This window comes from Carassius gibelio, chromosome B20 (genome assembly GCF_023724105.1).
Source record: "Carassius gibelio isolate Cgi1373 ecotype wild population from Czech Republic chromosome B20, carGib1.2-hapl.c, whole genome shotgun sequence".
NCBI lineage: Eukaryota > Metazoa > Chordata > Actinopteri > Cypriniformes > Cyprinidae > Carassius > Carassius gibelio.
Genome location: NC_068415.1, coordinates 20,851,559 through 20,922,733, shown reverse-complemented (window position 1 = coordinate 20,922,733; position 71,175 = coordinate 20,851,559). Strand labels below are relative to the sequence as shown.

General features: G+C 38.7%; 3 protein-coding genes, 1 long non-coding RNA gene, 1 other non-coding gene and 1 pseudogene across 5 annotated transcripts; 4 read left to right on the top strand and 2 right to left on the bottom strand.

Annotated features, from left to right (window-relative positions):
* Nucleotides 1–25,299: 25,299 nt before the first annotated feature.
* Nucleotides 25,300–27,419, bottom strand: LOC127983987 (glutaredoxin-related protein 5, mitochondrial). Its single transcript, XM_052586434.1, has 2 exons — nt 26,999–27,419; nt 25,300–25,822 (listed from the first exon to the last, which is right to left on the bottom strand). The coding sequence occupies exons 1-2, from the start codon at nt 27,294–27,296 to the stop codon at nt 25,650–25,652; spliced, it is 471 nt and encodes a 156-aa protein (XP_052442394.1). The 5' UTR covers nt 27,297–27,419; the 3' UTR covers nt 25,300–25,649.
* Nucleotides 27,420–27,563: 144 nt separating this feature from the next.
* On the top strand, nt 27,564–28,621 carry LOC127983989 (uncharacterized). The gene is made up of 2 exons (XR_008160518.1): nt 27,564–28,090; nt 28,495–28,621. It is a non-coding gene; the product is annotated as an uncharacterized LOC127983989 (long non-coding RNA).
* On the top strand, nt 28,128–28,400 carry LOC127984617 (small Cajal body-specific RNA 13). The gene has a single exon (XR_008160635.1). It is a non-coding gene; the product is annotated as a small Cajal body-specific RNA 13 (non-coding RNA).
* A 639-nt stretch (nt 28,622–29,260) lies between the features above and the next one.
* LOC127983975 (calmin) lies at nt 29,261–35,916 on the top strand. The gene is made up of 10 exons (XM_052586422.1): nt 29,261–29,793; nt 30,311–30,372; nt 30,607–30,696; nt 30,797–30,880; nt 31,029–31,121; nt 31,229–31,449; nt 31,932–32,125; nt 32,339–32,421; nt 33,290–34,284; nt 34,887–35,916. The coding sequence occupies exons 1-10, from the start codon at nt 29,724–29,726 to the stop codon at nt 35,005–35,007; spliced, it is 2,013 nt and encodes a 670-aa protein (XP_052442382.1). The 5' UTR covers nt 29,261–29,723; the 3' UTR covers nt 35,008–35,916.
* A 9,259-nt stretch (nt 35,917–45,175) lies between these two features.
* LOC127983978 (alpha-1-antitrypsin homolog) lies at nt 45,176–47,176 on the top strand. The gene is made up of 5 exons (XM_052586424.1): nt 45,176–45,283; nt 45,435–46,115; nt 46,218–46,488; nt 46,629–46,776; nt 46,886–47,176. Exons 2-5 carry the CDS (start codon nt 45,443–45,445, stop codon nt 47,072–47,074), a joined length of 1,281 nt encoding a protein of 426 aa, XP_052442384.1. The 5' UTR covers nt 45,176–45,283; nt 45,435–45,442; the 3' UTR covers nt 47,075–47,176.
* Nucleotides 47,177–56,290: 9,114 nt separating this feature from the next.
* On the bottom strand, nt 56,291–56,427 carry LOC127984600 (uncharacterized; annotated as a pseudogene).
* Between the last annotated feature and the right edge of the window lie 14,748 nt (nt 56,428–71,175).

Below are 71,175 nucleotides of genomic sequence, written 5' to 3'. Positions count from 1 at the left end.
ATTTAATGTATCCAGATCCATTATGTTATGAATAATAGGCTGCCATAAAATATAATGTGTCAAAACCTCCAAAAGGTTTGCAAATAATCAGCAAGGGTGAGATATTGCTGCTGTTATGGGATACTAATCTGGCATCATGTTTGAGGAAATTGTCTAAGAAAAAGCCTAGTTTTTGCTTGTCTGTCTTGGACCATCACTGATAGTTAATAAGGCAATATGGATCCAAGCTGATTATATATATATATATATATATATATATATATATATATATATATATATATATATATATATATATATATGTGTGTGTATGTGTGTGTGTGTGTGTGTGTGTGTGCGCGTGTCACATAATTTATGAGATGTCACATAAATAAACAACTCTCTATGTGATTCACGATTCTAACCACAAACACTTTTGAAGAGGATGGTGTCGAGGTGAAACAGAGTCGATACTTGACACACATATCCACAATCTGTTAATGGAAGATTATTGAGCTGCCACACTTTCTCTTTTGTGCATGATAATAATCTGAATTGCAAATGCGAAAGGTAATCGCCATTCTAGTCTGTGAGCACAAAAATGCCACTTTACTGGCAGGTTAATGGGGTTTAGAGGACAGAATCGCTGTACTTTTGATTAACCCTCGCACATTTGACCAAGAGTACCTTTTAACAATGCATTGACGTGTGATAAGCAAACACACATTTAGATGTGCTCGCTTATGAAAAATGTAAATTCTGCCATTGTATACTCAGCCTCCTCTTCCAAACCTGCATGAGTCTCTTTCTTCTGTTGAAGAAGAAGATATTTTGAAGAATATAAAAAAATATATATATATATAATATAAGAAAGCTGCTATAACTCGGCATGTACTAAACTAAATTCTAAATTCTATTTCATATCTTATTGCACCTAAACTGTCAAATAAAAACAAGTTTATGTGAAAAACACACATGAATTACAAAAACACAATTGGTTATGTCTGTGAAGGTAAATAGCTGGGAAAGAAATCATGTTAATGTTAACATTAACATGTAATCTGCGTATTAAGTGACAGCAACATAATATACAGTATACAGCTGTCTATTCTAAAAAAATATGTCCCAAACAATAAAATAAAGGCAGACAATCACTCATTGCTCTGAACTGAATACTGTCTACAGCTTTAATAATAATATATATATTTTTTTATTGAATGCTGCTTTTAAATGCTCTAGCGTGAAGATAAACATGGCAGGTCTCTGCTAATGTGACAGTGTCAATGGTGGGTGGTGCCTTTAAAATGTGACATCACATTTTATGGATTCTGTGAATGGCTGGTTCTGAGACACTGCTTATGATTTATGGGGATTAAAAACAAAAACAAAAACAAGCAGGTGGATTTTTAGCATTATGAGTTGCTAAAGTTTATTACTTGTTTCACAAGAGTGTCCTGTCATTGAATGCATATTATAACATACAGTAATTGGTCCACTTTTGATATCAGAATGGTAATTATCCTCAAATGTCTGAAATATGGCTGAGGAGAAAGTGTGTTAAAAAAATCAGTTTCACCCTTTATCTTTATTTAATACAAAAAACACCATTAGATGCAAAAGCAGTTTTCTATATTATGACAATAAATATTGATGGATGTTAAATCCTCCAGAGGAATTTTTGTTTAGCACTACACTACAATATACACAAACAGACAATAACATTGAGATGGAGAAGGTTCATCAAAGCAGACAGTTGTTGAACACCCAAACAAACTCTGTCAGAACAGCATGCAAGAAAAAAAATAAAAAAATACATGGATTCACTTGCAAAACAGTTACATAATGTGCCCTGAAGTGCAACTGCGGAAAAGAAGAGGTAGGTGTATCTTTTTGAAGAAATACATTCTTGAGCTGAAACATCTGAGCTGAGAGTCTGAGGCGCATAACGCCCACAGCAACTGTCCTCAGAACAACAGGTCACAGCACATCAATTATTAATGTCTAAACCGGAAATCCCTTAAGCCATCGATAAAGGTTAGGCCACATTTACTGTTTAAATGTTTATCTCATAGCAGCAGACCTCCAAGAAAGAAGTATTTAGAGACAATGCTGCTCATTAGTGTTATCTGAGGTGAGTAGATGTTAACGTAAGCCTGAAAATTGGATTATATTATATTATATTATATTATATTATATTATATTATAAAATAGAACCTAGCAAATTATAAACCACTAACAAAGGAAACAAATATGACTTTGACTGCATCCTTGTTTCTGGGTAATGAGATCCAGTGTTTTTAATATGTCGACTATTCACCCTCCAGCCATTTGGTGTGATTGTGGTGTAGGTCATGCAGTTCTTGATGTTCATGATGACTATTAAGTGTGAAAAAGAAAACACAATAAAATGAGTGCTTAGACAAATATAAAATCATGCTAAACAGACTCCTCAGGCTATAGGAATAGTGACTACCTATTTGTGTACCAGTTTTCTAACACGTGCATATGAATGTGATTATTTATGCACAGTCTGATTGCTTGATTCATTCTGATTTATTTCATACTTTATACAATTCCAAATGTACTTTTAAATTACCAATGACCCTATTTTGTGAAGTGTAATCCCTTTCCCAGACAGCTGATAAAACCTATTCTCAGCCCATATAACAAAAGCCATTATGATGCTGACCAGATGATGCATAGTTAGAAACAATGGAGATGAGCTCTTGTCCTCTCTAAACTCCTGAATATATATCATCCCTCTGGTGTTTGTAAATGCTCCATGACCCAATTTAAAACTGTCTGTACGTTGTTTATAAGTTATTTATTTATGGAAAAAACGATGCAATGTGGCTTTATGTCTCCCAGTTGCAACTTTACTTCCCAAAAATCTCAACACATTTATCTAAAGCTAGTTGAGGCTGATTCACATTTCAGCGACAGATGCCAGTCACTATCAGGGCCATTGGATCTCAGTGCTTCGTTCAACACTATTGATCACAACTTTGTCTTGAAAAGACTAGAAAACTTTAATGGCATTAAGTGCTTTAGCATGGTTCAAATAGTAATTATCTGACCACCATCAGTTCATTGCAGTTAATGAAGGGGTATCATATCGATCACAAGTGCAGAATGGAGTACCTCAAGGCTCAGTTCTAGGGCTGTTACTTTTCATGCTTTACATGTTGCCCTTGGGAGATATCATGAGGAAGCACGGTGTTAGTTTTCACTGTTCTGGTGAGGATGCTCAGCTCTATATTTTTTTCAAGGCCCAGAGAAATATAACAATTTGAAAAATTCAGGGAATGCATAGTCAGTATAAAAACCTAAATGAAAATGAATAGTAACTAGATTCAAAAAAAAAAAAAAACAGAGGTGAAAATTATAGAACCTAAAAAACTCTGCATGTAATAACTTAGAATGCTGTCTAAGACTTGATGGCTGCTCTGTCAATTCTTCGTCATCATTTAGGAACCTAGGTGTGTTATTTGATAGCAGTATTTCCTTTGAAAGCCACATTTCTAGCATTTGAAAAACTAAATTTTACCATCTCAAAAAATATATCTAAATTACGACCTATGCTCTCAAAGTCAGATGCAGAAAGTTGATTAATGCGTTCATGACCTGAAGGTTAGATTATAGTAATGCTTTATTGGGTGGTTGTTCTGCACACTTAATAAAGAAACTACCGCTAGTCCAAAATGCAACAGCTATAGTTCTTACTACAACCAGGAAGTATGACCATATTAGCCCGGTTCTGTCAACACTGCACTGGTTTCCTATCAAACATTGGATAGACTTTAAAATCTTGCTTATTACTTGTAAAGCCCTGAATGGTTTAGCAAGATAATTTGTTTGAAAAACGTTTGAACAAGATCTTATTGAACAACAGTCCTCCACGTCCGCTGCATTCTCAAAACTCTGGCAATTTGATAATACCTACACTGTAAAAAATAAGTGTAATTTTAACTGTAAAATTTTGTAAAAACGCTACGGAAAAAAAACTGATAATAGGTTAACAGTAAGTTCCTGTACTATATACAGGGAAAAACTGTAAAAGATCTAACAAAGCATTTAATGTAAATTTACAGTAAAATTCTGTTAATTATACAGCTTTTAGAAGTAAAAAAAAGAACAAATCAATGTATAATTTACAGTCTAAAACTGTAAACTGATATTCCCAGAATTCCCTGAGTGACACTCCACGTTTGAAAGTATTTTGTTTAAATAATCATGTTTTTAAATAGTTCTTGTTATCAGTTATGTACATTTGAGCTTTATGTTACATCTTCTGTTGCTTAATGAAAGTTTTTTGCATTATTTAAGTATCACGTGTGTTACCATGATGGTGTTTTGTGTTTCCATAAATGTGCACCTTCTATATGTTAATATATACTTCTGCTTGTGGTGAAGCTACTTGTGATGAGCTTTGATACTTCATGTGGCTTTCTCTTATACAGTACCATCTTTATTATTATGGTGGTTGTCAGTATTTTCAAGGTACAAAACAGATTTAATTTTGTGTGTTGTTGAATTTACTGGTTTATATTCACATTTTCTTGTTTGTAAATTACAGCTTTATATTGTAAAATTAACAGTTTTTGACGTAAATGTGTTTACAGTTTTCTGTATTTTTACAAAATTATTCTGGCAACCACAGCTGCCAAAAAGTTTTTGTAAAAACAACAAGAAATTTTTTACAGTGTAGAATATCAAAATCAAATGAAGGTGGCAGATCCTTTTCCTACTTAGCTCCCAAACTCTGGAATAACCTACCATTGTTCAGGAGACAGACACACTCTGTCAGTTTAAATCTATATTAAAGACCCACCTCTTTAACCTGGCTTACACATAACACATTTCTAATATTCAAAAGGATTTTTAGGCTGCATTAATTAGGAAAACCATAACATACACTGTACTTGCTACATAATTAGAAGAATGGCATCTCCGCTAATAGTAGTATGTTTCTCTTTTATTCCGATGTCACCGTAGCCACCATATCCAGTCTGTATCCAGATCAGATGGTCACTGCAGTCACCCGGATCCAGTACGTATCCAGACCAGATGGTGGATCAGCACCTAGAAAGGAGCTCTATAGCCCTGAAAGACAGTGAGACCAAGACAACTAGATGACCCAGATACAGATCCCCTGTCCCCATGTCCCCACCAGGACAAGACCACAGGAAACAGATAATTCTTCTGCACAATCTGACATTTCTACAGCCTGGAACTGCTGGTTTAGTCTGGTTTCTCCCAAGGTTTTTTCCTCCATTCTGTCAATGATGGAGTTTTGGTTCCTTGCCGCTGTCGCCTCTGGCTTTCTTAGTTGGGGACACTTAATTTCCAGTGATTTCATTGACTTGATGGCACATATACTATTTAAACTGAACTGAGCTGGATAATGACATAACTGAATTCAACGATGAACTGCTTTTTTGCTTTAGTGACACACTATTTTCCTACTTGCTTTGTCACAATCTGTAATATTAAAAGCACTATGTAAATAAATCTGACTTGACTTGACTTCACCAGATTACACTACATAAATGGCCTAAAAAATAAAAAAAAAACGCCAATTGAACATGTTCAGTTGGTGAAATCAAGCACCAACTAATGCCAACAGCTGACAGGGATAACACTCTGAGTCACTGGTCAGCATCTGTCAGAGTACTGTAAAAAGTGGTAACTTGAAATTGCTATGTTAAAGAGCCATCTACTAATCTACACTTACATTTAATTTTGTTGGTGTAAAATTAATTAGGTTGTTTTTTGTTTTGTTTGTTATTGTTTTTATTCAGTGCAGTGTTAGCCTTTATATTCCATTAAAGGTATAGCCTATATGTTGTATCAGATTCTACATTCCTTTAATTAATTGAATTTATGACCATGAAGTTGCTAGTAATGTGCAACTTGATTAAATTTTTTTGCAACGCAACTTTAAATATCATAAAATGCAACTTTGCTTTCTGTAATTTGACATTATATCTTGTCAATTCATGACTGTTTTTGCCAGCACTGCACTTCAACAAAATTATATTTCACAAATGTGACTTTGTTGTTCTCATAATGTGACTTTACAATGTAACAATTTGACTTGTAGTGTGACTTTAAATGTGTCACTTTTCTGTTTTCGTAATGTGATTTGAAGTCTTCTTGTAGCGCAACTTTAAATCTCACAAATGTAACTTTGTTTCTTGGAATGTGACACTAAATCTTACAAATGTGAACATTTATAACTTTAAATTTCACAATTGCAACTTTAAATGTTTAAGCATGTTGCATTTATATATATATATATATATATATATATATATATATATATATATATATTAGGGGTGTAACGATACGCGTATTCGTATTGAACCGTTCACCAATGGTGATGGCAAGAGAGTGGTGGATAAAAAAACAACGGTCGCATCTGCTACATGACAATAGGGTACACCAGTGGGAATAAATAAAAAAACACCAGCAGGAATACTTGAAACATGTCAACTCATTTACGCAGACATCACCTTAGTGTGTCAGTATCTGGGAAAAGATGAAAAAAAGGAGAAACATACACGCAACAAACTATCCCCGCAGCATTTAGTCAGACATTTCCAACTGACTCAAACAGGGCAAAAGACATCACCCCGGCGAGTGGTAGGCTTACGTTACATTTACATTATAGCCGCGGATATGAGACCTTACTATTTACCATTAATTCTGTCATCACCATTATAGCTTACAGGGAATCCAAAGTGCACCCAAACACCAGACCTGTTGGTTATTGGAGGATCTTCTATTTCTGGTCTGTTAAATACATTAAACATTTTGCAACGAGCCTTCAGCGCGTGCTGAGTGAGCGAGCGCCTTAGGGGCCGTTCACATATGGTGCCTAAAAACGCATGGAAAACGCTAGGCGCGTCTTTCTCCTCCTTTCCAAAGCGCTCAGGCAGAAGCGCCTCTGAGGCGTCTGCAACAATGACGTGCTCTCTCCATGAAGACGCGGAAATTTCAGCAAAGGATAAATGGATTTGCAGTTCTAAAAATCGCTTGCAGTAGGTTAGCTCTGCTACTAAATTTATTTCAAAACTGCAATCCATATACAACTATGATCAGCTGTTCCTTCATCTTGGCTGAGCTTTCAACGTTGTTACGGGAAAGGATGAAGCTGATTGGTTAGTCACATGACCCGCGGTGCGCTTGCGGCATTCTGAAAAGTTATGATGTTTTTACATTTTGCTGTATCTAAAACAAACCGAACCGAACCGTGACATCAGTGTATCATATCGAACCGAACCGCAAATTTTGTGAACCGCTACACCCCTAATATATATATTTATATAATATATATATTTAATTTTACCAATATATTTTATTTAAACAATTATGTAGTTCATTTGTGAACTGATGTTAAACATAAACTAAACAACAGCAACTTATTTTAGAATAATCAATCATCAGAGCTTGGTAAACACATATGTGCAGTATTTTTATTTTTATTTCAACAAGCTGATTGTTCCCTGATAATAGTAATAATTATAATAATAATAATAGTAATAAATAACAACTTTACATTTCACAATGAGACTTTATATTGTATATTGTGAAAATGTGTCAAAACATTTTTTTTGACATTTTCTATAATATATTATTCAGTTTTCTTTTTATACTTTATCATATTTTATTTAACTTTTACTTCAGTGCCTTTTGAAACAAGCTCTAAGTGATAGTCTATGGCAGATCAGATATGATGGTTCAACCTTTTTTATGATCTTCTGTGCAGTTTGATGCATTGCTGGGATATTAAGCATTAGAAATGAAGTGTGCTTTTAAAGCAACCTTTAATCTTTGCTTATTGATCCCACAGAGTGTTCTGGAATAAAAATCTTAAAATGTACTTTCCATTGTGAATATAGATAAAAATTTGTCCATGTGACTCTAATTCAAAAATAGATGCAAAATGGTACAATCCAAATCGGAGACCAAAAATTAAAGCTGAAGAAATGTGTTATCATTTCTAAAAGAATGGCATTTCAGGTGAGAGACAGGCTATTCCTTTCCACCAACCAAACAAACACAGTAAATGCAGATAAAGGTCACGAGTCCGTTAGTCCTCCACGGAGCTGATTTTCTGCTCCCGTTGGCTCTTCGTTAAATAACAGGATTCTTTTCCCCTTTACAGTCTGATAGCAGCTGCTCCCAGTAAAGTACAGAAATCCATCTCTGTGCAGTTACATCAACAAAGACATATGCATTCCTCACTCGACCTAATTCAGGAGTGTTTCTTTACTAATGCATGCTGGGAGAAGCCCTGCCATAATGGAAGTAGAGAAGGTAATGTTGATCGGGGCTGTTTGGTTACCCCAGGCACACTTAGCTGTTGTCATTTCAAAATTTATTGTAGGAAACATTTTATATAAAGCAATTTATATAAAGGGGTCAAAAGACATCCCTCTGCTCTGCTTTCCTACAATGATTTACTTACAGCATAGATGAAAACACAATGGCATTAACATAGAAGAAGCTTCATGTGTTGTGTTTGTTGATGTTCTTGTCATTAAACCTAAAGGAATAGTTCACCCATAAATTAAAATTCTGTCATAATTTACTCACCTATCTATTCTTTTACCAGAATCTCAAACTAAATACTTTTTAACAATGATTATAAAGGACATGAGTGAGGGTGTCATTTCAGGAAGTATTATAGGTCAAAAATGCTCTTTGTCATCAAAATGCAAGCTGTTGTATTTTTCGCATCTTCGCCATCTCCGTCTACTTACTGTATGAAGATCACATCTCCCTTGAGCTTTAATCAGTTTAACGGGCATCTGTCCGCCCTCTTCGTCTGACGAAGGTCAGCACCTCATTGAATATAGTCACTCCCCGTACATAAAGCAGACGAGACGATGACGGTATTGAGATTATAGAGGGGGGCAAACACATGCAGAGTCTAAATTAATTTTGGGGGTTTTAAAGGTCAGAATGATTTACTCGATGTGATCTGAGCTGCTTCATTACAGATGATCTAGTTTCAAGAACATCCAACCAAAAGGACTCTACAAAGGTTTTGTATTGGGTAGCATAAGTTTAAAAGTTTAAAGTCTATTTGACTGCTTTTATGTTAATAAAAGTTATTTTTTATGAGTCAGATCAGTTTTTTTTTTTTCTAGGTTTAAGACCAACTTCTAGTGGGTTCATCTGAGAATCTTGTCAATTTGATTATATTTGGTCGGCTCTCTGTGTCGATAGTAAAAGCACACCAGAGTTACCGCAAAGCCTGCATCTCTGAAATTGAATTCCTTTCTACAATAAAGTAAAATCAAAAATATAATTATATTAAAATTAAAAATGATTCTAGATATTATATTATATTATATGTAAAATAAATCAGTTTCCTTAAATTTGTTGTATTCATTTGAATCCTTTTATCTGCAAGATGATTTTACACACAAAGATGATCACTACAATAACAGTAGACAAAGCATACAAAGAGAGCAAAGACAAACTTGAGGAAGTTCCAGATTTGTCTCCCTCACTGTAAGGAAGGACTAATGAGAATTGGTTGGTTCCCATTTTAATGAGAACCTTAATGAGGAAATATCCAGCAATTTACCTCACCACAGCTGGGGCCCTTTATATGCATTGCCACTGCTTCAGAAAACCAAATTACAAATCACTATAGCTAGAGGTGATAGAACTTATTCCCACCTTTGAATGTTATTAAATAAGATTCATATTAAAAATCTAGAAAAACCAAGTTTCCGAACAAAACAACCTATTTAAGAAAATCTGCATTTTTGTTCAATAACAGAGATCTTGACCGAGTAAATGCCTGTCACAAAGTATTATAGTTAAGTATCTAATCACACAGTGACTTGACCTTTAATGCTTCCTCTTAGACACGTCCAAACTTGAGGTGTTTGCCTGACATTTAATGTGTGATTCAGTTGAATTTTAAGCAGCTAAAGAGAGTATGGGACAAACCGGATGTCCACAATTATCCACAATTAGCTCTAACCAGCAGGACAAATTCTCATTCTAAACCAAATGAATAAACACAAATTAACTATTTAGTGAAATTTGAATTGAATTTAATTATACTCTTGTAACGATGGATTTTGCCATCTCTGATGGTGGGAAGAATGGAGGTCAATATGACCTGAGTCAGTCACAATACGGTCAGGTCCCTAAGGATGGTGAGGCTTATAGAAGCCATAAACACTGAACATCAAAAGGCAGAGAAAACTGTCGACAGCAAATATGCTCAGCTGGAAATTTGCTCTATTTGCTGTGGGAAAAGCCTGTCAACATAATCTGCAGTGAAGAAAATCATGGCCTGCATATTACTTTGACCTTTTACAAACTAATATGTACCTGAATATTAGCGTTTGGCTACGAGTAAAAACAACAGCTTCTAGATTTATTAGCAAGTGAAAATGGGAACCATTCAGTTCAGTATCCACCTTATTTTGCAATGATGGAGTAAGCTGTTTTCAGTGAATGTGCGGAACTTCCAATTCATTGGCCACTACTGATTAGAAGACTAACTAGACTAACTAGAAGAATAACAAAGTGCAATAAATTAAGTTCCAGATGTATGTTTGGGAAAACTTATCATTTAGTCCTGTCAGTCATCATTACTAGTCTACATAAGCAGCAGTTGTCCCTCCACCTCCCAATCTCCCCCTCTTTCCCTATCTGTAGAAACATAATGAGGGTTGAGCTCTGATCTTGAACCAAGTCTCGGTTTTACTATTTTTAATTCAAACCAGGATGTTCATAATAATGATAATAAGGTAAAACTATATGACAACAACTACCAGTTTGCGATGTCAAGCAACATAACTGACTGTTTTTATACAGGCAAAAATAACCACTGGAAGCTTCACACATTCAAGTTACAAATGCCATCTGCTCTTATGTTAAAATATAATGCAATTTGCAAATGCAAATCTAGCCTCTGATATATTGTGTTTAAATCTTACTCTGGGAGGCTTGAAGGCTCCCGTCAAGCGGCCAGATATGTAGGGCCCACAGGTCAGGTCGAGGGTGCAATATTGTTCCGTTCGCTTGAGAGAGGAGATCTTGTCTCAATGGAATGGGCTAAAGGGCCTCTACCAACATTCAGCTCCCATCGCTACAGCTGGTTCTTCCAGAGAGCAGCCAACAGGAAAACCTTATATTTTTGTTCCTTGATTCACCTGATAACATCTCTGTTACGTAAGGTAACCCTCGTTCCCTGAAGGAGGGAACGGAGACGTCACGTCAGATGAACTATGACAGATGACTCTGGAGCGGTTTTACCAAGCTGACTCAAAGCCGAGACCTCTCAGTGCTTCACCCATTTGAGCTGAGAACACAAGAGGACACCGGCTCCACACAAAGGCTGTAGAATCTAGTGAACATGTTAGAGGTCACCCAGCCCTCAACTCTACAGATATCTGCCAGTGAGGTGCCATGAGCCAGCGCCCAGGAGGATTCAACACCTAGTTGAGTGAGCTCACAATCTTAACAGACAGGGCACCCCCTGTGCCATTGTGATGGGATTCACTATCCAGTGGGCCATCCTTTGCTTAGAGATGGCATTCCCCTTCTGCCAGCCTTCATGACAGACAAAGAGCTGGTATGAGGTCCTGAAACTTTGTGTCCGGTCTACGTAGCACCTTAAGGCTAGACCGGGACAGAGCAAAACTAGTGCCGGGTTTGGCTCTTCCGGGGGCAGTCCGTTCCCCACATGATCCCTGTAAGGAGTGGTGGGAATCTTGGGCACATAGCCAGGCCAGGGCCTCAGAGGTTCCCTGAAAGTCAGCCGGCCCGAACTTATTGACAAAAACTTCAGCTTGACTGTCTGCAAAGGCTCAAATGGGCCCTGCTTTAGTGATCAGCTCATGCTGCCCCAGCGACTTCTCTTCAGTGGGGTCGTGGCTACCAGCGATTGTAGTGACATCAATTTTGAGAGTGTAGGAAGACAGACATCGCTCCAACCCTTGCTGCAAGAAGGACAGCACGACCCTGTTTGGACATCTTCGGGGCCTTCTCGGTGAGAAGTACACTACTCAATGAACATGTTCCACTTTAAAGTGGAAGTGTGTCTCATAGACGATGCTCTCTCTGATGTGATGGTGTCAACTAGCCATGATTTTGCCAAGTAAGACATGCTTCTGGATCAACATCTTTTGTTGATCCTGGATCAACATAACTATAACAAAACAAAAAATATAGACTTAACCAAATCCCTAGCCCTAAACCTAACCCTACCCATATTTTTTTCCTAAAATCAGTGTGAAATGATTAACAAGGGTGTAGAAGCACCTAACTCTGCATTGTAAGCCTAAAACAGATATTTCCTAAAAAGTTATCCCTCAATTCTGATTGGTTGATAGGAATGTTGTTCCATGATCAACAAGGATGTTGATCCAGCAACATGTTGTACTTGGTGAAATCACATTCACCAGTGTCAACTACCTCTTTGGGTGGGTCACCTAGAAACACTGCATCCTGTCCAGGGACCATACATGAAGTTTCCAGTGTCTGGACGTGGGTGCCAAAGGGTGCCCCGTCTCTGAGTCATTATATCTTTCTTTGGAGGAAACTGCCAAGGAGGGGCTGAATTAGTTCCGGGAACCAGGTCCGGGTGGGCCAATATGGCACCACTAACATGACCTGCTCCTTGTCCTCCGGGGAAATGGTAAACGAACTTTCAAACTTTCAACAGACCCATGGCCATCCAAAGCACTTTACAAATTGCCTCACATTCACCCATTCACTCACTCATTCATACACCGACGTCGACGTGTCAGCCATGCAAGGCACCATCCAGCTCGTCGGGAGCAGCTGGGTTAGGTGTCTTGCTCAATGACACCTCGACACTTGTTCAGGTGGAGCCGGGGATTGACCACCAATCTTCCTGTTTGTAGACAACCTACGTGAACCACTGAGCCACTGCCGCCCCGAAATGCATATTTGCAAAGGCCCCGCCGTCAGCTGTATGCCAGTGCATCCGTGACGAGTGTTCCCTTGGTCAGGGAGTAGAATAACTATTAGTAAGAGGTTTCTGAAGAGGAAAACAGGTCTACTTGAGTTGCTCAGAAACATCTCCAAATCAGCTAGATCGTCTGGGGATGGAGTCGCCATTCTCGCAGAAGCGCAGCTCAAGACGGCTCATTGGCTACCCAGTCGGGCAGCTCAGGAGTGCCGTGTTGCAATGTCCATCTCGGACCTCAGCCATGGAACCAGTGCTGAAGCGGTCTCATTTGAAGCAGCCCCAGTGGTGTGACTGTCACCATAAGTGCCATATGACCCAGAAGCCTTTGAAATTGTTTCAGTGGCACCATCATTCGGCTCTTGAATTTATTCAAGCAGTTCATCACAGACTGAGCACGTTACTGCGTGAGGCATGCTGTCTGTTCAACCGAGTCCAACTCCATACCCATAAAAGAGATCCTCTGTGTTTGCTCTTTTCCCAGTTGACCTGAAAGCCCAACAGGCTGAGGTGTGAGAGAACCAAGTCCCTGTGTTCGCACAACTGATCCTGATACTGAGAGAGTATGAGCCAGTCATCAAGGGAGTTGAGAATGTAGTTCTCTCAGGGAAACAAAGGCCACCTCCTCAACTTTAGTGAAGACATGGGGGGACAGCGACAATTCCTCACCATCACCTTAAGACCAGTACGACCAGTGACAGAAGTAGGGTGCCCCCGGCTGCCGCAAGAGAGAACTATAAATCTAGGCATTGGCAAGCATCTTTCGATAGATGTTCCACCCATGAATGCTCTTCTAGAAATGCTCTTTTAATGTGCTGAAGTGCATAGTGGAGATGTCTGCCTGCAACACACCCAGTGGGTAGTGCAGACAGATGTGTGAAACTCACTCGACAAGGGAAAACCATTGACGCTGAAGTGCTGTACCACCAGCACAAGAGCGAGCTTAAACTCGAACAGTAGATTCTCACTCGATAAGCAGAAGGTCAGAAGCAGAACAATAGAACCGCTAAGCAAAATGTTTAATATGCACTGCATCTGCTGCTTACTAATACTCAGGCTGTGATCAGCGGCAGCTGGATGCAATAATCGCATGCCAATGTGCATTGGCTCATTTATTTACACTCAAAGTGGATTGGTCTATCTAGGCCAGATTCCAATTCATCACTCATTCGACATAACATCGAGAGTGAACAACTGAAAGGGAACCTGTGGGATCAGGGCAATCAGGGAACATGCATAAAGAAGGAGGTTGGGCCAATTTTGGGCCAATTTTGGGCCAACGTGTCCCTGGTCTTCAAATAGCAAATTGGGCAGTGAGAGTTGTCTTCTGAGGAAAAGAGGTGTACCTTGGCCTCAGCTTCTCTGAACCATCTGCGGATGGAGTGTCCAATTCTCTGAGGGGACATTGCTCCTTGATAACATTTCTGCTCCTTGATTAAATTTACCCGGTATATGCACCACTCTCAGCAAGCGTAGCTTCATTCTACCAGGATGAAGGTGTTTCAAGGAGAGGCCTACTTGGTGATTTATTTAGGTTACCATCAACATGTTGTCCGAACGGATTAGCTCATGGTGCCCCTTTAGGACTGACAGTAAGAACTGACAGGCGCGACACACAGCTAGCATTTCCAGATAGTTGATATGGAAGCCTTTCTCTGTCTTCGAGCAGTGGCTGAAAGTCGGTATGCCCTCCCACCGTGCACCCCAACTTAAGTTTGAGGCATTTCCATGGCCACACTCTGTTCTTTCCAGCAAGAGTTGTTCAAGGGGGAGACCGGTTTCAAGAGGATATGGAGAAGCTCGGCATCCATCCTGTCTTTGGCGGCGCTGGGTGTGGACGATGGCAAGGGGGGTGGGGTTGGTCACCGAGCCCAAGAGCTCCTCTGTTGTCTGAGGCTGTCAATGATGTGCTGTCTTCAGGCAGCTCGTCCTCACTTCCCCCAAACAAGACCAGATCGTTTGTGCCGACAGAGGGACACTGGTCAGACTGGGATATGAGAACGGGAGAACTCTCTCTCTCATGGGTGAGGCTTGAGTCCTTTGCATTTGTGGGAGGGTTCCAGGGGCGAAATCGCTCTCTGAAAAGAAAGCTATACACGAGCGAAGAGAGATGAGACTGAAGTTCTCACTGTGAGATTGTTTGCCGCCATAGGCTCGTGCAGCTCAGCTGGGTTCGTTTTTTATACACTGCACGAACCAATGGCCATGCAGTTTCACTGCATGATTGAAAAAAGGCTTCAGTTCAGGAGAGAAAAAAAGTCTTTTCCCCTCAGCATTTTAAGCAGATGCAGTATGAGTGTAATATCAACAGGGAACTCTTTTTTTTTTTTTTTTTTTTTTTTTTTACAAATTCTGTTTCTTTTATATGTTTGTCATTGTTTTCTTTCTTTTTTTCAATTAAAGTCATTCCACATCAGATGTTTTTTTTTTTTCATAGATTCCAAATAGTTGGAAAGGCTTTCCTTTATTTATTTATTTTGTAAGGTTGCTTTTAAAATCAAATTGGTTTCTATTGATTGTTGTTCTTTCTCTCAAGGACAATATTTTAACTCTATTTCTCAAAAGTTTTTCAAAACTAAACGTCAAAACACTTCATAAATCTCTAAAGTCACGTCATAAACTTTTGAATTTAAAGCTTAAATCTGTTTTGCATTTCTCTAGTGGCACTAAATATGAGTTGCAAGCATGTTGAACACTCCCCTTTTGTCCTTCCTCTCTTGCTATTGGTTAGACATACAAATAGTCCCGCCCTAAACACAACCCATTGGTTAAATCAATGCTGCTGTTTTGGCATGATTAGGATACTCAAATAATTACGATTGCTCAAACATATTATAGTCTTTGAATAATTAACCTGAATGCAAGAATGTGTTTTAGCTTTGAAAAATTACACACTTCAGCTTTAAGCCACCATGCCAAAGATCCCAATTACAGGCTTGTATACCTTTCTTTTATTCTTCTTTCATAACCAAGCACTGACATGCACACATACACACATTGTTGGCTGCTAATTGGTTGCTATCATCCAGTCAAGATGTGATTTATAACTTGGGCTCACAGATGAATCTTAATGCCAAATCTCTCTTCCTGGCAGATGAACAGATGGAGTCTACGATGATGACAGTACCAAGGAAGTAGGACAGGACAGGGCACAGAGCAGAGCCACTGCTCACATGGTGCGTGTGGGGGCGTGATCTAATTTGAATGCAAATTTTTGGAGGCATTGAACTTCGGATGTTCATTTATTCTGCATCATAAAAAATGAACTGTGTATTTTTCATGTAGAAATGATCATTTGAGTTGAAGATAATGGATATTATTCACATACAGGGCCATTCAGGGTTGGGGAGGTCGGGGATGAAGAAGGAAGATAAAAACTTTGAGGGGAAGAAAATTTAGCGTGTTCATAGTTTGTAGAGAATTTGAATCATTCGTGATTGGAGAATACTGTTTACTATAAGGCTATGTACAAGATTTCAGTCAGGTTTCAGGCTCCACTATAGCACAGAAACTGCACTTGTTAAAATTATAAATGACTTGCTTCTTGCGTCAGATCAAGGCTGCATCTCATTGCTAGTTTTACTTGATCTTAGTGCTGCTTTCGACACCATAGATCCATAGATCTATAGTTTTATAGATCACCATAAAACAGAGTGTGTAAAAATGTAAAAGATTGGATGACCAATAATTTTCTTATTCAGATAAGACGGAGATATTACTTATTAGACCAAACAACAGTACACAGAATCTCGTAGATTACAGTTTGCAACAAGACGGATGTACTTCCTTTACAGTCAAAAATCTGGGTGTTATATTAGACCACAACTTGTCTTTTGAGAACCATATTTCTCATATTACAACAGCAGCATTCTTGCATCTTAGAAACATTGCCAAGCTACGAAAAATATTTTAGATCAGGGGTGTCAAACAGCTCTGCACAGTTTAGTTTCAACAATACTCTATATATATAATTTTTTGGTGGCCTTGATCCCTATGCACTAATATGCAAACATTCTTGATAACTTCTCATTTTGTGTTTCAAGGAACGAGAAATGTCATGCGGATTTGGAATCACCCTGTCTAAATAATGACAGAACTGTGATTTTTATTTGGGTTAATCCTTTAAAACCTCTACATGAGTAATTGGAGGAGTACAGACGATATTGCAACACTGAGGAATTCCCTCAGCAGAAGGCTAAATAGGCTTTGATGGATGAGTTCACACTATTAATCAGCACCTTCCTTTTGATCTCAGTCACTGGGTAGGTTTTGAGCTGAATATCTCAGGGTAATAACTCATTACATGGTGTGTGTATTGGCCAAGGGCAGATCTGCCTCAATATGGTTATGCATGACAAGCTTCCCCAGCCTAAATATTAATATTAACTTAGAGGTTAAAAAAAGTATATTGCCAAAAGTGTTTTTAGCAATGCTAGCAAATGTCAATCTCTTATATCGCACTAGAGGACGAAACAAGCAAAAAAATATATATATCGCACCTTTAATGTTGTCAATCTTGGTCAAAGGTCCAACACTAAAAATAGAGTTGCAATCTCAGTAGAGGAAAATAAGGGTCACACTTTATTTTACTTTTTGTGTTCTTTCAGGGAAGTCGTGGCCTAATGGTTAGAGATTTGGACTTCAAAGTCCAAAGGTTGTGTGTTTGAGTCTTAAGGCAGGAATTGTAGGTGGGGGTGTGAATGTATAGCACTCTCTCCACCTTCAATACTCCCCAGGTGCATACATGGGTGTTCACAGGGTGTGTGTATGTGTTCACTTCTGTGTGTGTGCACTTTGGATGGGTTAAATGCAGAGTATGAATTCTGAGTATGGAATCGCTTGTGATTTTGGCAAGTAAGGCATGTTCCTGGATCAACATCTTCTGATGATCCTGGATCAACATTATTGTCCGAAAATATAGACTTAATCCAATCCCTCCCCCTAAACAATAACCCTACCCATATCCCCCCCCCCCCCTAAAATCAGTGGGAAATGATAGCTGATTAACAAGGGTATAGAAGCGGCTAACCCTGATAGTAAGCATAAAAACAGATATTTTCTGAAAAGTTTCTGATTGGTTGACAGCACGCCTGCTGTCACCAGACTTTGCTATATGTCACGTCACTTTCACTTTCTTTCTATGTTCCACATATGACATTTAAGGTTAATGGGGCAACCACTGATGGCAGATGAACACATTGTAAAAAAAATAAAAAACACTGCACAGTATGCCTGCAGTGATAAAAAAAGCCACTAAAATGCATTTGAGATGCTTTGTTATCATTTTGCTGTAAGAAAAAATTTTCCTTTAGCCCAAAATACAATTAAACATGTAATTAGAAATTCAGGATGTTTAATTTTCACAGGTTCTTGTATCACATCATTCCACTAATGTTAACAGAACACCATGTTTGTCAGTACCACAACTACTATTTATATAGATTTTATTGATCCCAGGTGTGTCTCGTCTTCCCATTGTCTTGTCCTGCATAAATAGTGTTCCATTTTTGAGTTTGCTGTTGGCTGTTAAACGTCTTCTGTAATGTCTTCATGAGATCCTGTGTTACTCCATAGTGATTATATTAAAATTCCATGTTGAAGAAGTCTTCAGTGTCTCCTTGCTTCTTGCCCCCATGTAGCGTGACAGAGCACCACAGCTTTTTCCCGGGTTATTGTTTTGTTGAAGATCTTTTGTTTAACTTTTTGTGTCCCGTGTCTCATGGATGAACATGCTCAGGGAAGCCATGACCTGGTCAGTTATGTGAGGGGAGACTCTGGTGATGCTGTTCCTGATTGGGATGATTTACCATCACCCTGCGGAGCTCCCAGACACTACCAACCTCAGCTGGAAGGATGCTATCATCCGGTGTCTGGAGAGCCTCCGATCCCAAATGGGATCCATCAGCTGGCCGTCAAGCCTGCTGCCCCTTAATGTGGCCAGCCAAAAGGACATTAATATGGCAAGCCAAATGAACACTGATATGGCAAGCCCATGACAAACATTAATGCGGCAAGCCTGCCACAAAAGATCACTCCAGTACCTGATACTCGTTAGCACCTTCCAGAGCACCCTCAAGTGCCTGCTCCTCCAGAGCTTGCTCCAGTGTTGGCTCCAGCCCAAAAGCTCGCTCTCCAGCCCAAGAGCTCACTCTGATGTCAGTCCAGACCCCAGGGTTTGCTCCAGTGTTGGCCCAGACCATGCCTCCCCCCACCCCGATCCAGAAGAGGAAACTAGGGATGAGGTGAAGGGTATGGGCTCCTGTTCCCCCCCTGTTGGACTCGGTCTTGACTTGGACTCAAAACTTTTGGACTTGCCTTGGACTCGAACCTCTTTGGACTTGGTCTTGACTTGGTCTCGACTAGTCCTGGACTTGGACTTGACTTGGACTCGACAAAGCTGGACTTGACTACAGCTCTAGTCTTCAGTAATGTCTTCATGAGATCCTGTGTTTCCCTGTCATGATTATATTAAAATTCCATGTTTAAGAAGTCTCCTGTATCACATTCCTCCTCGCCCCCATGTAGCGTGACAATAGCTGTTGTAAATGGCTTTACACCTGTATTTATTGCTGTCATAAAGCAACCCATCCTTCTTGAAAAATTTTGTACCCACTCAGAAACTTGCAAACTCCCAATACAGAACTTCGGGTTAAGGAACAGAACCCATTTGCATTATTATACAGTGTGCAATCAGAATTATAAAAAAAAAAAAAAAAAAAATATATATATATATATATATATATATATATATATGTGTTGTGACGAGTCAGCTGCCTCCTCCCTGGTTGTCACCGGCACCCCGTCTTAAATCACCGCCCGACTGGAGTGGGTGTGTGAGAGGAGGGGCGCTGGACGAGTCAGGGCTGGCGGCGTGTGATGGGGCACACCTGAAGGAAATGAAACCTTATAACCGCAGCTGATCGCCCCGGACCGAAAAGGGGAGCGCGTGCGGCCGCCGGACTCCGCCCCTTACCTGGGCCCTTCCTCCATGAACACTGCCCGACCTACACGAACCCTGTAGCACGACGAGGACACCAGATTCCCTGTTATTTTGGACACTTTTCCCCTTTGGCCACCTTTTATCCCCTTGTTGTTTTATTTTGTGTTAATAAAAGCCTCTCCGAGGCCTGACGCCATGCCCACTGTGTCTGTCTTGTGCTCCTCCCGTGACAATATATATATTATTTATTTAATGCAATATAAGCCAATTATTGGATTGTACTAATTACATTTATACTTTTTTTGTGAACTGTCTCATTTATGGAATAGCATTTTTTCTTCTTCAAATAGACTTTGTAGATTTGTTCTCTGAAAAGAAAAGGACAAAATAATGGGACTGTTTGGATTTGTTAAAAGGAATGAGAACCAGAAATTTATTTAAAAACCCTACTTTCTCAACCCTGTTAAATGCATGTTTGATTATATAACACAGCCATGCATATTGATTCAGTTTATAATGTAATGTATTTTTCTTGTACAGTACAACACATATCTATAACATGTCATATTACATTTGTAACATCAGACATCATCAAAAATGTTAGAAGTCAAATGAGATATAAAATTAAAAGGCAGTTTAAATAACTCAGTGTTTGTTCTCTCTCTCCCTCTCCCTCTCTCTCTCTCTCTCTCTCTCTCTCTCTCTCTCTCTCTCTCTCTCCCTCCCACTCATGTTCTATTTCTTCCTCCGCCACCTCCTTCTCTTTCTGTCTGGATATCTCAGGCTGTTGAAGGCTTGTCACCAGGCCTCCATGCGTTTCCATCATTCAGCTCCAGGGCTTGATACCTCACAATGATAAGAGAGCAGTAGGGATACATTAATGCAAAGATGATGTCACATCTCTTTTAATTAACCCAGTGTGCGCTGATGCCCAGCTGCCTGATTCCCACAGGGGAGGCACTCAGCATAGCAGAACTCTTCTCTTATATTGCTTTTGCATATTTGAGAAAACAGATACTCAAGGAAGACTGCATTAACAATCACACAACTCATAATAATGAACAAATCTTGTACATTAGTTGGAGTGGAGGTGGGTGGAATCTAAGTGTAAAAATCTGATTGAACCATATAACTATGATAACAATAATTTTAAATCACAGTACTTTTAAATTATTTTTCTGCTTTTAATGTAAATGAACAATGTCTGTTTACAACAAAACAATGGAACAGTTGATGGTAGCTATTAATTAAAAAAAATAAAAAATAATAAATAAATAAATAAAACACAGTGAAAGTCAATGGCCACAATTGACAGTTTGGTTACCGATAATCCAGGAGTAATAAAAACTGGTCCAAACTGGATATTTGTATTTCAATACATTGAGAGCCTGTGTGGTATAAAAGAACACTTAAAATGTATAAAATTCATATCTATCACACATGTCTTATTTGGCGGCTCAGAAATAGAGTAGAGGAAGAGCCAACAAAAAGTCCTCCAAATACAGTAAATGTCAAGTATCCAACAAATGTGCCCAAGATCTTAAACTATAATTCTCATGTCTTTTATTCAGTGGAATAGAAATGGGTCGAAAAACAGTCGAGATAGTTTTGCTCCTGTGAAAAATATTTCAGCAACACTTTATCTTAGAAAATCAGAAGTAGATAACATGTCCTTTTTTTGTAATATCTGTAGCAATCTGTATCTATATAAATATATTGTTTAGCTACAGTAAACTGACACATGCAGTGAGTTGCACAATGATTAGTAAATAACAATAAAACAAACACTATTACAACAATTTAGAGTACTACTAAAACAATGGGAAAACACTGCTATGTCCGAAATCACATAATCTCATGAGTAATTATTACTTTGCGATCGCTAAAGAAGTACGTTCTAGTATGAATGTGCCTAGTATGTAATGTAGATGCACTACATTCCCCACATCCTCATGGTCATGTGACCCACCAGCATCAGTGGCGTAGCTTCACTGCCATTCACAAATCTTCTCCCGTTGGATAGTAACAAGCCTATTGTAAGCACACTTCAGTCACAATGAAGTTGTAGGTAGGTTTATTTTTTTACTCTTTTATGAGTGCTGTAAATTTGAACTTTCTTCTTTTGTCACATACTCTTTTTCTCCCAATTTTTAGTAAAGTATAAAAAATAACTTCAATCGTTATGATGTTAAACACATTTGATTTATCCCTCACCTCTTTGTTTTTATTCCTGTTTAATATTAAATATGGTCTATAATAAAGTATATACTAAGTATTTCATTCACATGATATATGAATAATAAATAAATAAATAAATAAATAAATAAATAAATAAATAAATAAACTGATCAAAGCAACCAGATCAGTACTTCTGTGTTTTTTTTTTTTTTTTTTTTTTTGATAGAAAGCATCATGGACATACTTTAATTATAAGTAACAAAATGTACACCATACTGTTTAACTAAACATTAGGAAAAATTATGAATTTATACTAATAACTGTTGATCATATCTGAAAGGCAGATCTGGACTGTTTGATTACCCACAGAATTAAGTTAAATTCAAATGTCAGTGAAATAAAATACAGTAAATGTCATCTTAGATCCAGTGTCTGGGAAGTATATCTCCCCCCTGTGGAACATTTGGTCATGCATGTGAGAGTCTAGTGTCAGAGAGAAGTATAGATGTAGACAAAAATAATGACAAGCAGGTTGAGGAAGGTTCCGACAATCCCCAGAAAGGCGAGGATGGACTCTTCCCTGCTCTCCCTCTTCTGTGGTCTTGGGGTTTGATGTGTGAACGCATAGTGCAGCATTTTCACCTGGTGGGTCAGAGTCTTTTTGAAGCCGGTCTGCATGCGAATAAAAGATCCCTTTTACACCGAGAGGAGAACAACAGATAAAAGAGAGCACTTTCATAAATTATACCATAACCAATGACGAAGACAAATTTAGCCCATACTAGATATGATAATTATGATGACATGAAATCTTGTGACAACTCATAATTAATCATATCCATTCATTTCTCAAAGACAGAAACAAATAAATGAATAAAAATTGCAATTATACAATGACTTGAATGTACCTCATCTAATCAGAGTAAGATTTATACTGGTGTGATCACAACAGGTGCCCGCGACGAATGTATATATATATATATATATATATATATATATATATATATATATATATATATAAAACACTTCAAGGGTTCCTATAATAACCCCATAATAAGATAAATGTTTGTTCTCCAAGCACTTTTTTTGATTTGAAAATCCCTGAAAAGGATTCCTACTCTCTCAAAAATAAAGGCTCTTTATTGGCAGCTCTGGTTCCATGAAAAACCTTTAACATTTATGGTAGATTTCCAACTGCACAAAAGGTTCTTTATAGTGAACACATGTTCTTTAGATTATTAAAGGTTCTTCACACTAAGAAAAATGGTTCTTTTAAGAACTGAAAGGTTCTTTGAGGAGCACAAAAGGGTTCTTCCATGGCATTGCTAGCAAAATTCATTTTGCAGCCTCTATTTTCAAGAATGCAAGCTAGAAATTCTTGAGAAGGTTCAGCCAGACCTTTTTTTTTCTTGTACTATTAGGTGCATACAGTACTTCAGAGTCTCTTGTTTACAAGGCCTGGTTCTTCACCTCCATGTGAGGTAGAGTGGTGACCCCCAGTGGCTATTTCATCTCATTTAATCTTAACTGCTTTAACTTTCTATGATCATGTTCATGCAAGGTTCTTACCTGACACAACATCTGGACAAATTCTTTGCCTTATCTGGGAAAGGTTGTGGAAAATTACATTTTACCATGTTCCAGGATTGTGGAAGGAATTATTTAAATCCATCTTCACACTCCTACACCAGTGCTTTCCAGTTTTCAATTTCTTCCAGAAACCAGATGAGCAGTTTACTGTGTGCCACAAAGTCTCGAAGGTTCTGGTATCAGTGTTTTTATTAACGCCATGGAAATTCGTTGCGAACTGACAATTTTAGATTTCCAGTCCTGGGAGTTCTTGAAGATGTAGCTCTGACAGCTGCTTCTGTACCTTCTTCCTGCTCGGGTCTCAGCTGTCTTTGTTCCTTCAAAGCAGAGGTGTCAGACTCTCTTCAGGCACTGGCACAAATGACCTGATTCTGTTGGCAGAACAAATCCACATGGAGAAGAGTGGCATCCCCTGCTCCCTGCCTCCTATTTTAGAGAAGCTGGTGTTGCTTAGCAACTAGCTTAGAGTGAAGCAAGGAGTGCTGGGATATGGAGGCTTTTGAGAGGATGGCGAACATGGAAACCATGCAGGCAAATTATTGCAGCTGGCAAACCAATTATTTTTTATGTATAAAAAAAATAATAAAAAATTTGAAAAAGTATGCAGCTGTAAAATCAATTCATATACAGTAATTTAGCATGTAGGATTAATAATAAATATATAAATGTAAATAGTTTGGGGCTATAAATGAAATAATAATAATAATAATAATAATAATAATAATAATAATAATGCTTGACCCTAGAAAGGTCCCCAGTAGACTCTCATGACTTAGTGTAAAGTCTCTAAGTCTCCAAAAAAAGTACTATTAACTATTTTACAAACCTTGGTTTTCATAACCAAAATAAGCCAACATGAATTAATAATTAACTTTAGTAATTTACAATTTAAATAATAAAATTGAGTTATTTTCTTAACAAAATTTGTACGTTTCTTATCAATCATGATCTGAATGTAATGACATCAATTATGCATTTATATTTGAACTCTTTTCAATACCACCTGTAAATATTGGAAATCTTGTAGCTAGGAGGGCAATGGACAGTAAATATTAGACAAATATCAGTTTTAAAATACTAGTGCGTCCTCTACTGGACACGTATGAAACTACAACACAGAACACCATTAGAAATATCGTCGATTCACACACACATTCATATGTGTGTGTGTGTATATATATATATATATATATATTTATTAATATTTCTTTAAATGAATGCCCTTTATGATTGTCAAATTCCAAATTTTGTCAACGTTAACTTTTTAATAACTATAGGGAATGTGTTAGAAGTTAAAATACAAAAACCTCTAATAAAATCAAACTCTTCACTTATATGTAACAAGTATGACCTGCTTATGTATTTGATCTCACAAAACTGCAGCTGCAAACACCTTTAAAAATGTCTTCCTCTTAAGTTTGAATATATACGGTTTCTCTACATGAGCAGAGCATCTAACATGAGTAACTGGCACAAAGGGGCTGAGTATCACCCTCTCTATCTCGCTCTCTGGTAAGACAACTTCTAAACACATGTTCGACACAAAACAACATGACACACATGTTACAGAATGAGGAAGAGGGAAATCTCCAACAAATAAACAAGAATGTTCCTTCTAATGACATCAGACACGCAGAATTCAACCTCATGTGACACACCCAGCAGCTTTAGTTCCAAACAATGGGTGCTTTAAAATATTTTATTGACAAAAAAAGAAGAATGATATACATCTAAAATACATTTAATAATATATTTGAAAATACATTTTAAATATGCAGTGGCCTAACATTAGAGTATCTGAAATAAAGACAAGCATACTGCAATAGAATCATCATGTGTAATACGGCAATTCTACGTCAAGTGTTTTACAGTGATTTTTCTGGATTCGGGAGGTTTGACATCACTTCCTTCAGTCATCTGGAGGACAGTTTGGACTTCAGCAGGTCAAGTTAACCTTTGGGAGGTTTACAATGGATAATCACCCCAAAGACCATCCTACTTGGACTCTTTCTCTTGATCCGAGAGAGCCGACCTGATTCCCAGCTTCTGAAGTTCCTCTACCAGATCTCCGCTCTGATGCATCTGAAGAAGAATATCGCAGCCGCCGACAAACTCACCGTTGAAGAACACCTGCGGAATCGTCGGCCAGTTGGAGAAAGTCTTGATTCCTTTCAGGGGAAACAAAAGTCACAAGTCAGTATTTAACAATTTCCACATTCTTAACTCTTAGACGAATCTCTGGAATTCATTTTATGTAGCATAACTATTTGCTGTTCTCTTTTTAATTCCATTTAAGCACCTCAGTGTCTCGGCTTTATGGTTTTAAACAGACCTTAGTCATGTAAGGTTAACACCCCTTTCTTCCAGCTGCACAAGGCTGATAAAAGCAATCAGAGCTGACAGGACTTGTGGTGCCGTTAACCTACTTGTGCTCTACTGACCACCTTTCAAGTTTTTGTCATATTTACAAATATTTACAAATTCTGTAAATCAGGAACTTAAAATATCCGATACTAAAAAAAATAATGATTCAACATCTCATAGTAATTGAGATTTTTTTTTTTTTATAACGAAAAAAAAAAAAAAAAAAAAAAAACTAAAAATAATATTATTAAAAGACATTATAAGGAAGAAGTTTCTCATTTTATAAGAAGCTAATGCATTGCTACATGGAAGTTTCCCATTACTCAAATGTTTAGTCACTATTACAAGATATTAATGAGAATACAAGTTATTATTATAAGGTTTCTAGACAGTTTCTAAGTATTATGAGATGGTGTCTCGACATCTATTATTATTATCAGAATCTATTATTATGAGATGTTCTATTTTTTTTTTTAGATAATCTATTATGAGTCACTGTTACAAGATTAATTATTGTTATTTTCATTATTACGAGACAGTTTCTCATTGTTACAAGACAAACTAACTTAAGACTTTTTACGAGAAACCAAGGCATTATGAAATTAAAGATTCTCATTATTATTGAGATGTTTAGTCATTATTACTAGGAATCAATTATTTTCTCATTAAAGTTTTTGGATTATTACAATATTATTATTTTTAGTTTTTGATTATCGTGAGTTGTTCAGTGAATATTACAAGAAAACGTCTCAATAATTAAATGCATAACACCTCATGAGAAACTAAGTCTTTATTATGACAGTTTTAAAAGTCCTGATTGTTCGAGTTCTTTCAAAAAATTAAGGCATAGTGAGAAAGTTTATAATGAGTATAAGATATTAAGCAATAATTCCTAAATTTTTATTTTTTGCCCCCAAAATGTTACTAGCACACTTAGGTTTAAACTCCAAAAGCTCTTCACAGCACAATCACCAGTTGACCTTCTCTGATGTCCTGATCGTCCAGCACATTATAAGCAGCATAGTTGTCGACCCCGTGCATTCTCAGGATCTGGACGACGGCGTTGCTGAAGCCGCACATGGGCTGTGCGGGGGTGCCTTTAATGAAGACCACCACTTTGTCCTTCTTCACCATTTCCTCCAGAGTCTTCTGGGCCGCTGAGGAGGAGCACATGAGGCGGGCCCAACCAGACAGCAGCTCTCCATTATTCTGCGCTGTCCTGTACTGCCATGCGCCCGCTCGAAGACACCGAGCTGTCGATCTAATAATGCTGTTCATCTTACGAATCGGAATGATTTGCTAAATATTTTACGACGCTTAATACGTTTAACTCTTCGCCAAACAAACGCCACAGAGCTACGCCGAGGTAAGTAACTGGACGCAAGCTCCGCCCCCTGGAATATAAACACTCAAAGGATGAAAGCTATTGGGTCTCTGATTTGTCTTCTCCTCTCTGATTGGTCGAATACTGCGTCAGTCATGAATGTTACACAATTTGTCTTTTATCTTGATCTCTGAAAGCTTTTATTTTAGCAGTGTAAAGTATTTTATTACTACTGTTACAATTACCGCCACTGTTATTTAAAAACATCTGTGTATTTTTTCGTGTAAGAAGTAATTAGTGGAGGCGTTTACATCCGGTTAACAATGCGCTCTTTCTCTTCCGGCACGTACTCATTTCCGCGAATTGGTTCTTTCAAACATTTCCTTTTTAAAGATCCGGTTCACATAAACGACTCAGTGATTCATTTTTATGTATTTCTTTTTCAGTTTAGCATGTTTCATTGATTCGTTTTATAAATATATAGGCATATTGTAGTCAATATAATAAGCATTTTAGGAATCTTGAAAATGGCTAGATTGTATTCAGTCCAACTCGATCGAATCAGTGTTCTGATTCTGCCCAACTCGACCGACTCAGTGTTCTGATTCTGCCCAACTCGACCGACTCAGTGTTCTGATTCTGAATGATTCATTCACGAAGCTCTATTTAACTGAATGCTGCTGTTGCGTGTGTTTGTTTGGTGAAATCCACGTGTGTTTTCTTACAGTGCATAAACGGTTTGCAAGCGGTAAGATAGTTTTATTTCCACGTATATCCCTAATAGAATTGCAGTGTCGAGATCCTGTCTCCTGTGTCTTGAGTGGCTGGAGATTCATCGAGACTGCACAGATTAAACCGAAGGAACAAAAGGCGTGACTTCTCTAGATCCTGAAGCTTTACGTGCGATATTCTTTCAACAAATCTCGTCCTGTTTCCAAGGCGGTGATGGTTTGTTGTGTACCGTTACCAATCTAAAAACAGGCAGAGTAAATCAGTGGCAGCCAGATATTGTCTGTCAGGAGAAGCGCGCCTTTCAGACACTTTGAATTGCCACAGTTAAACCAAACCACGCGTTGTACACTGAGGGGGCAAAATCCTCCTTTGATCAATTCGGACTTAACATTTGTGTGTTGTTTTTCTCCCTCTCTGTAGGTTTGTCCGGATTCAGTTGGAAATCAAGCTCAATAATGTGTCACTTTGTTCATTTTTAACGGACCCCATATATTTGCCTTTTCTTAACCCCATGTTTTCCCCTAATAAAATCTTGATGTAAAAGGCGTTTTGTAGTTTTGCGTCATGTTTGCGTCACGGGTAAATTAATAATTTAGACTTTCCTGGGGTGTCTACATTTTAACCAGTGCATTAAATTAGAGCGCAAATAGTGTGTTACTGAAGTAAAACCATACTTGTCATTATTGTGGTTTATTAATAAGGCTGTATTCAGCAAAATAAGCCACTTCGTGTAATCTCTGCTACAGGGCCTACAACAAGCTCAACCTGACAAGACTGATTTAGAACAAACAAAATAGTTTTCTGGACCATTTTTACTGTGAGCCAACTGCTTGAGGGTGGCTTCTGTAGTCGGTTCTCCCTAAGTTCACACAGGTGTTCATCACTTTGACTACCTTAATTATAATTTGGTGTTCAAAAAGTGTCATGTCTTTAGCTTAACATTTAAACTAGTTCTAGTGTTTATTAGGGTTTCTGTGCACCTTGAGTCTTAATTTACTGTTTCACAAATTAAGGCCACACAATGTTTCTTAAATTGGAACAAAGTTTTAAATTGATAAAAACCAGGGCTTTAAATATTGCATGCACTGTGAACCGTTATCTTCCTGAGTGTTATGGTCTTCATATATATATTAATGTCTAATGCAACTTTTTTTTTTTTTTTTTTTTTTTTACAAATGTTTAACTTGTAAAATATATGAATGCATTGGCTCACTAAATATAATGCAAGAAAAAAGAGTCACAGACTTTCAGCAGTACACCATTACAGAGTTAAAACTATCATTTGATGATGAGGACTAAGATTTGCTTTGGCAAAAAAAGAAACTTGAACATAGTTCATAGTCATAGTTACGAACAACCCAACATTCAAGTATCCACTTGTTTTATTTGTTAAAAGTGAATGGATAAAATGTCAAAAGATAAAAGCTAAACTATGTCATACGAATGAATACTAAATATTAGCTGGAGGCAGTGAAGGGTTTGGAGGAGCTGTCTCTGCTTCATGCAGGTGTATGGAGGAGGCGGGCATGTGCTGACAGGAGCTGACACTCAAAAACACTCCTCAAACGAATGACTTCCTCAAATCTTCCTCTTTAGCTATGCATGGAGTGTATTAGTGACTTTTTGACATTTTCCCGGTCCTGTTCAGGATGTCCTCAACACCGAGTATGATAGATGAACATGTTGGTAAAGACAAGAAGTGCGCACAAAAAACCCAAGGTAGGAGAAGCCATTTATATGCGTAATTTTTATGACAGTTCCTATAATGTCTTTTGTTTATACACTGACAATTTTGGGTGGATTTTTATTTTTTAGAAAAAAAAAATACATATATATATTCAGCATGTTTTAATCACCAAGCTTGGTAAATTATATCATAAAATGTATCGTTTGCAAGTCTGGCATAAAATATTCTATATCTTTTGTTAATATTTTACACATTATATTTGAAACAGATTGCGATGGAAATGGTAAAGTGTAAACGCAAAAAAAAAAAAAAAAAAAAAAAAAGAAAGAAGGGGAAAAAAAATCATAATTTGTAACTCTGAAAAGTATTTTTTAAGACGAACTTCCTCATTTATTTTACTCCATGCATGTCTCTTAAAATGAAAGTAAATCTGCTTATACCTGTGCTAAACCTGTTCAAATGTTCTGGAATGACAGCATGACGCTTACAGAACTTTAAACTTTGACTCCATGTGTCCATGGTGCCTCAGTTTGATTTCTTCATCTACAGATGAGAAGCAGGCAGTCCAAGAGAGAACTTTTACCAAGTGGATAAACGTGCATTTGAAGAGAGTGAGAACTGTCTTCTTTCTATTGCAAAGCTAAACAATGTATTCTGCTTTTAAAAGACAACTCAAGACCAAGCCAATAACTTTCTCAAAATTTTACCTTTTGTGGAGTTTTTAATTTTATATATATATATATATATATATATATATATATATATATATATATATATATATATACACACCACTGAGTCGTCCCATGTTTTATTTTTATTTATTTATTTTTCTCTCTGTGTTTTAGTGTGACCTACAGGTTCATAACTTATTCACTGATATTCAGGATGGAAAGATTCTCATGGCTCTTCTAGAGGAAATGTCAGGCTGTAATATGGTTTGTCATTACATTTTATACTAAAAAGATTAATTTTGATCACTATAAATCTACCATTCATAGATGTGGCTTATCTAGAAGTGTTTTTCATGTTCTTCAGCTTGATAAATTCAGGCCATTTCCACATCGCATCTTCAGACTAAACAATATTTCTAAGGTCTTGAATTTCCTCGAGGACAGAAATGTAAGTTCCAATGCTTATATATATATATATTAGTAAATTTAATTAGTAAAACATGGTCAATATCTATGTTTATTGATGTCATGTGGAAGGGTCAATATCTTTGTGTAATATAAATATAAATGTAATAATTTATACTATTTTTACACAGGTTAGCCTTATAAAAATTGACGCTAATGATATTGCAGATGGCAATCCTTCAGTTGTTCTCAGGCTAATCTGGAACATCATTGTGTACTATCAGGTAAAGCACGCTATCATTGCTTAATGGTGATGAAAGGGATCCATTGTTCTCGAGTGGGTTTTTGATCATGTCAGTTATTGTGAGCTAAATCACTGTCCCATTCTAAGATTAAACAGGTCACAGGAAGCCTGGAGAAGTTCCCATCCACCTTCAGTCTGCTGTCATTACCTTGTGGCAGCGATTCTTCAGGTTGTAGTTCTCCAGCATCACCTGGAGATGACAGTTTTGAAACTCTACCCTCAAAAGGCAAAAGGTCATCCCAAAAGCTCAAATACCGCAGTACAGCCATAAAGACTCTGCTTAGCTGGGCACAGAACTGTACTGCAAAGTAAGTGATTTAGTAAGATTTTGTACTGTACTGCAAATTAATTTATTAAGATTTTGTTTGTTCAGACAAAATGAATATTTGACATCATATACTCATATTTATATACTAATAAACTCGCCGTAAATTTTTGTGTGTCTGTGGAACGCAAAAGAAGACAGTTTGATGAATGCCTGATCGCTCTTTTCCACAAAGTTTCAATGGAGACTGAAGCTTTTAAACAAAAAAAAAAAAAAAAATACATAAATAAATAAAATGCAATGCACAACAAAAGCATCATAAAAGTGGTTGATTATATACATGTAATATATCAATGTATAAATTAATGTAAACAAAGTTCTTCCACAGATGATTGACAGTAATGTAGGTTTGGAAAAACATGCAATCTAAAATTATTACATGGCTTTGTAATTTTTGTGGTGATCTGTGAATTGGATGATCTTGCATAATTTATTCCGCCTCGCCATTTCAATCTTTTCCTTCAGATATGGGGTAGACATTAGCGATTTTGGTAAAAGCTGGAGGAGTGGATTGGCATTTCTGGCTCTGGTTAAATGCTTCTGTCCTCAGTTTGTGGACATGAGGAAAGCTTTGTCTTCTGAGCCCCGACTAAATATGGAGACAGCCTTCACAGCAGCGAATGAGTGGCTGGGGATTCCTCCACTGCTGGATCCAGATGGTAACACACAAACACACTATTAGCTTTTCACTGAAGTATAGCTGTGTATTGTTTCTGCCTTCTAGGGGAATGTATTTAATTGCTGTATGACCTGCTTTCACACTGCAGAAATAAACATGTGATGAAAACGCAGGAGCAGCAATTTTTACTGCAGAACTATTGTACAAGCAGTTGTGTTTGGTTATTTGACTTGATTTAATTCTTTCCCACTAGATCTTGCAGTGCATTCACCAGATGAGCAGTCTGTCATCACTTATGTAGCCCAGTTTCTTCAATGTTGTCCAGGCCACGATGAGGTGAGGATATGTTTATCTTTTATTTATATGATTGAGAAGAAGATTCAAGCACATTCAGGCTTTCTTATTTATAATGACAATGCATCATTGTGACTTTATGTCAATAAAACTAAAGGTATGGTCAGATTAGTGAAATTTTAACAAAATTTCACAGGACAGAAAGGTAACAATGTATAAAGCACCGCTCACACAGAAGTCACTTTAAACCAAGCAACTTTTATTTGGGCAACGCAGCAGTTGTGTGACCAGTTGTGAAATCTGTGTGGGGAGATGTGTATTGAAATGACTGGATTTCACCCGTGGAAATTCAAAGGTGTGGTCATGTTTTCTATAGTTTGGCATACTTAATAAAAAAGTTATTTCAATAGGAATCCACGCAAATGAGTTTTGCGAGAGGAAGACAGATTTACCCACACAGATTTCCCTTCAGTTTCGAGTCGGCCTTCTAAATTCACTGCATCTACGAACAGAAAAGTAAGCATTTTCAACACATGAATGTGCTTAAAAACACTTACTGTTTTCCATAAAAGTGACATAATATCCACAATGTGGCTTTATCTTTCATAATGTAACTCTACTTTCAAATTTGTTTTGCCTTTAACTTAAAAAAAAGGCATTATGAGAGATAAGAACAAGCAGTGGATATTATGTCAAATTTATGAAAAATGAAAGTGCAGTTGCAGTTGCACCATATGAAGTCAAATGTAAGAGATATAGTCAAATTAGCAACATATAAAACCACAGTTGTGAGATATAAGTGAATCCAATCAAGCAATTGCGACAAAGTTGTAATGACATGTCTAATGAATGAATGAATGGTCTGTCTAGGTAAAATATTGTTAATGTCATGATACTGACTCATTCACAGGACAGTACATCAACCGATTCCTCTCGAGGCACACCAAATTTCATTGAAAAATCAGACAGACATTGGACTGATTCAGTTAGCTGCATGTTACCATCTAATATCTCTACTGAAGCTTTGAGAGGACTTCATAACTCTTCTGAGTCCAGCCAAGAGGAACAAAGCTACCATACCGGAGATCAAGAGCTCAGCTCCGAGTCACTGCCTGCCTGTTCTTCAGACAGCCCTGTGGGTTTAACTGCTCTGTCTGAACATTTCCTCACCACGAAGAGCTCCGGCTGGTCAAATGGACAATCCCTGTCAGACTCCACTGGGGGACAGTGTTGTGACTCTTTAGCATGGAAGAAAGGCTATTTGGGAAGCCTGGATAATGAAGGGAACGGTTCAGAGGTTTCAACAGAGGGTGTTTATGCTATGCCAATGCTGGATTCAGATGAAGAGGATGCATATAGCTATATATTAGAGCTGGACCATAAAGAAGATGGACTAGAGACAAATGGAGACCTTGAATTAAATACAATTATGGATGCACAGGGAATAGAGTTTCCCAGGACATTTGAATCTCAAGGAAGTGAAATAAAGTCATTGCGTCATTTTTGTGAGACGCAGAGGCAGTTAAAGCCTACAGACGTATTGACTGGGTCGGCTGACGACAAAAGTGCAAACATCCCTGATTTAGAAAAATCTTCACCCACCTCTGACACTTTGCTGATAAATCAGTTTGGTAAAAATATACAAATATCATCTACCAGTGAACATCTGGACTTGGACTATTCATTTAAAATGAAGGAGAGTATTTACTCGGATGCATTTAATCTCACTCACGGTGATGGTGTTGATGATGCATTTGTGCCACCAGTGAAAAATGGTCTAGATAAGGATAAAATCAGAGAGGACCTTTTCCCCAGGGGAGTGAAGGATGGTCAATCAGATAATGACCGATATGAGCAAAACAGAGTTTTGGATGGAATTAGAGGAGAACCTGCAGTTTCACAGAGGTTTGGATTTTATTCTACATTGTGTTGCATTGCTCGATTGAAAGTAGTTTTGAAACAAGCTGCTCATTAGAAATGCATGCCTCTACTTACATTTGTGCAAAACTCAAAAAAACACACATACATTACACAATATTAATACATTTTACTGCTGTTTTTCAGCAGAAATGAACACTCGGGGCAGTAAAACAGCAACAACATTAATGATTAAGGAACTTAAGACAGATTTTTGACTCTTTTCGTGCAACTCCTTACACAGTACTATGTTACGAACTCAAAACTATTGTATAACAGTGCATAATTTGTTGAGTTATACCTTTTAACATTTGCATCACCTTACCAATTCCATATGTATGGCTTTTGTGATATAATAAACTTGCCCTTCAGCTCACCCGGTACAACAACGCATTTGTGATGCGAAGCGCTCTGGTGTGAGTTCCATAAAATGCAAGTCACTAAGAAAGTTGCAAATGACATTGCTGATTTAGCAAATATGTTTGAATCTCACGCCACAGTCATATTTATTTATTTATTTTCTAATGAACCTAGGATGTTTCAGAAAATAACCAGTATGTCTCATTCTGCCTTCTTCTTGTGTGTTTTAGGAAGGGGGGTCTCGACCTAACTAGTTATGAGGTGCATGTGCTTCTGTTCCTCTGGATGATCGCCTACTGCATCCTTATGTATCCTCACCTGGATATTCTCAGTCTATTCAACCCAAAATAGCAGTACATTCCAAATATATTTGCAAGTTTTACAGAGTACTGCATTCTGGGTCCACACACGCAAACTCTCACTTTATCTCCTTCTCAGACCTTTGGGATGCTAACTCGTTTCTGGGTTTTAGAACTCATTTCTGCAGCACTCAAAAAATATTCCCTTTTTTGTTGCTGTACCTGTAAGAAATCTATGTAGCCTAACTGTCCTTGCACGTGACATGAGAAACAAGGTTCAGTGTGCTGAAGTTGCCTCATCATTCAATAAAAGCCTGCAAATCTTGCCTTACATTGTAAATGTTTCACAAAAAAAAAAAAAAAAAAAAAAAAAACAACAACAACTAAAAACTATCTGTAGTAAAATATGCATACACAGAGTCCGTTCCAAAAATCAATGAGCTACCCAACCGCCTTCTAAGTTTGTAATATCCTAAAATATGGAATCTTATAACTGACAGATTTAACACTCTATATAAGCAGCAACTATGCACAACACAAAGTGATTTAAACAGAGTTGCACCTTTCTTCTAATATTCATAATAATGCATAGAACACACATAAATTAAGTAAAACATGTTTTGACTTTATTATTATTTAAATTGGCTTTCATCAATGGTTTCTGGTACTGAATTAATTATATTAACAATCAACATTTCTATTTTTCCTCCATCCAGATTTTTTTTTTACTCAGTTATAGATGGTTATTTTGGCATGTGCTGATGGTTCTTTTGGTTTCAAGCAATGAAATAAATATTAGTTCTGTGGTAAACTGCCTACGTTTATCAAACTGTTTTATTATTTCAATATTATTTGTGTAAATATACATTTTTTATATCACTCTTATGTTTATTTATTTTGAAATATGAAATGAATGGATATGAAATGAGTGGCTGATATGACAACTTTATTAAAGACATACATTTGCCAGAATCTATGCACTGATACTGGTTTATTTTTGATACTCTTTTTTTTTTATATATACCACAAAGTCAGTTAGTGGAATGGCATTTTGTTTAATTCCATTCTGTCATTCAACTGCTGAATACTAAATCATCTGGGGTAGATAAACCAGGCCGAACTGTTCAAATATGTATGACTAAGCGTGGGCTGGGTGAGATTTGTGCCCTCACTACAGCAAGCCAACAGCTTCTGAGAATGTGTTTGTTTGCCATCAAGGTCAGGGCCACTAATCTTTCAACATTTCCCTTGGAAAACGATCCAAAGAGGAGTTTGGACAGTTGTGTACCCCTAGCTGTGGTTTTTGTGCAGCATTGAGCTGTCAAAAGATTTTGTATTGTAGTATTTTGCTAGCAGCAAAGCTGCTAATCCTCTTTCCTTCAGGAGAAATGGAAAAACCTGAGAGACAGCAGGCACTAAATGGTATGGCAGGTACTATGGAAACACTAGTGCTCTACAATAACCTTGTTTTTGGTTTGTTTGCTGCTTATAGCAGGGATAAGCAAAGGAAAATCTTCTTTACTCTTTGGATTGGCCTGTCCTTAGTGAAGATCTCACAAGACCTGCTCTCACAAGACTTGATAGATGATCTGCTTAATTTCACAGAGACCTCTATGGAACATATGCCCTCCTGATCAGCCATAACCTATAGAACCTATAGAGCCTTACAAAACAACCCTTGCACATTATTATCCATAGCATGATGCCGACTGCAAGTCAAACTTGTGGCACTAAAAGCATCTTCATTATATATATATATATATATATATATATATATATATATATATATATATATATATATATATATATATATATATATATATATATATATATATATATATATATATATATATTGTTTTATGTACTGTGGCAGTTTAGAAATAACTACACTACAAACTACACTAAACCCATCTCTAAACCTTAAAGATAGAATTGACAAAATACAAACGTGAGATGAAAACACATGTAATGAAGCTAACATGCCACTTCCGCATGCTTCTGCAAGCTCTTTTATTGAATCCAATGTTTCACAGGAAGTGCAGTTCTAAACCAGGTGAGCAACAAAGCAAGTTTACTAAGAAAAGGTATACGGAGCAGATTATGTTATGCAAAAGTCTCAATGTATTAGTTTACAAATCATGCGTTATGATAAAAGTGCTTTAGGTTATACCTTGGTGTTGTGCAGGGAATCCAAGTTAGCCTAGGTTGTTGTATTTGTAAGTACAGTAATTCATTCCAATTTAAATGAAAATTATTCTGTTTATTTTTTCAACCTAAAATACAGGTGCATTTAAACCGTTGTTTTTTTTTTGACAATTATTTTTTGCACATGCAAATCAATGAAAATACAGCAAAATAATACCAAGTCACTGTCATGCTATTTGTAGGAAAACAGAATGAGTCATTCAAACAGTAAAATGATGCTTCGGATATGTGAAGGGGTGGCTGTGGATATGAGCTCCAATCAGGATGTTGAATGATACTACCGGTACTATGATACTGTATGAAGTTGATTTACACACACTTGCCAGACTATTTCAGCTGGCACGAGGGATGTTGGAAGTGTCCGGTGAACTGACTCTCTATGGCTAAACCTGTGTACTTTGATCTGATCTCTGTATGTGTGTGTAAGCATACAGTACAGTGAGGTCTAAAAGTCTAAAACCACATTGAAAACATGTGATTCACATTTGATTTAAACTTTGAATTAAATAGAAGATAATATAAGAAAGAATATAATTACTTCAGGACATGCACATTAATGAGAACACTGGACATACATATTGAAAACATACATGTCAACATACATATCCAGGAAAATATATGTAATGCTAGCATGATGAGACTAACATTGTCTTGTAAATTGTATAGTATACCAAAAAAACGACAGAATTAATAAAACATCAGGTTTGGGTTTGATTCTTGTTTAATGTTTTCATGTCTTTTATTTTGTAGCTTGGCCACATTCATGAGGTGCGTTTGACTTTATGCAGTGCTGCGCAGATCGATCGGTGGCAGACTTGCAGCAATGCATTCCAGTTGAACTTTTGTCTGACTTGAACCAATGCCGACTCCACATCACTGTCACATGTGATCAAAGTACTGGCAATAGCGTTTTGAGAGCAACTGGCTGACTCAACTGGTGCAACTTTTCCTTTTTCTTTTCTTTTCTTTTCTTTTGATTTCCAACATATGATATAAAGGTACTGAACAAATATAAAATACATAAAAGAAATACAAAATATACAATATATTATAAATAATAATACAAGTAAAAATAAAATAAATAATCTGTGTGTCTTTTTCAGAGCAACTGCAGGAGCGCTGATGATGGCACAGCTATTTCACTATTGGCCAAATTCAGTACATGACACAATGATGTGTCTTTCTAATATATATATATATATATATATATATATATATATATATATATATATATATATATATATATATATATATATATATATATATATATATATATATATATATTAGGGGTGTAAGGATACGCGTATTCGTATTGAACCGTTCGGTACGAGGCTTTCGGTACGCGGTACGCATTATGTACCGAACGGTTCATTGGACTAATTGATTATATTTGAAAAAAAAAAGAAAGTTAAATATAATGATATGAGTTCAACAAGGTAGCCCAATAACCCAAACGACGTAACAGGCAACGCCCCTGACACCCCCGAAGAAGAAAAAAACACCAACTTATATGTTTATGTTAGGCTACTCAGTCAGGCGCTCGATCACTCAGTACGCGATGAGTGAGCGAGTAGTTCATGCACGGTACGCTGTGGCCAATGCGTTTAACAGACCAGAAATAGAAGATCCTCCAATAACCAACAGGTCTGGTGTTTGGGTGCACTTTGGATTCCCTGTAAGCTATGATGGTGATGGCAAGAGAGTGGTGGATAAAAAAACAACGGTATGTCGCATCTACATGACAATAGGGTACACCAGCGGGAATACTTAAAACATGTCAACTCATTTACGCCGAAATCACCTTATTGTGTCAGTATCTGGGAAAAGACGAAAAAAAGGAGAAACATACATGCAACATACTCTCCTGCAGCATTTAGGCAGACATTTCCAGCGGATTCAAACAGGGCAAAAGACATCACCGCAGCGATCGGTAGGCTTCATTTACATTATAGCCCCGGATATGAGACCTTACTATTTACCATTCATTCTATCATCACCATTATAGCTTACAGGGAATCCAAAGTGCACCCTAACACCAGACCTGTTGGTTAATGGAGGATCTTGTATTTCTGGTCTGTTAAATGCATTAGACAATTTGCAACGAGCCTTCAGCGCGTGCTGAGCTTTCAACGTTGTTACGGGAAAAGATGAAGCTGATTGGTTAGTTCTTGTCACATGACCCGTTGTGCACTTGCGACATTCTGAAAAGTTGAGATGTTTTTAATTTTTGCTGTAACCGTGACATCAGTTTATCGTATCGAACCGAACCGTGAATTTTGTGAACCGTTACAACCCTAATATACATATATATATATATTAATGTACATATATATATATATATATATATATATATATATATATATATATATATATATATACAGTACAGACCAAAAGTTTGGACACACCTTCTCATTCAAAGAGTTTTCTTTATTTTCATAACTATGAAAATTCACACTGAAGGCATCAAAACTATGTATTAACACATGTTGAATTATATACATAATAAAAAAAGTGTGAAACAACTGAAAATATGTCATATTGTATGTTCTTCAAAGTAGCCACCTTTTGCTTTGATTACTGCTTTGCACACTCTTGGCATTCTCTTGATGAGCTTCAAGAGGTAGTCACCTTAAATGGTCTTCCAACAGTCTTGAAGGAGTTCCCCGAGAGATGCTTAGCACTTGTTGGCCCTTTTGCCTTCAGTCTGCGGTCCAGCTCACCCCTAAACCATCTCGATTGGGTTCAGGTCCAGTGACTGAGGAGGCCAGGTCATCTGACACTGACACTTTCAATTCCACCCCGACTGCAAGCGGCTACTCTTGCAGATCGAGAGTGTCGTACACTGTTCATACACAGCACTTCACGCACAGTGCTGCCTGAAGTCAAACATACTTATGTTCTCTGTCATGTGATTCTCTTGTCTGTGTGTTGTTTGGATTGGTTCCTTTGTTCATGTCTCATGTTCTCATCAACTGGTTGATTGTCTTAGTCGTGTGTCTTGTCTCTCATTGGTTGGTTCATGTCATGTGACCCTTATTGTTTGATAAATTATATATTTGATAAATAGCCCTTTTTGGCTTTGTTCTTTGTCTAGCTTTGAACTGTGCAACCTGCCTTTGGTGAGATTGTCTCTGTTAAATTCAAATCTATTCAAGTCAAGTCAAGCCTCTGTTTGTATATTGGGTTACTTTTGAATAAAATATGGATTTGGGTTCATCACAACTTGCTTCAGTGGACTGCTTGTTAAAGAATACCCAACCTCAACTATTCAGCAGATCGTCATGTTCATCTTCATCAAGGTGACCTCCACACAGAGAATTATGTTGCTGAGTTCTGTGAACTTTACTACTACTAAGTACTTTTCTGTGATACTTTCTTTAAAGACATTTGGGAGTTGCAGATGAGGAGCCCCACAATTGTGCTGTATCATCTACAGAGCATTTTCATTTCTTGACTGTCATGTCAGGATTTGTTCACGTCATGCCTACTACTCCTGAGTCTGCTTACATCATGTCCGCCAAGCATGGGCCTGCTCACGTCATGCCTGCTATGCCAAAGCCTCTTCACGTCATGTCAGCCAAGCCAGAGACTGCTCACATCATGCTGGCAACTCAAATAGTACCTAAACTCCTGCGGATGTGGAGCTTGGGCCAGGACTAATAAGACTTATTGCCAGTGTGATGGACACTTCACTGATGTCAGTGCGAGTGGCTGGCATCCCAGTGATCTCAACACACAAGTTTGATGTGTCTCTGTCTACTGCACTGCCTGCGATGGTGGTGGCCAGCCTGAGTGTTTGGGCTGCACACTGCAGTCCTGAGGTCTCTCCTGTCCATGAGTCTATCCCAGAGGCCTCTCCTGTCCATGAGTCTGTCCCAGAGGTGGCAGGCTTTCACTGCAGATCCTTCCAAAGTGATGGCGCCCACTTCCTAACTCATAGACTGTCTTGTCACGGCCATGGAGGCTATGCATGAACAGTCTGCCCCAAAACATCCAAGAAGGTCAGCAAGGCAAGGCAAGTTTATTTATATAGCACATTTCTTACACTATAGTAATTCAAAGTGCTTTACATAAAATAAATTAAAATAATCATGAAAAAAAATAAAATAAGCAATTTTCAAACTTTGGAAATTATTTAAAGAATGACTTATTTTACATTTATTTCAAACAGTTAAAAATAGAAAATTGTTTTACATAAAATACAGTGAATACGTAAAATACAGTGCAATCAGTTTGGACATCGCACAGTGCTCATTCAAAAACGCACAGCTAAACAGATGAGTTTTGAGTTTAGATTTAAATGTGAGTAGTGTTTTAGCACATCTGATCTCTTCTGGAAGCTGATTCCAGCTGCGGGCAGCATAGTAACTAAAGGCAGACTCCCCTTGTTTTGTGTGAACCTTTGGTATTTCTAACTGACTCTATCCTAAAGATCTGAGTTCTCTGTTAGGTTTATATTCAGAGAACATTTCTACCACATATTTTGGTCCTAGGTCATTGAGTGATTTATAGATGAGTAAAAGTACTTAAAAATCAATCCTAATTTTAACTGGAAGCCAGTGTAAGGACCTGAGGACTGGTCTGATATGCTCAAATTTTCTGGTTCTAGTCAGAATCCTGGCAGCAGCGTTCTGGATGAGCTGCAGCTGTCTAATGGTCTTCTTGTGAAGGCCGGTGAGGAGACCATTACAATAGTCCACCCTGCTGGTGATGAAGGCATGAACAAGTTTCTCCAAGTCTTGACTGGAAACAAAACATCTCATTCTTGAAATGTTTTTTAGATGAAAGTATGCTGATTTAGTTACTGCTTTGACATGGCTATCGAAATTAAGGTCTGTCTCCAGAATCACACCAAGATTCCTGACTTGATTTTTAGTTGTTGGACCCTTAGAGGTAAGGTAGGCATTCACCTTGAAAACTTCATGTTTGTTTCCAAATGCAATAACTTCAGTTTTTTCCAGTCTTTTGCCATTTGACGATAAGACTAGGTAAATCTGGGTGTCATCAGAATAGATGTGATAGTCAATTTAGTTCTTTCTCATTATTTGACTTCATGGAAGCATATACAGGCTAAACAAAAGTGGTGCGAGAATTGAACCTTGTGGGACTCCACATGTCATGGATGTCCACTTAGACTTATGCTCTCCTAGACTCACATAATAGCCTCTCCCTTCTAAGTATGACCTGAACCATCTGAGTACCATCCCCGAAGGCCCGACCCAGTTTTCCAGTCTCTCCATTAGTATGTTATGATCGGAAACTGGATTGAAAATTGTCCAGGTATCCATTTGAGTTTAATTATTTGTTCAGCTGATTAAACTAGCTTTTTAATTAAATATTGCATGCAATTTATCGTGCAGCACTACCTGGTGGTCTCCTGGTCTATTCTGCCGAGCAAAGGCTAAAGACCGCAACTTAATTTTTTTTTGTTTAAAAGTTATTAGTTATATTTTTGGGACATTTAAGATTTATAATGTGCATAAGTATCAATGAGAGTCAATTTTGTTGTTTTTCAGAGAAAATAATAGGTAGTTTTAACTGTGACTTCAAAAAGTCCACGAGAAGCCAAGGCAGACACCACAACACCAGTACAACACCAGTTACCACTCTTTCACTTTGTTTGGAATGTTCAAATTGAGTTATGGCGTTCTGACTTTGTTTAGCTGTGCATCAAAATGAACTTACAGTGCCGGTGTTTTTTTTTTTTTTTTTTTACTGTTTATTACGGTGTAGTCAAATGCATTAGATAGATTGCAGTATACCAAATTATTGCTCATATGTCATGTATTTACCAGGAGATGAAAAATAATTCAAGTGGAATAACAGTATTTGGTGCTGAAGGAGACGGAGCTGAGCTCTGGCATGGTGTGTTGTGGACCCGAGGAGCCGGATTTATCTGGATAGGTTTTTTTTTTTTTTTTTTTTTTTTGAATGATGACAAGCCGGCATGAAATTAATTCGAAATGAAATACCAGTAATGAACCTATTTTTAAAATGTAAGGAGTAGAATGTACAGATACTTGCGTGAAAATGTAAGGAGTAAATGTAAAAAGTTGGCTAAAAAGTTTTCTTTTTTTTTTTTTTTGTGTCTCTGTTCAAGTTCATACCAAGTAAAGTCTCCGTTCATCTTGGGCTTAACTTGGGTTCATCACAACTTACCATTCAGTGTACTACTTGTTACAATTAAATTAGAATCTAAAAGATGTTATGCAGTGGATTCACAACGCATTTAGTCTGACCACATCCATATGCATTCCACAACACATAGTTTGCAGACTAAAATAAACCTACATAAAGAAGAATAAAATAAACTGAGCATTTAATTTGACAAAATTGAAAACATTATAATTAAACCGAATAAGCAATAATCATTGGCCATTTATCAAATAAGGAAACTGATCACATTAATTATGTGCACTTCATGTAAAATAAAAGATTTATTTGCTTCGACTGAAGCACAAGATGCTGTTTGGATCATATTCAAATCATGCTGTATAATCTCCATTATCATCAGCTTTTAAACAAACCTGAGAAGTTGGGTTGGAAGTTTATGCAGCATGAGTGTATGCAAGCCTTATGTTTGTTTTGTTGGTTCAAATCCACAACATTTACACTGCCATCCGACTTGGGAGACATAAACATCTCCATTGTAGAATAATGTTTGGCAATAGTTCACCAGAGAAATGGTAAGTTACAATGTTTTTTCATGTGACTAAAGCTGTGAAAAAAAGACAAAAACAAGACTGAAAATATAAACCATTGCTTCTTGCAGCCTATTTAAAATTTTAGGAAATCCATAAATTCCCACTCAGTGTTAAATTATGATATATAATTTGTAAAGAAAGAAAGAAACAAACAAAACTTCCTAAAACCGGTGGTCTTAGACTTTTGGAACCTGCTGTATATTTAAATCTAATCCAGTACAGAAGGAGCTGTCTTAAGCCAGACGTTCTGTTTGTGGCCATTTGCAGCTCTGTAAACAACAAGCTCAAGAAGCTTCATTCTGAATTCCGCTGTTGTAAACATGCCAATAAAATAGAGAGAAAGTGACATTGCGCACTGTCTAAAACATTGATTTATCTTCTCCCCTTGACAGGTTTTCAGAGATTTGAGAGTTTTGCAGAGTTTGCTTTGGTAAAAAAAAAAAAATATATATATATATATACTTTGACGACCCACATGAGAGGCATGTTGTTATATGTTCTCTAGATCAGCCAGGTGTATGCATCCCTCGAAGGAGAATGATCTGGTGATCTGAGGGTATTAATTTCAATCACCCTTCTTTGACAGTACAGTATATCACTGGTTAAGTGATTATGTCTCTCATAACACATAGTGGATGAAACCCAAAAATAAAATGAGAGGAAATGCAATGTTATTTTGGGGATGAACATTTTTTTAATTTATTTTTTTTAATAATATTTTCATTTTCTTTGTATATCATAAAGTTGCAGAAATTATTAATTCTACAAAAAGAGACATCCTGCACAATGCATTGACATCTACATAAATAAAGATGATTAAATTAATCTTAACTGAGTCAGCAGAATAGTTACTGTTAGCAGAAAAGCAACAAAACAATACTTTTTATTGTATTTTTTATTTGCATATACAATAAATATTTAATGGGGGGGGGGGGGGGGGGGGCTATGTGAATGCGACTGCTAATTGTGTGTGTTGGTATTTACTTGGTCATAACAGAAATAAAGAAAGAAAGAAAGAAAGAAAGAAAGAAAGAAAGAAAGAAAGAAAGAAAGAAAGAAAGAAAGAAAAAGAAAGAAAAAGAAATACACTACCATGGTATCTTAAGATGTGAAGACCTTATCAAAAGTTTGAGTAGACAGTCATATCAATAAATTGGTGATTGACAAGTGCCTTTTTTTTATCTAAATCTCATCAGCCAGCACAGACACACCTTTTAAGTATTGAAAACCTGTGACACTAAGTCCAAAAATGTGTTGCATCACTGAATGTAGAGCAAGAGTTAATCATGAGCGATTGTGTTCACAGAACGTGGGGGTGGAAATGGGTTAATGTTTAAAGATTTTACTCAGCTGATGTCTGAAGTACTATAAATTGACTCCACTCCATCCAAACAGTCTGCTGTCAAGAGGACTTTGATGGTAAGTGGCAATAATTGTTTCACCATAGTGCCGTGATTGTAACTAAATTAGACCTAGAAATAGTGAAATAGCTACTGTATGTAATGCAAAAGCTAAGATTTGTGGCAAGATCCGTTTGTTAAATTCTGTACCGTCTGGTCATTAAACACAGGTGAAAAAATGTGGGGAAAGATTTATTACAGTGTGATTGCTGCCCTGCTGGTAGCATCGGCCTTGGCCGCACCCCACGAAGGCCATGACCACGGCGGCCACACAGATGATCACTACCACCATCTCCACCACGGGAAGGATGAAGCCCACCCCAGCCATGATGGGGAGGATGCCTCCCACCTGCTTTCTACGCACAACGCTGACTTTGCCTTCTCCTTCTACAAGAAACTTGCGCTCCAACCCGATGCCCAGGGCAAGAACATTTTTTTCTCCCCGGTCGGTATCTCAATGGCTTTGAGCATGCTGGCTGTAGGTGCCAAGGGTACCACTCTATCACAGATATACAGCAGTCTGGGTTACAGCGGGTTGCAGGCTCAGCAGGTCAATGAGGGCTTTGAGCACTTGATCCACATGCTTGGCCACAGTCAGGACAACATGCAGCTGGAGGCAGGCGCTGGTGTGGCCATCCGAGAAGGCTTCAAAGTGGTTGACCAGTTCCTAAAGGATGTTCAGCACTACTACAACAGCGAGGCCTTCAGTGTTGACTTCTCCAAGCCTGAAATTGCTGCAGAAGAGATTAACAAGTTCATTGCCAAGAAAACCCATGACAAGATAACCAACATGGTGAAGGACCTGGACTCTGATATGGTGATGATGCTGATTAACTATATGTACTTCAGAGGTACTATATAAACTTCTCTTTCATTTAATGATATTCATATAATGACAATTAGAGAAGTCTTGGTTGATGCTGACCTGAGGTTCTTGCACTTTGTCCTGATAGGGAAGTGGGATAAGCCATTCGATGCACAACTGACTCACAAAGCTGACTTCAAAGTGGACGAGAACACCACCGTGCAAGTTGACATGATGAAAAGAACCGGCCGCTATGACATCTATCAAGACCCCGTCCACAAAACGACGGTCATGATGGTGCCATACAAAGGCAATTCTTCCATGATGATCGTTCTTCCTGATGAAGGGAAGATGAAGGAGGTTGAAGAATCAATCTGCAGGCACCATCTTAAGAGCTGGCACGATCAACTTTTCAGAAGGTAGTACCGGTGGCGCTTTCAGATTTAAATCCATGTATTAGTTGACGTCTGACCTGAAGGTTGATTGTTGTTTAGGTGCACAGAAGTTTGGGAACCTAAAAATGACCCATAACACCATATTTTACTTTTCTGCAATTTAGCTCTGTGGACCTGTTCATGCCCAAGTTCTCCATCTCTGCCACGTCCAAACTGAATGATATTTTGAAGGACATGGGAGTGACTGATGCATTCAGTGACGCAGCAGATTTCTCTGGAATGACAGAAGAGGTCAAAGTCAAGGTGTCCCAGGTACGTGTGGACTTGTTTCTACCTCTTGTAGCACCACCGATGGTTGTTAAATTAAAAAGATTCTGAAAACTGGACTAAGTGATGTTAACATTTTGGAACCAATCTCCAGGTTGTCCATCAGGCAGTCCTCAGTGTGGATGAGAAGGGCACAGAGGCAGCGGCTGCCACCACGATAGAAATCATGCCCATGTCCCTGCCAGGCAATGTGAGACTCAACCGACCTTTCTTGGTACTGATTGTGGAGGACACCACCAAGAGCATCCTCTTCATGGGCAAGATTACCAATCCAACAGAGTGAGGTCCAACTCCAAACAGAACTTGACACTGCTCTGCATAAGGCAGCTAATCTTTATGTTTATCTTATTGTATTCTGCAATAAATTGATTTGATTCTAATCAAATGAGTCTTCGTTAAAAACAATTACACATCATATGCATTTTTCAATTCTGGTCTCAACATAATGTTGTCTTTGAAAAAAAGAGAGCTTTTTGGACTGTGCTTCTTTAATATAGATATTTAACCTAATTTAGCGGGCAGACAGGAAGGGAGACAGGACTGGAAAAGGTCCTTGAGTTAGGATTCAAACTTGGGAAGCCCACAGTACATTGGCACTCTGTGTCAGTGAACTTGCCCACAAAGCTATCGCCACTGGCTTAGCAATTTAAATACGAATGGATTATCAGTTATCTCTAGCAAGAGTTTGAGTGTCTCATTGTTGGTAGTAACTTCTGTAATACTTTCTGCTGTTGCCTCAGTTGTATTCCTCAGTAGTCTTGCAAATTAATATCAGATATTTTGGTTTAGCAGCATTTCTATTTTCCTATGAGGCTTCCTTTAGTCACAGGAACACAGTCGGAAGAAACTGGACTACACAGAATGCACAGAATGCATGCCATGATTGGCGTCCAAAATTCTAAGACCTCTATTGCAAGAATGGTTCTAAATGACTTAACATTCTACATTTTTACACAGTCCTAAAACTTTTAAGCTGTTTATTCCTATCTTTTGGTTCTCAGATTTTCAAAGTGGTCTAAAATTTTGTACTCCACTGTATATAGAGCTTTGTGGGCTCACAGTTGTCAAGTCTATATAGATCAAATGCATTGAGAAAAAAAAAAAAAAAATCTGATTTTTTTTAAACCTTAAAATAGTCAAATTAAAACATGATCAAAGTGAAACATAAAAATAAAATGCAGCTATGTTTTGGGTTGCACAAAAGAGGGAATGATAAGATGACCTCTGGTTCATTCCCTTCACCACTCTAACCTTTAACCTGATGATAGAGCTCCTGCTCCAGGATAGTATGTTAAATCAATACTGTGTCCTCTATAAATTCAACACAACAGGCTGAGGCATGTCTGTTTCTTCTAAGAGATAAAAAGTGCAAATAAATGAAAATGAAATGAAGGCATTATTGTGGGAGGTATGCAGTCAGGGAATAGATCACATCAGGGCTTTATTCATTCCAAGATAACTCTGGCAAAGCCTCTCAACCATATGACCGTTCCTCACATGTTTCCGCTCAAGCCTGAATGTCATCATGTGCTTGTGACTTCTTTCGAGGGCAGAATCATGAGCGTGAATAAGGCTAGATCATAGTGTGAATAAGACTAGATTTGTTTTATTCATGCATGCTCACAATGGCGATGAAACAGGACTAATCAGAGAAACATGAATATGTATCTAACACTTATGAAAAAACTGAACATATTATGGAAATGATTGGAAATAATAAAAATAATAATAATAAAAAATTATCAACTAATTCTGATGCACAACAAATAATAGTCTGTGTTCTCAGAGATAATTGAACATTGCATTTTATGTAGTGATTATTATAATCCATAACATAAGCTTTTGATATTTTCAGACAAAATGAAGCTCTAATAGTCCATTTGCTACTTCATTCCTGTTATGACGTACCAAATGAATTTATATAACTATTTCTATTAAAGGCTATATTTTGAGTTCAGACCAATAAATTATATTCATTTTAACTTAATTATTTACAAAATGGAAGAAACTATTAACAGGATGGACCAGACGGAGGTGGAAATAAAACATGTTTTGAGGGACTGAAAGCTAAAGGATGTTAACATTACATTAGTTTTAATATTTTTATCCATAATTTGAAATCATACTTAAATATTTTATCTGATATATTAAGACATACATAATGTGCACATGAAAATATACTGCTTTATTTTGTGCACAACTTTCTGGACTATGAATATTGCATTGTGTTCCATTGTGCACAAGTGTACTGACAACAAACACCCCCACTTGCATGACTACAAACACCAACACACACTACTGATATTTATTTGTCTGCATCTACAAATACACTACTCTAGCCAGGACATTTAGCCATTAGCATGCTGCGCTATATGCCTCCCTTCCATTAAAGGCTTCTGCATTAACCAGAAGTGCTCTGCGTCGATCCTATTTTGTCCATTCACAAGGTGGCACTGTTGATTCTCTGTCTGAATATTAAGTGAAACGCTGTGAGGAGAAGAGAGAGAGAGAAAACGAGAGAACACTCTGGTCTCCCAGCACAGCAGATGTTAATTTTCTTTCAGTTGGCTATTGAGCGCCAAGCAAAGCAGCCAAGCCTCCCAATTCACTGACCATTTAACACTACTAATGACTTTCATGCTCAGTAAGGCCACACAAAACTGTGGCATTCATTTTGAGGCAGACCCTCGCCACTAAATCTACAAAATGGGACACGAGTTTAAGGACAAGGCAGGTGAACGCTCGTCACTGGCAGCTCGGCGAACAGGCGAGGTCCGTGTCCCTGGGGTGGATGGTAGCAGAGTTAATTGAAACTAAATGGATTCTGCGGGCACGGCATGAACTACCAGCAGGCAGAGTCACAGACGGGTGATAGAGGTGATGATAGACATCATATGGCACCAGCAGGACTCCAGCAACACACCAAAAAACGAAGCCCTAAATGCTTGTATTTTTGACATGTACATCAACGGGAAACACTTCTAAATAATAATAGTTACTGGTCGCTGCTATATTCAATCCATAGCTTTTTCATTATGTAAAGGTGATATTTAAGTACGTTTCGAAACGGATGAGGAATGTGTTTTAATAAACAATATATGCAGAATATTCTGAACTTGATCAAGAAAACTTCACCAATATGACTTTTAAAATAAACATTAATGCTAAAAAAAGAATATATATACATATATATAATGTGACACTGAAGGGTGGAGTAATGAGTAATGATTCCGAAAAATCAGCTTTGCAGTTATAGTTCAAATATATAAAAATAATTGTAATAATATTTCACATACTGTATTTTTATTAAATAAATGCAGTTTGGTAAGCATAAGACAATTGCATTATTTTTTTGACCAGTACTGTGATACAGGTAAAATTTACAAATGCAGAAAAATTAAGCTATTAAAATACATTCAATATGATTAATTACAATTTAAAAGTAATATCTATTACTGGCTATATGGCCATATACTTCTTTCAGATACTTTTATGAAAACCTAACACCCACACCCTATATATATATATATATATATATATATATATATATATATATATATATATATATATATATATATATATATATATATATATATATATATATATATATATATATATATATATATATATATATATAATGTTGAATTAATTAATTTCATACATCAAAAACTTACCAACAGAGGTTCACTTTATCAAATGTAGTAGGCACAAAATGTCATATTTTATGAAATGACTCTATTGCAGCTTGGAAAAGTATAACATTGATTGATTTTCAGCTTAAATGAGCACCAGATATAACAAATCCTGGATACAGGACTGATCCAGAACAGAGCCTCAAGCAACATTTGTGCCACTGCATCTCATTTGGGATGTGATTCAGTTACCATGCATGACAGAGGTACACATTAATGACATCAGATCAGCCTGAAAACAGAATAGATTTTTTTATTTATTTTGTATTTATTTATTTTCTGACATGTGCTTACTGAATGATAAGCATCTTCATTAGTCATGAGCCCATGTTGCATTACATTCAAGTATTATTATTATTATTATTATTAAATGTGATTATTAATGGAAATTTAAAATTGTGTGGCATGAAAAATCATCAACATATTCAAGTTTTATAGAGATTTTAAAATTGCTCGAATTAATCTTTTTTTTATTATACATGTAAATAGACTTTTTAATCCCCTTAGGGGCCTTCATTATGATTTTATTCTCCCAGCCCACATTTATGCGCATTAAATTGTTTGTTGGTGCCCAGATTACTGTTTACAATACTACACAGCTTGTTAGCATGAATGACCCGGGCTTTATTTATAATAATAAAAATAAAACACATCTGTATTTTTCAGGTAATTCATGCTGCAGCTACTGCACTGACCTTGAAAGAGAGGTTGTAAACAGATGATAAGTTATTGTCTTCCGTGAAGCTGTTTATTATTACATTTATTTTTATAAGCAGGTACTTTACCATGAATGAGGTACAACAATATTTCCAAAGTGTGACAGCTTTTAAACAGATATCCTATTAAACCAACAAACATGTTTCTGTCTGTAAACATGGCCTGCATTGCATAGACCGATAATAATAGTGGACAAAAAGCTGTTCTGTTATTCTGCTAAAAACCATTCAAGCACAAGCATCTATTTTTGTTGTTTAATCTGTAGTCCAAGCCGATGTGATGACACCAGCTGGAATGAAGCGAGTCAGATTTACTGTGGGCTCTACAAAAGCAACTAAAGGAATAGACAGCAGCAAGCTCATTTTAGTGGATTCAAATAGACTGTAATGAAGAAAAATGTTACTTACAGAGACCATTACATCTTGAGCTTACTGCTGGGAAGTGTTTGTAGGCTCCCTCTGTGAAGAGACATCAATAGAAAACATATGATCAGATTAACTGAGAACATTTAAACAAATTCTCAGTTACAACAAAGGAAACAGAAGCTTTTCAGAAGACAAATTCAAGTATGAGTATGTGTGATAATGCTTTTGTTGTCAATGGACACTTTTTTACCCATGAGGTCATGGGGGAATATTCGTGTATGGCTGTGAAGTGATATGACAACATGGCAAATGTAGTATGTCAGGACTGCATTAATATTACACACGTTCATACTATGGGGACCACCGTGATTTTTGCCAAGTTCATGGATCAACATCTTTTTATGATCCTGGATCAACATGATTGTCCAAAAATATAGACTTAACCCAATCCCTATACCCCTAAACCTAACCCTACCTATAATTTATTCCTAAAATCGGTTGGAAATGATAGCTGATTAACAAGGGTGTAGAAGATCCTAGACCTGATTGTAGGCGTAAAACTGATATTTCCTGAAACGTTATATCTCAATTCCGATTGGTTGATTTGAATGTTGCTCCGGGATCAACAAGGATATTGATCCAGGAACATGTTGTACTTGGTGAATCACGCTCGCCTCCGTTCTGGAATGAAGCTATGCTTTTGAATGAATTGATTGATTAATTGATTGACTGAAAGTCCCTCTATAATCACCATTAATGCACATTCCTGAACGAATCAGCGTTTTGGAATGACCCAGTTGAGTGAATTATTAAATTACTGTTTACTTTCTATAAAAACAGTTGTGTGTTTAATTCCAGAATGAATCAGCATCTCTAAAAAAAAAAAAAAAAAAAAAAAAATTTTGAAAAAAAAAATGATTGAATGATCAGTTCAGTAACTCATTAACATATACAAGTTGCTTGTTTTATTCCTGAATGAATCAACATTTTGAAATGAATCAGCTGAGTGAATGTTTAAACTTCTCACCCATAAAGACATTTCATGTTTATTTCCAGAATGTAATAGCATTTTTGAATAAATTGGTTGAATTATCAATCCAGCTGCTCATTCATATAGACAAGTTATTTATTTTGTTCCTGAATGAATCAGCGATTTAGAATGAATCAGCTGAGTAAATGATTAAATTACTTACCCATAAAGGCAGTCACATGTTTCTTTTCAGAATAAATTAGCATTTTTGAATGAATCTGTTAAATTATCATTTCAATGACTCATTCATATAGAAAGTTATTTGTTTCTTTCTTGAATGAATCAGTGATTTGGAATGAATGGTGAATGGAGTGAATGGTTAAATTACTCACCCATAAAGACATTTGTGTGTTCTGTTCAAGAATGAATTAGTGTTTTTGAATGAACCAGTTCAATTAATGTTTCAATGACTCACTCACAGAGAGTCACTTGCCACTGCTGACCATGGATGTGACACAAACAATAAAAACACTCAGTGGTGTTGGATGAACTTTTATATATGAACTTTTGACCTGATTCAAGGAATAAAAAGAACTGTTATGAAGTGAAGATGCTCATTTTACCTCCAGCCATCATCAATAAGTCATAAAAATAAAATAAAAAAAAACAGCAAAGGCCATTCCTTTTCCTACCATTATGTGCTCCTGGAAATAGGGGCATAAATTCATCATTAAACACAAACACAACAAAACAAAGGTCTTCAGTCTTCAGATCGGAGAAGTGGAGATGGTCTATGGAAATGATGCTCTTCCACTTCAAAGTGTAATCAGACCTTATTAGCAGAGTGGGGGTGTAGAGGGAGGGGAAGCGGTTCAATTGTTTTGTTCACAAATTACATTTTGGGAAGAGATTCATAATTCATAATTCTTAGACATCTGATCATCAAAGCAATCAAACCCATCCAGAGAAGCAGAACTATACATATTCATATATCTCCCCAGCCTTCACACAAGCTGCAGATGGCATAACAATCACTGGACTGTACCTTTAAAATTCATGCTAATTCTGTGCATGATCATTTTGTTTCAGATTACAAAGAAGCCCTTGTTTCTTTTTCAATCGTAAACAAAATCTTATGCATATTAATTGAGAGTATACATATATAAGAATGTTCAATATTATGTAACCGAACAAAGAAAACACAAGTCACCAAACCCCTTGGGGTATATGAAGCTACTGCAGGGCTTCTGGGCAATTATTTAAATATAGACCCATAGTAAACATATATACTTGAAATAGTTTTTAAAAAGCTCTGTTTTCTTGAACAAAAACGTGTATAGAATGAAATGTGTGTATTCAAAATTAGTTGGATTATTGTGAATATATCTTAAGAAACAAGAGGGCTTTAAAAACCAAAATTAATTAATGAGATTCTTTAACAAAACACCATTGAACAATCCATGGATGTAGAGAAAGCTAGCTGCTAACATTCCCATTAATTTTAATAGCAAGTTTTGGACCTGTGTTTAAGTCTCCTGAGCTATAAAATATCAGTCTCTTGTTGTTTGCAAGACACCGTCATATGTCCAACAACACTCTTTAGAAAATATGAGATGAGGATAGATGTGATCAAACACAGCACCAGACAGCATGGCGTGAGGAGAGACCATGATTTTGCCTGCTGGAAAGCTCAGAAGTCAATCTGATCACTAATTTATTTATTTATATTTGACCAGAGAATATCAGGTTAGCAGTCAGCCACCTGAGGCCAAATAACAAAGACAGAAGGAAATATCAATACATATGCAGTAGCCTATATTGGTTTCATAATACGCCTGTGGATGATTCAGTGACATGTAGAGCAAGTACACTCACATTGAAATTTGAATACTAACAAACAGGTTTTTGAAGTACAGTGGTGTTACAAAATACAATCCCAAAAACACAGTCCCAGTACACTTGCAGTTGGGCTAAAGTTTGTTGTAGGTAGTTTACTCTCTAAAAAGTCTTTGTTTTAACTCCAGAAAAGCGTTTGAGTGTGTGTGTGTGTGTGTGTGTGTGTGTGTGCGTTGGGAGGGGGGGGGGGGTCTGCCTCTTATCCCTAACACTTATTCCATAAAACTTGTCTAAGCACAATTAAAGATGTGTAGCATAGATTTGTGAGATAACACTGCAGAATCCTGAAGCAATACTGATTGGGGTCTTTGGTGCTCTGATCTTTTAACATAAAAGAATGAGAAAGCTGTATATTGTGCTTTTCAATACATCTATGTGAAATTGGTCCAGATAAATCGGAGTAAATATGGCCCATGAAGGATGGAGGGTACCTTGAATTCAGAAATTAAATTGATGCCATGGCCTGCGCATAAAGGAGTTTACAGAGGTTTTTGAGAGTATAGGAATACACAGCTACACTGACTATGAAGAAAAAGTGCTAACCTGCTTTAGAGTGACTGATGATGACTTTGACACCATGGCGCTATGACTTTTTCTATGTCCTTCAGTAAAAACACTGACAGCTTTTACTGGTTTGCACTTCACTGAACACTGGTCACAGCATCAGATGCTGCCTATTATTTGCAATTTGTAACATTGTAAGATTGCCTGTACTGTGTTCTTTTTTAAGTTTAAATGTTTGCATCAGTTTTGTTTTCCTTGCAAATGTAATGGGTTTTACTTGCACAGCTCAGGGATTCATGCGAGGGGGGCAAATTAACAAGACCACATCCTCTAGCAAGACCACACCCTCAAAACTTACACAGGGGAGTGAGGTTTACCTGCACAGCTCCTCCTAGCTCGGCTTAATTATACTCACCTTCCTAAGTCTCACTCCCATCAGGGTCATGGAACCAGTGTAACTGGTCCAACTTGCTCTCAGTGGGATTCAAACCTGCATCAATAGGCATGTGAGGAGGGCACACTAACTAGGGTGACAAACTCCAATCGCTAATGTGCCTTTTCGCTGACAAGGAAGTGAGGTTTACCTGCATAGCTTCTCCTAGTTGGGCTCTGTTATACTCACCCCACTAAACCTCACTCCCATCCAGGTCATGGCACCAACATAACTGGTCCTACTTACTCTGGGCAGGATTCAAACCAGCGTCAATTGACTTGGGAGGTGGGCACACTAACTAGGGTGCCAAACTCCAGTCGATAATATGCCCTTTTGAGGACAAGGCAGTAAGGTTTACCTGCATAGCTCCTCCTAGTTGGACTCTGTTATACTCACCCCACTAAACCTCACTCCCATTCAGGTCATGGCACCAACGAAACCTGTCCTACTCACTTCGGGGAGTATTCAAACCAGCATTAATTGGCTTGGGAGGTGGGCACACTAACTAGGGTGCCAAACTCCAGTCGCTAATGTGCCTTTCAGGGGCAAGGGAGTGATGTTTATGTACACAACTGCTCCTATCTAAACTCAGTTATACTCATGCCCCTAAATATTGCACCAACGTGACTGGTCCTATTCACTCAGAGCAGGATTTAATCCAGTGTCAATTTGCGTGGAAAGTGGGAGTGCTAAGTCCAATCGCTAATGTGCCTCTTGAGGGCAGGGGAGTGAGGTTAACTTGCACAACTCCTCCTAGCTGGCCCATTACAAGTGCAGTTCAAAATGATCCTATAACTTTAAGTAATAGAAAAACGTGTCACATTTTACTTTAGCATTTAGCAGAATTGGCGGAAGGACTGGTTTAGTCCTTCTGGTCAGGTTTAGTAACTCCTCTGATTGCTCTCACTACTTTCTCTACATTGTAAAAATAAATTATGCAGTCGAGGTTCCCACATTTGGGGAATTCGAAAGGATCAGCACAGCCGGAGTGCAATGGACGAGCCTCGTCCTAGGTGAACTGCCTTCTTGATCATGGTGTCCTTCCTGCCTATTGAGGATTACTTGTGGGGAGGTTGTGGCCCAATGGGCTGGCAGGAATTGTAGGTGTGGGGAGTGAACGTACAGCGCTCTCTCCACCTTCAATACCACCTTCAATACCACAACTGACGTGCCCTTGAGCAAGGCACCGAACCCCCAACAACTCCCCGGGAACCACAACATAAATGGCTGCCCAACGTTTCGGATGTGTGTTTTCACTATGTGTGTGTGTGTTCACTGCTGTATGTTTGCACTTAGGATGGGTTAAATGCAGAGCACAAATTCTGAGTATTGGTCACTATACTTGGCTGTATTTCATGTTACTTTCACTTTCACATGAAGGCACTGGAACTGAAACTCTGATGACAGGATTGCAGTCTCAATCAACTCTGCAAGGCTAAGGTCAGCAGGACACATCCCACAGTCTCATGCCATAACACAGTGATGAGCCCTGGATAAAACACACAGCCCAGCTTGTCTGCTGAGGATTAAAGGGCTCATGTTACAGGCAAACAGAGAGTAGAATCTGAATCTGGTGGGTTATTCTATAATCTAGTTCACAAATCAGAAACTAGCAGCAGTGCAGTGATGGAACAGGATAATGAAGTCCAAGATCATAATCAAGATCATAATTTTTTCTTTTGTAAAAATAAGCAAATTGTTGAGTGGCTATATTAAGAAGAAGAAGAAAACAAGGGGGGAAAAAGTCAGTTTTCAGCTTTCTCGCTTTAACCCTACAAGCTTAATTTGCATCTTTATGTTTCAACCAAAGATGATAATATAGAGGCAAGTGTTCAGTAGTGTACATACCTTTAAATAAAGTTCTGCAAGAATGAGTCCTAAAACCTAGAAATAAGTTAGAATTCTTGCACTTCTGTTTCTATCATCCCAATGTCAGTTAAAGGGGTCATATGATGCTGTTTAATTTTTTTCCTTTCTTTTTGGAGTGTTACAAGCTTTTGGTGCATATAGAAAATGTGTAAAGTTGCAAAGACTAAAGTCTCAAATCCAAAGAGATATTCTTTATAAAAGTTAAGAGTCAACCACACCCTCCTAAAACAGCTCATCCTAACGCGCCCCCATGTCTACATCATGATGTGAGAAGATTTGCATATCACTGCAAAATATTCACACAAGAAAGAAGGAGATGTTGTGGATACACTGTGTGTTTCATTGTGAAAGTGGAACTACTTTGTTTGGCCTTCCAAAAGAGGACACAACTAGAAATATGTGGTTCAACACTCTTCCAAAACAGTTCAACCCAAATATTCCGATGTGCACCACATGCTTGAGGTATTCGGCCAATCACAATGCACTGGATAGCTGGCCAATCAGAGCACACCTTGCTTTTCAGAATGATGAGCTTTGTAAAAATGTATGCGTTTCAGAAAGGCAGGGCATATAGGAGCAACAAGAATGTATATTATGTGGAAAATAATGTGTTTTTTTGTACCTTAAACTGCATAAAACATTTAATTACACCAAATACACAAAATTATGTTCTTTTAGCAATGTGTCAGTTAAAGCTTAGTGTGGCAACTGTGAAGGCACACAACTTTAGTTCCCTTTCAATACTTCACTCGTACTGCGTCGAAGACGCATATGGGGAAAAACCCCTTTTTTCTCCTGAACTGAAGCCTTATTCAATCACGCAGTGAAACTGCACAGCCATTGGATCGTGCAGTGCTATTAAAACAAACCAATGGCTTGGCAGCGGTGCTGCACGAACCTATGGCAGAGAAGCCCGCCAAAGCCCGCCAATATGGGCGGGGCATCTGGCTATATATTGGCCGCTTCGCCACAGGAATTCAGATTATTTCTCCTTCAGCGACGACGTCACATCGCTTCGCTGATCTCCGCTGAACTGCTCGCCGTTGACACGCCTCGCACTGGAACGCGACTGCCGGTCCCCACTGCAGATTCATCGCTTCCCTGCGGCCATCCGGTGAGATATATTGAAAGAGCAAATTTCTCTAAAAGAGCCTTTTTCTACGGCGTTGTTGCAAATGCCGTCTCGTCATTGCAGCTCGTGCAGAGCCCCTCTGCACGCTGATGACGGGCACAGCGAGTGTGTCGCGTGCTTGGGGAAACCCCACGCTGACACAGCACTCGCGGGGAATTCATGTTCTCATTGCGAGAACATGAATATCGCCTCTCTGCACTCGCGAATCGCTTTCTTTTCAGAGAGCGATCTCGCTCCTCGCGCCCTCCCTTTTTTTTCATCCCGCGAGCCGGCGAGGAAGAAAAGGCGGGGCAGAGGATTAAAGCAGCAGGATGAAAGCGAGCTCACGCCGGCTCAGCCCCCGCGTGCCTCGTTTTCTCCGCCCAGAGGGGATTCCCCAGTCCTCTTTGTACAGCCAGACCAGTGTCCCTCTGCTGCCGCGAGTGATCTGGTTTTGTTTGGAGGGACTGAGGAGGAACTGCTAGAGGACAGCATGTCTCTAGCCGCTTCAGATGCTGAGGAGCTGTCGGGCTCGCCGGACCCCGCCCCCTCGATGTCATCTGAACCAAACCGCTTCGAAACTCGGGATGGACGCCGAGCTTATCCGCGTTCTCTCCAGGGCAGTGGATGAGCTGGGTCTGGATTGGTCTCCTCCAGAGGAACCAGCCCGTAGCCGTCTGGATGAATGGTTTCTGCCGGGGCGCCAGCAAGCCCCTCGTCAGCGAACTGCTCCGTTCTTCCCGGAGGTCCACGACGAGCTCACTAAATCGTGGCGCGCCCCCTACTCAGCGCGCCTGCGTACTTCATCTTCATCCGCCCTCACCTCAATTGACGGCGCTGATGAAAGAGGATGCGAACGGCTGCCGCCGCTGGACGAGTCTGTGGCCGTGCATCTCTGCCCGCCAGCAGCTATTGGATGGAAAGCCAAGGCCAACCATCCATCCAAGCCCTGCCGTACGACGTCGGCGCTCGCCGGGCGTGCCTACTCATCGGCAGGGCAAGCAGCCGCGGCGCTCCACTCTATGGCGGTGCTTCAAGTCTTCCAGGCCAAACTTCTCGCCGCCACCGACGAGTCTGGCCCAGATGTCGCCACGCTCAGGGAGCTAAGAAGTGCAACAGACTTGGCGCTGCGTGCTACCAAGAGCACCGCCCAGGCCATTGGGCGCTCGATGGCTAACCTGGTCGTCTTGGAGCGCCACTTATGGCTCAACCTTACGGAGATCAAGGATGCTGACAGAGCCCAGTTCCTAGACGCACCGATCTCCCCCAGCGGCCTCTTTGGCCCGGCGATAGAGGGATTCGCCGAGCGTTTCACAGAGGCGCAGAAGTCGTCCCAGGCAATGCGACACTTCCTGCCGAAGCGCGCTTCATCTGCTGCCAGTCGCCCCAAACAGGTGCCGATTCGTCAGCCTCCTAAGCAAGCGCCAGCTGCTACCACCGCAGCCCAGCCGGTGAAACCCGAGCCTCGACACCGTTCTCGCTCGGCCACCAGACGGTATCAGTATCCCAAGCGCATGGGACCCCGGCCCAAGATAGTGCTGGACCCTGCGCCGCCGCCGTCATCCTGATCAACAGGAAAGAAAGAGGAGGGGGCTAAGTCTCGCCACAGCCGGACCACCCCCCAAACTGCCCCGTGTGTTCTGCCGTCCATCTCCAGATGTCGACGAAGTTGTTCCTGCTGCAAACAATGGGCCCTTGTTAGCGCCCAGACAGCAAAGCGCTGTTATAGTGCAAAAAATAAAAAACACACTCCTTCACAAAAAGAGCAGTTTTCCTCACACAACACTCACGAGTGCTATGTCCCCCCACGGCGGTCAATCACTCGAGTTAATACAACCTCTGTCCATCCGGGCCTCACAATGGCAAGCCATTCCCGGGGTATCAGATTGGGTCATGGGAGTAATAAAACACGGCTATTCCCTTCAGTTCGCACGACGGCCACCACGCTTTCACGGGGCGGTCACCACTTCAGTGCACAACGAGAACGCTCACGTTCTTCGTGCCGAAGTGAAAAATCTGCTGGTGAAGGGAGCTATAGAAATCGTTCCCCCAGCACACCGCGACTCAGGGTTTTACAGCCGTTACTTCCTGGTTCCCAAGAAGGATGGTGGGCTGCGCCCCATCCTCGATTTAAGACATCTGAACCGTGCCCTCATGAGACGGCGCTTCAGAATGATCACATTGAAACAAATCCTCTCGCAAATACGCTCAGGGGATTGGTTCTTTTCGCTGGATCTGAAAGACGCTTACTTTCACATCCAGATAGCCCCCCGTCACAGGCCGTTTTTGAGATTTGCCTTCGAGGGCGTGGCTTACCAATACAAGGTCCTCCCCTTTGGGCTGTCTCTGGCGCCTCGCACGTTCACAAAGTGCATGGATGCGGCTCTCTCCCCTCTCAGGCAGAAGGGCATCCGCATTCTCAATTACCTCGACGACTGGCTAGTTCTAGCTCAGTCAGAGGGGGAGGCATTGGGTTACAGAACTGTGCTCCTCAGCCATCTGGAATGCCTGGGGCTCAGGGTGAACTTTGTCAAGAGCTCACTGTCCCCCAGCCGACAGATATCGTTTCTGGGAACAGTGTTAGACTCAGTGACGATGAGGGCAACAATGGTGAAGGAGCGCGCTGCGGCTTTACAGCGACTTGCGGCCTCTTTCGAAATAGGTGCTTCTCGACCCCTAAAGACATTCCAGAAGCTGCTGGGTCTTATGGCGGCGGCATCGCCGGTGCTGGAGCTCGGGCTGCTTCGTATGCGCCCCCTCCAATATTGGCTGAAACCACGTGTTCCACCTCATGCATGGCGTCACGGACGCTTGAATATCAAGGTGAGTCAGGACTGTATTTCGGCCCTGACCCCTTGGAGGGACATGCAATGGATGGAACGGGGTGCTCCACTTGGTATGGTTTGCAGAAGGAAAGTGATCTCCACAGACGCGTCCAACAAGGGTTGGGGCGCGCTGTGCGAAGGGAAACCCGCTTTCGGCCAATGGTCGAAAGAGGAGAGCAGGCTTCACATCAACTGCCTCGAGATGATTGCAGTTCAACGAGCCTGCCAGAGCTTCCTGTCAGACCTAAAGAGTCACCACGTGCTGGTCAGATCGGACAGCATGACGGTGGTCTCTTATATAAATCACCAAGGTGGGCTGTCATCGACGCGTCTCTTCAGACTGACGTCGCGACTGCTGGAATGGACCCAAAGCAATTTGGGGTCCCTGAGAGCAGTGCATCTTCCGGGCAAGCTGAACAAGGGCGCGGATATGCTGTCAAGAAGCGGAGTCTCCTCAGAAGAGTGGAGACTCCACCCGCAGACGGTTCAGAAGATATGGGAGGTCTTTGGCAGAGCGGAAATAGACCTCTTTGCCTCAAAAGACAACTCTCATTGCCCAATATATTTTTCCAAGATCAAGGACGCGTTGTCCCAGGACTGGCCCAACCGTCTTCTTTATGCTTTTCCTCCGGTCCCTCTGATTCCCCAAGTAATCAGGCGGGTCAGGGACCAGAGATGCAGGGTTCTGCTTGTAGCCCCATTCTGGGAAAATCAGCACTGGATAGCCGACCTGTCGCAGATGCTGACTGCAGCCCCATGGCCCGTTCCCCTGAGACGGGACCTCCTTTCTCAGGCGGACGGGACGATTTGGCATCCATACCCAGAGAAGTGGTCTCTGCACCTTTGGTCGCTCGACGGGAGTCCGCGGGACTCCCTGAGCGTGTGCTAGACACAATTTCACAGGCTAGAGCTCCGTCTACACGACGCCTCTATGCCTCCAAATGGTCTGTGTTCTCCACATGGTGTTCAGACCATGGTGAAAGCCCGACCTCTTGTGACGTATCAGTGATACTGTCATTTTTGCAAGAGCTCTTGGAGAAGGGACGATCCCCCTCCACGCTCAAGGTCTATGTAGCAACTATAGCGGCGTCACACGCCCTTATAGCAGGCCAGTCGGTGGGCAGAAACGACTTAGTCGTCCGATTTATGAGAGGTGCCAGACGGCTTCATCCGCCTTGCCCTCCCACCGTCCCTTCTTGGGACCTGCCCACGGTGCTGAGAGCCCTGAAAGGGGCCCCCTTTGAACCGCTACAGTCCATAGGCCTTAAAGCCCTGTCGCTAAAGACCGCTCTGCTGTTGGCACTAGCGTCTGTTAAGCGTGTGGGTGATTTGCAAGCACTTTCGATAAGCCCTAATTGCCTAGAATTCGGGCCTAACGACTCGAGGGTCGTCCTGAAACCGAGGCATGGCTATGTGCCAAAGGTGCTCTCCACACCTTTTAGAGCACAAGTGGTCACCCTCTCTGCGTTACAAAACACAGAGGAGGATCCAGGGCTGAATCTACTTTGCCCAGTAAGGGCTCTAAAAGTCTACATAGAGCGTTCTGCGCCAATAAGACGATCAGAACAGCTCTTCATATGCTTTGGAAACCGCACCAGAGGGTTACCGGTCTCTAAGCAAAGACTTTCAAGGTGGATTGTTGATGCAATCCAGCTAGCCTACTCTTCTTTGGGCCTGCAGAGCCCAATTGGAGTAAGAGCCCATTCGACGAGAGCAGTGTCCTCGTCTTGGGCATGGTCTAATGGTGTGACTATTGCAGAAATTTGTGAGGCGGCTGGCTGGAGCTCGCCGTCCACATTTGCTAGATTTTACAATCTAGACGTCCCGGCGCTTCATGCTAGGGTACTTTCTGTGTGAAGGTCACCTTCTTGTTCCTCATTTGCATGCTCTTGGCCATTCTTGCCCAAGGCTCAACTCTACTCGTATGCACTCGGTCCCTTGGCTACTGAGGCGATACGAACACGGGATGATCAGGCTAGGCCAGACGTAACCTCATTGAGCTTATTCTGCCCCTAGTTGCTATTATCATATCTTGGTTTAACAAATCAAGTTTGATTGCGTTGGTCGTCCTCCCTTCTTAGCATGGCGTGATTGAACTGGGTTCCCATATGCGTCTTCGACGCAGTACGAGTGAAGTATTGAAAGGGAACGTACTCGGTTACTAACGTAACCTCGGTTCCCTGAAATACGGGAACGAGTACTGCGTTCCTTGCCATGCTAAAAAGGCTGCACAACTCAGTCGTCGCTTCAGTCGAAGTAACCTGAATTCCTGTGGCGAAGCGGCCAATATATAGCCAGATGCCCCGCCCATATTGGCGGGCTTTGGCGGGCTTCTCTGCCATAGGTTCGTGCAGCACCGCTGCCAAGCCATTGGTTTGTTTTAATAGCACTGCACGATCCAATGGCTGTGCAGTTTCACTGCGTGATTGAATAAGGCTTCAGTTCAGGAGAAAAAAGGGGTTTTTCCCCATATGCGTCTTCGACGCAGTACTCGTTCCCGTATTTCAGGGAACCGAGGTTACGTTTGTAACCGAGTTTTTTACTGAGCTTATTACCACTACTTTTACCACTAATAAATCTATAAAAAACACAAACAACAAAATGAAGCTTTAAATCATCTGGATTTGGTCAGAATTGACAGTGATCTTCTGAACAGGAAGTTGTGTGAAACTTGCAGACAACTTTTTCCTCAAACAATGGGTGAGCAGTTCATTTCATTATTTTATGTTGCTTCATAAAAGTCTTTACAGCAAAAGACTGTTCATAAACTAGTTGACAATGCTTTTCTGCTGAGCACAGCATGTAGCGCAAGGCAAAAATAGTAAATTTCAAAATGAATATGTGACATTCATGTGTTGAAGATGCAGGGTGTGTGAGTCAGGCCTTTGATTTCCCTCGGCTTCAACTATTTTTGCTGACAAACAACATGGCTATGATCGAGCACCGAGCAGCCCAGCACCAAAGCAGCACTAATCAAGCTGGACTAATAAGGACCACACTGTCTATTGCAAGGACAGTCTTTAGTGAGCGGTTTGTGAGTCTTCAGTGCTGTGACAGCTTAGAGCAAAAGTTAGAGAGCTGCTGAAATGAAATTACAATGCATTTTCAGTTGTTTTTCTGCTCATTTATGACCTGGTGAAATTTTCTGTGCAGTTGGCCTAGTGTTATCCTAGTAATTTTAGCACATTAGGTATGAATCAATAATTTTAGCAATTTTACACATCAATCATGTTAAATAACACCCAAACCTAACAATATTCGATCATTATTGGCTCTGTGGGAGCTCCATTGCATTATATATCTATATATCTATGCCAGTTCTATTTGGTTTTGATATTACTATTTCCTTCTTATTTTATTTATTTATAATGCATTTGCCCAGTTTTTTTTTTTTTTTTCAGCCCATAATTAAGCAGGGTTTTCTCTCAGCCATCCAAAAATTTATATTTATTTCAATGTTGCATTCTACATACCACAGACACTGTCTCATAATACAGGGCTTTTCAAAAACACTTGACACATTTATTTATTTATTTATTTATTTTTTTGAAATTTGATTTTGCCTTCCAGAAGACTCTTCTCTCACCTCCTTCTTGAAACTAACCACTGTAACAGCACAGTCGGTCAGACAGACAACTTGTTTAACCTTGAATTTAGTGAGAAGTGTCACTTGATGTAATTCTGATGATAGCTGTGTCCAAAGCGACATTCCATTGGTTATTTCCAAATGGCGTGGGGTGTGAAAAAGTGGTGTGGAAAATATGACTGGGACATTTTAAGGTCAGAACTGAGAAATTTCAAATTGAGTATTTTCACCTCCAAATTCACATAGAATGCAGTGTAAAGGCCCGTTAACACCAATAACGATAGCTATCAAGATAAACAATAAAGACATAGTTCTAAAAATCATTATCAATATTAAGGAATAGAACAGAGTATTCACTACAGCTATAACGATAAAGCCAAAGAGAAATTATATCGTTGGAATCACTTTCAGAATTTGTTATCTTTATAGTTATTGTTCTTGGTTGAACTTTTTTCTTGTTTTTTTTTCAATACTGTAATGTTTATTATTTATCCATTGTATATCATAATGTCTTTTTAACCCACACTATTGCTGCATTTAACAAACAATAACAACCCAACGGTCCAATCAATGCTTGATGGACAAAATCAAGTTCTGTTCACCCCCCTCCCCCAATTTTATTTATTTTTTTCTTAAAAGCCACTTCACTAAGATATACATGACAATAGGAAAGGAAATATGATTGCAAGTTCTGTTTGACGCCAACTTTAAGCAATCAGGTAAGCAACAATTTGAGATTTAGGGGCAAAGAAAGCACAACACAAAGACTGCAAACCATGACACTTTTAAAGTAAGTTTATTAAGAAATACATGATACTCATATAGCATCCTCTGTGCATGAAGGGCAGTGTTGTTGTTTTATTTTAGAATATATTAACAATGATAATATTATACATTTTAATAACTGAAAATGCACACAAATTTGTTATGCTGCTACGAGGGATGCTAAGGTGAAGAGGTTGAATGCTTATGTGGCCAAGATGAAGACAGGTTTGTGTGGATCTATAGCTGGTGTCTGCTTTGAGTAATAAGCTGAGTCAAGCACATCATGAAGACGGCATTTCAATCAGAGCAAAAATCAATTCCCGTCCGTTTGAATCTGGCTGCGCAGAGAAGTCCCTTCATGCAGGCCTCAGAGGACAGCCGAGGTGTTTGTGACCAGAGACACAAAAGACAGCACCATTAACCTACGTTGTCCCACAAGCTTTCAATCAACCTCCCCCTGTCCTCCCTCATGTGGTTGCATGTGTGAGTGTAATGACTGATTGCAAAGCGGGTGCAGCACTGATTTATAATGCAGTTGTGTAGGGTGACCATAGAGGAGGTCGCTGTCATATTATACACCCATTTTACATTCTGAATGATCATTTGTGCCATTCATCAGGCCTTTCATCAAGCAAATCTAAAGGTGACCATGGTTATTAACAAAAATTTACATGAAAATGTTAAAGTGTCATTACAAATTAAATGAATGTTACAGGTTCAAATCAAGATAAACTTGAGACCAAGTTGAACTTCCTTTGTGCTGATGAAATTATGATAATATTATTTATAAATGAATGAATGAATGTATGAATTTATGAACATTAACAGTTAATTTCACATTATAGTAAAAATAAATGAATATAAAAAATGATATATAGTTGTAGGTTGGAGAGTAATGCCAAAGACTATGGAATGCCAAAGACATGTCACTTGTATAGTTTCGAATGGGGAAATATGCATCGCTCAATATGGCCGCTTTATCGAACAAAGCCCCGCCTTTTCCAGATTTGTTCCCTATTTGACTTTATTATCCTCCCTGGTGACTTCGTAGCTTAGAAATAGTCATATTATAGAAATTGCAAATGCTTTATTTGTGTGAATACATTTGCTTCTGAGATTTAATCATCTAAGCAGAATCCAATTTGGAAGGGAAGTTCACATGAGTGCAAACATGAGGATTAATGTTGGAGCTAATGATGATGCATTTCTAATGTGAGAGATGAAAAAAATGAATCTCAAATTCCTTTTCTTTTCAATGTCACCCAAACCATGTTTGATCAGCTCACAATTCAGCTGCAACCCTGGCTGTGTGTGTGTCTGGAAAAATCCAGTAAGTGCATACAGCTGTGTTTCATTAGACCCGAAGACAGAAGCATCCATCTTTCTTCATGTCTGATTCCCCACTCCACTCCAGCGTGGAAGTTTGGGCCTTGATCGACTCAAACTAAGCCTACAAATGACTGACAAAAGGCAATCACTTCTAACTCAGAAGCAACCTTCAAAACCTCATCTTTCCATCAATGCCAATCTGTCACAGATCCAAGAAAAGACAGTGAGAACCTTGAAACTCTAGTTCTTGAAGTCCTTCAGAGAGAGCATTTGTCTTTTGGCAGTCTCACAACCTATCATTTGTCTTACTGGCCTTTTTTGGACCGAAGCTTTGGTTCTTGTGTTGAAATGTGGAGATAAATGAGTGTAATTCTTTTGAATTTGAGTTTAATTTTGAATGGATTGCTATACTCAAGCCAGCAGTATTATGGGATGTGTGGAAGAAATTATTAATGAGATCCTGGTGAATGAACTGATTCTTAAATATTTTAGTTTCAGGCTTTGCCTCATTCATCGTAACAACTGGACACTTCTGAAAAAGACAAAGGGGAGCAGCAGAAAATGAAATATCCACCTTGTACTTTCTGAAGACCCACTTTCTTCATTCTGATGATCTTGAAGCTCAAATATGTTATCCAAAAATACAATTTCTCTCATTATTTACACTCAAGTCTCTCACATGACATGAATGGCATCTTACCCCATTGTGATTTTGTGATTGTGAACATTAAGGCTTCAACAACAAAGAATTAGTGTCCAAGATTTACTTTAGAAGTTTAGTTCTACGAGTGCAGTATACCAATTAAACTTAAAGGGAAACTTGAGAAATACTTAAATTGTACAGTGTCTATCATTAAACGATTCTAAGGGAGGAAACAGGTTTTCAGTAGCAGCTGGGATCAGTTCAGGATGGGAGTTTTACAGAAACGCTGGTGTTGATTGGGATGTATGAGCTATTCCTGGCACAGCCTGCCCAGAATCTGTCTATCCCTCAACACACGCTTGACAACACAATAAAAATGCTAGAACTTCAAAAAACCTTTTATTCTTTTATGTTGTCCATTTACCATTGTTCACACCAGTTGAAAAATCTTTCAGATTTTCAAATATGCAAAGACAGGTGCTTATACACTTCTTGGAGATTCAGAGTGGTTAAAATCAACATAAGGATGTTATGCCCTTCTCATGCAATGCTAACTTCCGACTTTGACAGTATTTTGGAAAATGTACATTCAGCAGATAGTAGGCCACTGAATATGCCCGTGTAAATATAAATTGCTATAAATAGAGTTTGAGATTAATTTTGATCTATGGCTGTATATGCTCCTTATGCACACATATTGCATGCCCTGTTCATGTGAAAGAACATTTTATGAATATATGGTTGAGGAATGTTATATAATACAAAACAAGAACAGTACACTGTGATTCCAAAAAGTGCTCCGATCCATTTTGGTGAAAAACAACTTCATGTTTAAGTGAAATGTTTAAGTGATCGTAATAAAATAAAATAAAGTAAAATAGCTTTTTGTGTGTGTGTGTGTGTGTGTGTGCCATCTAGCACTTCACACTCCAGTCCAGTAGATGGTGGAAAATGGCAAAAGAATGAAAAATAATTTACATTTCTTCAATTCATGTTCCAAATAGTCTTACTTTATTATTATGGTTATTTCATTTCACTCATTATTTCAAAACACTCAATTCCATCCAGTGACGACATCTCTATCATGTTCAATGGTCCTCACATTAAAAACAATTTAAGAAGACATTCCAAATGATATTAAATAACTTTATTTAACCTTAATAACCTTACAGGCAAGTATTCAGACCGAATAAAGCCTTGTATTTTCCCTTGTATTTAGCCAAAAATCATACAGTGACCTGAACTGAGAAACATTCCCAAAGAGATGATTCAAGAAAATAATATGCCCTCACAGTTTTTAAACAGAGTTTACAGTCTCCTCTGTTGAGACCAATAAAGAGAAACAAAGCATCTGATTTAGTTGTCACTACTGTCACATGTGTGGTTGTAAACACAAGGGAATTATTCAGATACAATACACAGCTGTACACTTCCTCTCACTTGTGTTATATAACCCATGTCTGCACAAAACACCTAAACTAGGTTCTCACTTTTGACAGGAAGAAGTGTATCACACATCTGGATACATTCGGTAAGTTCAAGTTACATGTCTTACTTCTGAACATTGGTTATACATTTCTTTCAGATTTTTCAAGATACAAATGGCTCACTAATGATTTAAATTAGCTCTAAAAGGAATAGTTCATCCAAAAAAAAAAAGAAAAAAAGAAAGAAACAAATACATATTTTAAGATGTTTTTACTTCAAACCTTCATGTCTGATTAAATGAGTTCCCCAGTCAAACTGTCCATCCTCTGTCATCATATTTCTTTAGTACTATTTTCATGTCATTCTAAGCATGTTCAGCTATTCAGTTAGATGATTACCTGCATGTTAGATGATGAAAACAAGTTAAGAATTGATGGTGGGAGTTTTTTTTTTATATTAACAGACCGTCTAACTTCATCCAGATATTCATTCATTAGGATCGTTGTCATTAAGTAACAAGGCTGGAAAAAGAATCACTTTCGCTGAACACCAGAACAGATGCTTGAGACAAGTTAATGGTAAAAATGACAGACATCTCATTATTTTTATTCTAGATTATTAATATTAGGCAAATAAAATCAGTTTTAAAAGACAAAGCACTTGTCAGTTTAAACACTTCCTTCACTGGCAGCAATTTCAAGTCTGTATAACCTACAAAGTATCCATCCATCATGCCTGAATTGATGCAAAATATTTTCCAAACCTGGAGACAGGTAAAATACGCTTACGGTAAAAACAGAAAGCGTGGCCATGCATTTAATGAGCACTTATTTATTTTTATTTTTTTACGGGGTTGCACTGCGTATAATATTTTTTTTAGAATTTTGTATTCTCTTAGTTTACATTCAGTCCTTTTCACAGACAGCAAATTACACCTAAAATGAGAGTTTTGTGGCAAAGATCCATGGGTGCGCAAGTCTCTGGTCATTTTAAAGCCCCATGAATCAGAGGTTCATACGACAAAGGCTGAAGAATACCACACTGTGTGGATGAAGATGCTGGCAACAAAAGGCATTAATTGGTCCCATCCACACAGTTTAAGAGGATATGTGTGAAATGAATGCATGTTTTCAACTCTGTCACCAGGGATGGCCTGGAACTCAAAACAATCCACAGAGCATAATAATATAATTTGATTTCCCACTGTATTTTAGCACGTCTTGAATAGTCATTTTTAAATTGCAACAATGTTAACCCTATAAATACTGTATTATATTTAATATGTAATGTTCTAAGGCCTCTAATTAATCATCATAATCGAAATCTTCTGTTGTCTTGCTTTTATTTAAATTGTTTATTTAAAGGTGCCATAGAATGCCAAAAAAAAAAAAATATTCAATGTGGCCGCAGTGTGAATACAAGCATATAATTGTAAAAATCCACTCACTTATTGAGTCCTAAACAATCGCTCCACACAAGCAGTTCCAGAATATGACGACATAGTCGGTCAAAGTCCCATTTGTGATGCTCTCTGCCCTATTAGCATACACACAGCCCTGAGTGAGAAGCTGCAGCCCGCCATTACTGTTCTCTTGTTGTAGCTGCTGGAGATACAGTGTCAGTGCCAAAGAGCAGTTAAAAGTGTTGTGTGTTGGGATGCACCAACAAAGTAATCTCTGTAGACCGCTGAGGAAAACGGTAGTTACATTTAATATTTGAAGGAAATGTCCCATTAAAAACGTAAAAGTCCTATACTTTGTGCTAAGATTTTACACCAGAGTCGACTGCCTAACAAACAAAGATCAGTTCAGCGCTGGAGATGTGCAAATATTGCTTCTGGAAGAGGGACCGATACCAACGATAACATGTACAGACTCCAGACAAAGTAAGCATCACACATCATATTTTGTTTTCCAAAAGAGATTCTTGGATCTCTGTAAGGCCAATGCAGAATTACCATGGACAGGAATGTGGTAGTTAAAAATTGCATTTGAAAGCAACGTGTGAGGTCATTAACACGGTCTCCAAAACTCCAAAACGGTCATGAGCATGAATCTTTAATGTGAGTCGGGAAGACTAAGTCGTCTCGGGGAGTGATTCGTTCAGTCGTGCATTCACAAAGTTCTATTTTCTGTACTGGAATTAGTCTTGTATTTCAACTGTTTCAGTCAATGCAGTCTTGAGCCGGAAAGAGAATTGATTAGTTCATCTCATGTGTCTTCAGGTTTTTTGAGTCTTTGTTCATAACGTG

Bases quoted from the DNA above. Each gene is read 5' to 3' on its own strand.
- LOC127983978 (XM_052586424.1), top strand. From the start codon at position 45,443: ATGTGGGGAAAGATTTATTACAGTGTGATTGCTGCCCTGCTGGTAGCA. The intron at 46,116-46,217 runs GTACTATATAAA...TTGTCCTGATAG, and splicing joins TAACTATATGTACTTCAGAG to GGAAGTGGGATAAGCCATTC. The intron at 46,489-46,628 runs GTAGTACCGGTG...TCTGCAATTTAG, and splicing joins CACGATCAACTTTTCAGAAG to CTCTGTGGACCTGTTCATGC.
- LOC127983975 (XM_052586422.1), top strand. From the start codon at position 29,724: ATGTCCTCAACACCGAGTATGATAGATGAACATGTTGGTAAAGACAAG. The intron at 30,373-30,606 runs GTGAGAACTGTC...TCTGTGTTTTAG, and splicing joins TAAACGTGCATTTGAAGAGA to TGTGACCTACAGGTTCATAA. The intron at 30,697-30,796 runs GTTTGTCATTAC...CATGTTCTTCAG, and splicing joins AAATGTCAGGCTGTAATATG to CTTGATAAATTCAGGCCATT.
- LOC127983987 (XM_052586434.1), bottom strand. From the start codon at position 27,296: ATGAACAGCATTATTAGATCGACAGCTCGGTGTCTTCGAGCGGGCGCA. The intron at 25,823-26,998 runs GTCAACTGGTGA...TTCCCCTGAAAG, and splicing joins CGATCAGGACATCAGAGAAG to GAATCAAGACTTTCTCCAAC.